At 43.2% G+C, this 71,868-nt stretch overlaps 4 long non-coding RNA genes across 4 annotated transcripts; 1 reads left to right on the top strand and 3 right to left on the bottom strand.

Annotated features, from left to right (window-relative positions):
* Positions 1–4,003: 4,003 nt before the first annotated feature.
* LOC128784507 (uncharacterized) lies at positions 4,004–6,844 on the bottom strand. The gene is made up of 3 exons (XR_008429507.1): positions 6,768–6,844; positions 6,156–6,245; positions 4,004–4,625 (listed from the first exon to the last, which is right to left on the bottom strand). It is a non-coding gene; the product is annotated as an uncharacterized LOC128784507 (long non-coding RNA).
* A 37,295-nt stretch (positions 6,845–44,139) lies between these two features.
* LOC128783903 (uncharacterized) lies at positions 44,140–47,707 on the bottom strand. The gene is made up of 3 exons (XR_008429274.1): positions 47,379–47,707; positions 45,297–45,389; positions 44,140–44,217 (listed from the first exon to the last, which is right to left on the bottom strand). It is a non-coding gene; the product is annotated as an uncharacterized LOC128783903 (long non-coding RNA).
* Positions 47,708–54,335: 6,628 nt separating this feature from the next.
* LOC128784221 (uncharacterized) lies at positions 54,336–63,995 on the bottom strand. Its single transcript, XR_008429404.1, has 3 exons — positions 63,689–63,995; positions 56,095–56,246; positions 54,336–54,700 (listed from the first exon to the last, which is right to left on the bottom strand). It is a non-coding gene; the product is annotated as an uncharacterized LOC128784221 (long non-coding RNA).
* Positions 63,996–64,001: 6 nt separating this feature from the next.
* On the top strand, positions 64,002–68,370 carry LOC128784220 (uncharacterized). Its single transcript, XR_008429403.1, has 4 exons — positions 64,002–64,227; positions 66,911–67,027; positions 67,858–67,922; positions 68,068–68,370. It is a non-coding gene; the product is annotated as an uncharacterized LOC128784220 (long non-coding RNA).
* Positions 68,371–71,868: the final 3,498 nt, after the last annotated feature.

Below are 71,868 nucleotides of genomic sequence, written 5' to 3'. Positions count from 1 at the left end.
CTGTGTGTGTGTCTCTTCAAGAATGTGGTAGAGCCCCCATCATTGGAGTTTTTCAAGATGTGATAGCTTAGAGTGCTAGATAATCCTATTTGTGCTCCCTTTCCCTCAAAAGACTGGACCAGATGACTTTTCAAGATCCCTTCCAACTTGGGCTGTTCTGTGATTCTGTGATTTAGTCTGAGTGTACCATTGCACCAGAAACCTTCCAAGAGAAGCAGTATTTTGTCAGTTTCATACCCAGACTAAGTTTCTGGTGTGATGCAGGCTGTGCTAACATAGGTATGGAAATGGATAAACAGAGGAATCTCCTCTAGGCTCATCACCTCAGACTCTGTTCCTTTCCTCTGGAGTTTGGCTTTTGCTTTTCATGTTGAGAGGTTTTTAGGGAAGAGAGTGTTTTGATTGCAGAGAGTTGCTTGGGAGGCAGAAATTGCTGTTTTAGGCTCTTGGTTACCCCATGGGAGCACTAGGTTTGTGCTGTCTATGGGCAGCAGCGAACTCACCAGTAGTTATCTCCAGTAGCTGAGACATGGTCTTCTCGACATTGAATCATGTGTACTCATGGGCATGGACGTTTACTTGGAGCTCTTGGGTACGACATGTTGCTTTTCCCATCATTTTGCCCCAAATGTAAATTTTCTAACGCTGATGACAATGGGTGGTGTGTGGGGCTCTTGTTTCCTTTGCAGATATGGGACATGAGAAAGGCAGTGTTTTCTCCCAGGATGAAAGCAATCTGTCTATGCCTACAGGTCTCTCTTTGACTACAATTAATTAATCACAAGTACATGTTAGAATTGTGCCAAGAATACTCTGATCAGAGAAGCACCCAGTCAAAGGACAGACACACAGAGAGAATTTAGAAGAAAGCCAGGCATTATGTTACACTTTCGGAGGAGCTGTTGCAAGAGCAAATAATATCTTGATCTTTCCAGGGGGCATATTTTTGGAAGCCTTCAGAGAACGTCCACCAGGATTAGGAAAGTGCTTCATAGTTTCTGCTGAAGAGGATGTTTATCCTCCCAGCTTTTTCTTCAACACCTGTTGTTTTTCCAACCTATGCCAATCTAGCTCCTGCTCAGAATTAATGTGGTAGGTAGGAGAGAAACAACAACTTTCTGTCAAGGTGTGCTGAGGAAGTTCACTTCAGTTATATTTCAAAGCATCTCAAACTTTTGAATGAAGTACTGGTTCCTTAAAGGCGTTTAGACACATCTCTGCTTTTTTTTTTTTTTTTTTTTTTTTTTTTTCCTGTCCAGGAACATGTAGAACATGGATGATGTTGGATGCCTGTATTCCTCCAGTATTTCAGTTTCTCTGTCCTGGAAACAGAGTTTTGCTAGGTGGACATTTGAGGAAGAGGAAGCAAAACTTTGATTAATAACCCACTTCATTGTGACTGGTTGGAAAAAGATGGTTTGAGGCTTGCCTACAGCTCCAGCTCAGAAGCAGCGTGTTCTCTTTGAGATCAAAGCATTAGTCTCATAGTTAATAATTTTAAATTTAGTCCTGTGAGGGCTTTAAAGATTTCTATAGATTATGTATGTCCTCTTGGGTGTAGAATTTCATGATCATTGACCTAAATTGCCTTCAAAGTCCCTATGCTGTTCCTCAGCACTGCAGAGACATTTCAATCTCTGACTTGTCCTCTGATTGGCACACCACAGGTTTGCTTAGGAAGAGACTTAACTACAAGAGAGACTTAAGCACTCAGGCCCAAGTGCAGATTCATAACTGCCCACCATTGCTCTGAGCACCTGTCCTGGAAAGTTATCAGCAATAGCAACCTTTCTCACTCCCCTGAGATTCTTGCTTCTGAACATGGAAACTCTTCTTCTAAGAAAGACTGGAAAAGGTCATGGTGTGCTTTTCAGAGAGAAAGAAGTATCAGTAATCTGATATTTGGCAAGTTACAATTTCTGTGGAAATGTGACACTTAAAACACATTCCATGGTGCTTCAAGATGTTTTCTTCCAATGATTTTACTCTTCATTAGACAGCTAAATAAATTTCAGGCTCTGTATCCTAGCACATTAAGTAGTGTTACTAAGAAGAAACACAATATGAAACATGAACATACCTGCCAAACGCTTATTTACTGTGGCAGTTACTGTATCTGTGCACTCAGATTCATCCAAAATCTGGATCCTCTTTGTACAGACCTCAAGGCTTTTTTGATGGACTGCAGCTGACCTGTTAGCTCACAGACAATCAGCATCAATGTCTACAATGCACTTGCTCCCCTTTGAGAGGTGTCTTGCCTAAAGCTTAAAAAACTGAACAAGTGACCTCAACTGACCCTACTTTCTCCAAGTCAGAAGTTTTATGTCCTACATGTCCCATGGATGGAAAATGAAATAGAATGATAAAACATTAGAGTGATGACCTTTTCATGACAGAAATACTAAAGTTTGAAGTTGCTCTTTTTCTATAATCAGAGGACCAGAATGAATTTCAAAATCTTATATTAAAAGGTATATCTGTGTTTGAGACCAGATTTAAATCTTCTGGTTATTTTAGAAAGAAAAATCAAAAATGACATTTTTAAATTTTTCCTCAAAGTGCTTATATGCAGCTCCATTCTTAATGTATGATTCTATCAAATTTCAACAGCCTAGCATGATGGGAAAGTGGAAATCAGTTGTGTCAGTCATTCATCCTGATGAATACATCTATATTACCTTACACTGGACTTCTTAAGTGACCAAACTTTGATGGCTCAAAGGATTGCTTGCTATGTGGGAGACATAAAAAAATTCAACATTGCAGTTCTAGTTCAATGCATTATTTGATACTAAGGACTCTGTTGCAGAGGGTCTCTCTCTCGGGACGGTGGGGAGGGAAGCTTTTCTTTAATGCTTTTCCTCAGGAGAGCCAGTTTGGTTGGAACAGCTGCTAAAATTATTAATCCACCAACTGGAATGGTCATATGATTTCACAGAGATTGGTTATTATTCATGTGCAATGTGCTCTTGCTTTCTTTCTCCATGCTCTGGGTTATGCACATCTGACATCAGTACTGCAGCTGTATTACACTGAATGCTTTATATTTTAAGGCCTCCTTTCTAATTACTGAAAAAAAAGAGATCTTTCTCACATATGTTGGAAAGGCAGAAGGCTGTAGCCCTATATCAGCTCTGATATAGGTTTTACCTGTTTTTCAAGCTCCCTGTGCTCTGGTCAGCAGCAGACTGCTTACACATCATACACTGTATTTTTCTTGTCTATCAGATTAGTGCAACCATTTATTCCTAAGACTCAAGAATTTCAAGGTGTTCCACAGACTAGCTATGGTTGGACACATCCACTCTATGGCTGCCTGTCTTGAATGAACCTGAGATGTTCACGTCATCAGTATCTTGAAATACAGAGATTCTGTCAGGGTAAAACACTCTGGACGTGTGGTGTCTGGAGATGCCTGTACTTCTTCCTTGGGTGTCATGAGTATAGTGGTGCTGGGTCTGACAGGATGGTTGAGGAAGGCAAGGCAATGGCATATTAACCACCCCAACAAGAGGGGCAAACAGCTTTCCAGAGCACCAAGGGAGATGTGTGTTGTAGATTAGTGTGTGATGTTTAGATTAGGGGTTCTAATGTATGTTAGCTAGCCGAGTCCTGTGTACCCCCATGCACCTCCCGTGTCTCCCCCGACCCGCGGTGGCTCACTCCAGGCTGCCCACCATAGGAGCCTCCCCCGCCACTCCTGTGACCACTCCCCCGTCGAGTCCCGGGAGTTTGGTGTCTGTCACCCCAATCCCGCAACCCCGTTTGCCCCGGAGCCCCGTGTCCGCCCCTGCCATGCTCCTGTTTACGTCACTGCCACGGCGTGTGCCCCATTGGCCAGGGGGCGCTCCTGCTCCCCTCGCCCCGCCCCTGATAAAACCGCGCATCTCCTCAGTCCCGGCGCCATTTCCCCATGCGGGCACTGGAAGTGCGTATTGAGGCCCCCTCCGCTGCAGGTCTCCGTGACCAATAAAACCTTCCTGCCTTCCTCGTGGGTGATCTGGACAATTGCTTCCCTTTTCGCCTTGGACCCTCGCGCGGGCGACAGAACCCCGACCGGCGTGCCGCCACAGTGGCACGTGGAAGAGAAGCGGCAAGCCCGAGCTCCGGAGGGAGGCGGGGCCAAAATGCGCCGGAGCTGCCCGGAGCCGGGAGAAAGAACGCGCTGTTGCAGATGTGAGCGTGTTACACAGACAGTGCAGTCTTCGCACGAGGATTTTGGTACTTTTGGTTAGGAATTCTGGGAAGTTTCAGAGGCAGGTGTGTGCTAATGTACAAATCTGGATAGTACAGAGAGGAGAAGGATTGATATTTTTTTGTATCATTTATATGCTGGTCATTAGAGGGCTCAAAAATCCTCTTCTTCGTCATGAGTGACAGAGGCAGTCAGGAATGCAGAGCTTGTTCTGTAGTACAATGTTGACTTCCTGACAGGTTGAAATGTGGGGGAATGTCTACTCTTTCCTCCAGAGCACATGGCAGGGGACACTGTGGGAGATATGTGCTGAGCTGGATGCATCACCAGGCTGTTCTACACGGGCAGCTGCGGTGTCCCTCTGAAAGGCAGCATGGCACTCTGCCATTCAGTGTCCCCTCCTTTCCTCTGGGAACATTTTCACAGCCTGTCACAAGGGTGACCAAGGGAAAACCAGATGAATCACTAAAGAGACCTTTGAGTTCTTGAAAAAGAAGTGGCTTTTAAAAATACTGAGCTATTAAGTAGCAGTACCCTACCCATTTAAAGCAGAGTTCAACTTCTAACCATTCCAAGATAGCCCTGCAAGGCAAACACAATACTATTTCCTCCATACTTCACAAGGAAGGAAATTACAGCACAAGTGACATGCCTGAAGTTTCAAGCTAGGTGTATATCAGAGGAGGGATTAGTATTTATGCTCCTAACTACCAAAACTGGTGTTTTGCTCATCAAGGCAACAATTCCTCCAAGGCTTTGTGTTGCAGAATGAACAAAGCTAATTCAACTTAAATAATGTGTATGTATATTTTATGCCTTCGCCATAAGGACATGGGTTCCTTAGGCTATATGATTTTGACATATATTTGAAAGTGGTGCAGATGTAATACAATAAGATGGTCATGTCATAAAATTTGTAACAGAAGAGATTTTCCCTCACTGTGCATCTGATTACTTTCTTAGCGTCTAGTACCTGGATTTGGGGTGGGGATGTTCTTATTTACCTGGATCTGAATTCCTTGAGCTTAAACAAATGTTGATTTTTCTGCCATGCTAGTTTGTTCTCATTTTTTATATCAAAGGTCCTCACTTTCAAACAGATTATACATACTGAAATATGCCAGCCCTTCCTGCTCTGTAACTCTAAGTAAATATGTTTACAATGGGCTGTTTTTTTTTTTTTTTTCTTTCATGGCCTGATTGGGGCACAAAGAGGAACTTACAGACATTATTTTTATCTTCTGAGAAAAATGTAGCTGGACATTTTTTGAGAGGAGGTGTTTTTTTCCTCTTCAATGCATGGAGGGTGTTAGGTATCAAAGAGTGTGTGCCCATAGATATAAAAGGGGATATACCCTACTTTCTGTTGCCAGTGTCAGTCAGACCTACTTAACACTGGGTGTAAAAACGTGTAATGGCTAGAGAAATATCAATGTGTAGGTAAATATCTGTGTGCAGCAAAAACTGGGGAGTCGCCTTTAAATTCAGGATCTGAGTTTCCAAATACAGTTTGCTGGAAAAACACCATCAGATTTGGCACTGGTTCTCCAGTGGAGAGCTGGATGTGAAATGGAAGGTACAGTAGGGCTCGGGAGCCATTCCTCTCTACCTAGATACAGAGAATGAGATTTCCAAAACGGGGCTCTCAGCGATGCCGGGGTAGGGCAGAAGGTTTGTCAGCCTGCAGAGCCTGTCTGCTGGCGTGGGATCGCTGTGTAGCTAGCATTACATGCGAGGAAGAAATCTTCCTTTCCCTGACTTATGGGTAGGGATAGAGGCCATCTAGTGGGGAGAGAAATTCACAGCTGAGAATGTCTCCCATTTCAGTTCCCGGTCTTGCTGCCTCCCTGGTACAGCCTCTGCATGCCGGCACAATAGTTAGAGGTAAATAATTCTCCTCTATTTCAAGAAGGAACAGTAAAAGTCAAGTCAGGGCAAAATAACCAGCGATACTTACACTAATGGTGTTCAGATTGCACTTGTATCCTGACACCTTCGCAGAAATTGTGAACTGGTTTTGTTCCTTTGCTTCAGACGAAGTGCCCTGCTGATGTGAAAATAAAGCCAGATTATTATGTGTGCCCCCTCAATATTTCTGTGTCACATCACTTCAGTGAACTACTTGCATTTAATCCAGGACCTAAAGTGTCAGCTTAGTTTACAACAGCTGTTTCCTAAGTTCACATGGTGGATTTATGCTGACTTGTCCTTAAGAGGTACAGGGAGCTAACATATATCACATAAAGATATGCATTTGTTTTTTATCAAAATCTGAGTCTTTACTTCTATTTTTTTTTGTTTTTTTCAGTCTGAAGGTGCCTAGAAGGCTGCTTTATGCTAAATATGAGTTCATTTTCAATTTCTAAAATAGCTTGTCCCCACCCAGCACCCTCTACCCCTCCATTTGATGAGTGCTCCTATAATAAACTCACTGGAACTTGTTCCAAAAGGCAGTGCTTTCATAGGAACAGTACTCAGTCTCATGTAACAAAGATCTATATTAAGATCCATAGATTGAATCTAGATAAAATGCAGTCACTGTAACTGCTGACAGCAAGATCTCCCCTACCTTGCTGTGATGAGACACCCATTGCAGGTGAATCCATGTCCCAGGTGCTTTGCCTTGAATACAGCTGTATGGAAGAAAATAGTGCTGCTGGGAAGCAGGGAAGGAAGGCACTTCTGTTTCTGTTTTACTGTGTGGCACTTCTGAAACGTCTGTTTCAGGTGCCACACAGTAAAAAAATCTACCACAATTTATTTGCACAAATAGTTATTGTCTCCCCTCCAGGTGCTATGATCATTAGGGCACATCATCAGCTTTCATGACTGGGTCCTGCTGCTGGAGTACAGGGCTGACATTGGCCACAACCTGAGGTTGTTGCCTTAGAAGGGGACAATTGTAGCTTTGCTGCCAGTGTAAAGCTAGTCCCACTATGTGCATTCTTCCACCTCCATCATCCTTCTTCCTCCCTGCTCCTAGTTGAGAGGCTGAGAAACACCTCTGGACTGGCTCCTTCAAGTACAGGAGCTAGGGGCCAAAATATCCTGTTTCCTGGAGCTGGAGAGAACTCATCATCCAGAGGAGGCAAAGCCCTGGCCATCTGGATCTTAGGCCTGCTTGGGTCATAGAGGAACTTTCCTTGGACTGCTAGGAGAATAAAGCTACTCACATAGGGTGGTGGGAGACACCAGAGTTAGTGTTATCCCTGGAAGGGTTTACCAAAAATAATTTTTGGTAGTGCTGCTGAGACTGGTAGGGTGTGTGGGCTTCCCACACTGTGGGACTGCCTCCTGTGAGCTGGTTTGACACTCCAGCCTGCAATGAATGCAATCTGTAGCATCAAGGTCACCTTGGAGAAAATAACAGAGCTAGACAGATGAGGATGTTTCCTGACAACATGAATGTATTGGTTGATGATCCCATTTCTAAGAAAAGTCTTCCCCAGTTCTTGCTTTCCACTGAACACTGAAGCCATACAGGATTTGAATAAGGCCCTTGAGCATTTCCCCACTGGCATTGTCCCAGCAGTGCTCTGAAGTAGGAGCAAAATCCAACATGAGCCATCAGGTGGGCAGTTTTGATAAGACTGGATTGAGCCTACCAAATCCCCCCAAAAGGAATTACTTATTGATAGCAGTTTTTCTCCCACAATACTTGATTCTTATGGCAATTGCAGGGACTGCTGGGCTCCTGGACGGTTTGGATTGGTGGTGATGAGGGATCTCTGAAGCCAGGTCTTTAGAACATATGGCTTATTGTAAAGGGTGAAGGGCCTTGCTTGGAGTTGCCAGCCACAACTCGTGGCAGGCCCAGGGAGAGTGGGGGGGGGGGGGGAGAGAGAGAGAGAGAGGGTGCCAGGTGGGCGTCCCAAGAGGAAGGTCCAAGAGAGAGAGAGGAAGTCCGGTCCCTCGGCCACACCTTATCAGGGGGCTTCAAGGTGGGCTGGGACAGGACTTGGGCCAATGGGGTTACAGATACCTGATACTTCAGGGGAGGGTTACAGGTATGGGATGAACCATACATTGGGGGGTGATACAGAACATTCCATTTGACCTTTTAGATCATCAGAAAGGGGGATTGCTTTCAGCTTGGCTGTATTATTGTTTTCGAGATGCTCAGTGATTAAGGTTTGGTATTTCAAACCTTGTTTTCATCTCAATACCTGTATTTTCTGACTCTTTTGCCAGGCCATCATATTTATAGGGCTTTGCTATTTCATCTTCCCCAACAGCAATTCATGCTGCTGATTATATGGCAATTGTATGATGTAAATGTATGCTTCAAAGTACCAGCCTTTGAAGTAATATTTCCTTATTCATTTTACTGTTCACGAGGTGGGGATGGAATGTGGTGAAAACCAAGGAAGCTGGTATTTGATGCTCTGCTGTTATCACAGTCTTTCACAGTTTCAGAGACAGTGTCAGACCATTTAGATCAGTGAGCTCTGCTGCATGGGAAGTCCCCTGGTTCCCTCACGGCCTCTCTCACATTTGTGGCTCACTGTGATCCTTGCGAAAATAAACCCTATTGAACAGGGTCATATATTCAGAAACTTTCCAAGTGGATTCCTGGAAAGTATCTAGTAGATGTGTTATACTTGTCTGTATATTAGCTTGACCTTATTGCTTGTTTCTGACTTTGCAAGATTTTCTGAATATATTCAGGAAATCAAATTATGCAAAGTGCTAGAAATGAAAGCAAATTTGAATGAACTACAATCCCTGGTTTCAAAAATTCATAAATTCCTTAAGAACTTGTGTAATACAAAATACGTGTGTGTCATCCCATATGCTACAATACATTTGCCTAGACTTTGGTGCATTTATGTTTCTGGAAGTGGAGCCTCCCACCAAGTGTCTGACACAGTGATTTTCTGCTGTAGAAATGACTGCACAGACTTTAAATGTATCACTTGCATCTCCAATGCCACCACAAGACTCACACTCTGATGGACTAACATCTCTTTTAGGAGACAGCCTGCATGTCCAAGTTACTCATGCTGGAGTTGTAGCTCCTGTGAGAAAATAACACCTTTTCCCTCCTGACTGCATTGGCATCAATGGCCTGACCCTCAGGAGGCTTTGACAAAGTGTCCTCCAGGACAGCAGAAAAGAGGCAGGAGATGCTCTTTCACCTTCAGCTGTTCCCAAAGCTGTGTGAAACAGCTGCAGCCAGTGCAGCACAGTTTCCCAGGATGGAGGCAGAGGGAGTTGTGGCCACGGAGATGGTGACAGCAGCAGATGAGACCTGTCCTGCTGGCAGCTGCAGTGCTGGCAGCGCACTGCTGAGGGGTGTGGGCAGGGGCTCGGGGCCTTGTTGGGTTTCCATGGATGTCCTGCCTTAGGTGAAGGTCCTGAGGCCCTCTGGCCATGGTGGGGACCAGAGCTGGCCAAGGGCACCAGCCTGGCCTACTGCTGCATTCATCTCTCCTCCTAGCTTCCCAAAAGGCCATGCCAGCCACAGCCACCAACCACCTCAGCTGCCCCCACCTCGATGGAGCCTGGGCAGCCCGTGCCCCCCGATATGCACCCATGGCCTGGCCTTATAACTCCATTACCTCACTGTGCTGCAGGGCTTGAATGCTGCAATTGTTCCCATCTTACAAAGGCAGGGTCGAAAACAAGGAATTTATCAGGGAAGGCCTGGCCCAAGTTTAGTTTTTATGACTCCAGTTCTTTTTTTTTTTATTTCTTTTTTTTCTTTTTTTTTTTTTTTAATTAAGATTTTATTGAAATGCTCAGAGGGGCAGGAAAGCCATCTCTGGGCTTTGCATAAAACCCTGACAACCTCCCTTGTCAAGGTTTGATCAAGATACCTCATCATTTTCTCAATCTCCCTGCATGCTTTAGTTGGTGCAAAAGTGAAATTGTCATTGTTTTTACCATGCCACATTAAAAAACAGCCCAATAAACTGGTGGGGGGAATCCTAATTATGCTGGCATGAGCATAATTTAATTCAGATTGCTATAACAACAACCAGTGTCCATGCTCTCTGTAATCATGTTAAGGCCTATACATAAAATAATTATGTTTGGTAAATAGAGGTTTGCTCCCGGTCAGCCTCAGTGAGGACATGGCTTTGTTAGAAGGCTAGGCCTTTTACAGCTTGTGCAGAATGAGCATTTGCAAATAAAATGCTGCTGGAAAGGACAAAAGGAGGGCTTGATTATCCAGGAAGCACCTCCACTTGCCTCTTACCCGGTTTTTATTCCTCCTTCAGAAGAAAAATAATAATTCCTTTATTCAAGCTCAGGATTCAAAGGAAACTGCATATAATAGACACACTCACTGCTCAGTTTCCTTTTCACAGCCAAGCATGATCCAACAGGCCATTGGCTGTAAGAAAGCCAGTGCTATATTCCTGCAGCCCTGAATCTGACAAAAGGCAGGGGTGTTTGTTTATTTATTAAAAGTTTCTATGGTCGTTTGGCCTGGAACAGACCTGCCAGAATTTCAAGTGGTTCAGAAAAGTCAGAGGACAATTTCACAAGTAAGCAATAGTTTTGGTCCAAAGCACTCCAACCATTTTTGTATTTATGTTTCTAGTGAGTTTGCATGGACAGGTTTTGGTAGCAGGGGGGCTACAGGGGTGGGTCCTGTGAGAAGCTGCCAGAAGCTTCCACCCTGTGCAATAGAGCCAATCCCAATGGCTCTGAGACAGAGGTGCCACTGGCCAGGGCTGGGCCAATTAGAAATGGTGGTAACACCTTTGTGAGAACAGATGTGAGAGGAAGAAGAAAAAGTTATTGCACAGAAGAATTGCGACCAGGGAAGAGCAGAGTGAGGATATGTGAGAGGAACAACAGACCCCAAGGTCAGTGCAGAAGGAGGGGCAGAAGGTGCTCCAGGCACTGGACTTGGGATTCCCCTGCAGCCCCTGGTGCAGCCCATGGTGAGGCAGCTGTGCCCTGCAGCCTGTGGGGATGCAGAGACCCACCTGCAGCCTGGGAAGGAGACCCAGGCCAGAGCAGGTGGATGCCTGAGAGAGGGCTGTGAGCCCATGGGAGACCCAGGCTGGAGCAGGGTCCTGGCTGGGACCTGCAGGCTTGTGAAGAGAGGAACCCACACCGGAGCAGGTTTCCTGGTAGGACTTTTGCCCTGTGGGGGACCCAAGCTGGAGCAGGCTGTGCCTGAAGGATTGCACCCCATGAAAGAGTGACCCACTTGGCAGCAGTTCACAGAGAGCTGTTGCCTGTGAGAGGGACCCCCTGGAGGAGGGGAAGGACTCCTCTCCCTGAACATCAGTAGAAACATGTGATGACTGACCATAACCCCTATTCCCTGTCTCCCTGTGCTGCTGGGGGCAGGAGCTAGAGCTGGGAAGGAAGGACGTGTGGAGGGGAAGTGTTTTTAAGATTTATTTCACTTCTCATTACCCTACTCTGATTTTGTTAGTAACAAATTCAATTAATATCCCCAAGCTGAGTTTGTTTTGCCCAGATTGATTTGGTGAGTGATCTCTCTCTGTCCTTATCTCAACCCATGAACTCTGTGTTATATTTGCTCTTCCCTGTCCAGTTGCAGAGGGGAGTGACAGAGAGGCTTTAGTTGGTGCCTGGTGTCCATTGTTGTTACTTACATCTATTTATTTAGAAACAATTTATGCTTTCCAGTGAAAAATGGCCCTACTTTATATTTGTAGAAAAAGGAGTTACTGCACTTCCCTTTTCCAGTATTTTGTAACAGTGCCACAAAAATCCTTATCCTTCTAGCTTGATTCCAAAATTGAGATAGCATCTCAAACATTTTACCTTGCAGTTTTTACAAGCAGAAAATGTTAGCTAATAACATTAAGAAAGTGTAATCAATTAAATTGCTTGAAGTTCTCTGGAAACTCTCACAGGAACCTACACTGAGGTCCATTCGACACATTATTGAAATTTCAGCTGTATCTAATCAGTCTGCTATGCATGTGGGTTTCAGTGCAACAAATTTGGTCTGCCCCTTCAAATTAAGAGTCAACTCAGTCAGATGGAATTGTATGTATTTACATCAACAACTTGTAGATCAGCCTAGCATGTGGCCACTGTTGAGTGTAGAACTCAGGATATTTTAACAGCATAAATACATAGATCATTCATAATAACAGCATAAACATATAGATCATTTCCATGATCTTTGTGTCTCTAGATCATGGAAAAAGCTCTTTTCCTTTAGAAGGACAAGTGCACTTCGCCCCACAGAAGTTCTCTCTCCTGTGCTGTGTTCCTGAAGCAGTGAAGTTTCTTGAGAAATTTCAAGCATACTTCCCTTATCCTTAGGTATTATACCTTTCTTTTTTTTTTTTTTTTATATATTTTATTTATTATTACCATATTTGAGGTAATTAATCTCTAGTCTCCTACAGTTGGTAATTTCACCCTGAATATAATAATGAATGCAGTCAGAGGCATTATGATGGCCAGGCAGAGATTACTTCCTCTAGGGACATTCTTTCCACAGAACAACCTTAAGAAACCTCCCTATGAAACTCTGCCTGCCCAACCAGCACTTTGTTCATTTGCTGCTTTCTGAAAGTTGGTGAAAGCCAGCAGGTCAAGGGAGGTGATCCTGCCCCTCCACTCAGCCCTAGTGAGGCCACAGCTGGAGTGCTGTCCTCAGTTCTGAACTCCTCAGGACAAGAGAGACAAGGAGCTCCTGGAAAGAGTCCAGCAGAAACCACAGAAAGTGATTTGGGAGCATCTCTTATGAGGACAGACAGCAGGAGCTGGGCCTGTTCAATCCAGAGAAGAGAAGGCTGAGGGGATCTCAATAACACATGCAAATATCTCAAAAGTGGGTGTCAGGGGGATGGTGCCAGACTCGTTTGAGTGGTGCTTAGTGACAGGACAAGGAGCAGTGGCCATAAACTAAAACACAAGAAGTTTTGCCTCAGCATAAGACAGAACTTCGTTGTGTTGAGAGTGGCAGAACACCGGAACTGGCTGCTCAGGGAGGTCATTGAGTCTCCCTCTCTGGAGACATTCAAAACTTACCTAGACAAGTTCCTCTGTAACCTGCTCTAGGGGGAGGGGAGTGGACTGGATTATTTCTAGAGATCCCTTCCAACACTAAAAATTCTGTGATTCTGTGAAAGGTTTTGGACAAATGTGAACTTTTTAAAGTGTGTGTAACAGAATCATCTGGGGCATTTCCAGGCAAGATGGGACAATACTTCCTCAACCAAACTAGAAAAAGCTCAAATTTCACTTTCAAGTTGCACCGCGTAGATAAACCCCAAACTCAACCACAAAAATAAAAAACCAAAAAAACCAAAACAACCAAAAACTAAAAGAGGCTTTTAAAAAGTGAAATGGTGTTTTGTTTTGCCAAATTGTTTTCTTTTTTTAAAAATAAATTTGTTAGCTCAATTTGTTTTGAAGACAAAAGGCTTCCCTATTGAGTTCACAGAAAAAAAAAAATCTTTTCCTCATCATTTTTTTTTTCTTTGCTATGAAAAAACCCCAACAAACCCTAGTTACTCAGGCAGCTCTACATTCACTGCCGGGTCCGAAGTTTGTCCCGCGCGCGCTCTCGGTAGCGGCGCTGCCGTGAACGCGCAGCGGCAGCCCAGTGCTGCAGGTGCCGCGGCGGCCGCCAGAGGGCAGAGCGGGAGCGGCACTGGGCCTGCCCTGCGCGCTGCCGGCCGGAGAACACCCGCTGTAGGAAATGCGGTCCGGCTCCGGGCCCTGAGCCCGCCGGGGCTGCTCGCATCCCGCTCGGAAGCGGGCAGGCCTAGGCAACAGCCCGTGCTTGGCGGAATTCCGGTAAAACCCTCAGAGGAAAAGCGCCGGTGGGACTGAGGGGGGTTACGTGCTGCACCTGCAGAAGTCAGGGTTTGAAATTTGGATGTGAGAATGGATCTCCCCAGTTGCTGTCTCTCTGAGAGAGAAGGATTGCAGATGGTGGAATAAACTTACTGGTAGCGAATCTGATGTAATTGGTGCTATTTCCCTTTTGTGGCTGGAGTGATTCTGTACCAAAACTGCCATTTAAACTATTAACTAAAATTGTTTAAACTATTTAAACTGCCAAACTAAAAAGGAGATAGATTTTCCCCTTTATTTGATTCTTTCTTCTAGTTATATGTAATTTCAGAGTGCACATCTCTTCTTGACCTCCCACCCCGCAGAGATGTCCGTGACTCCTTGAGGCTGCTGACAGCAGTGACAGAAATGCTGTGCCAAGACCTGGGGGTTTTCCCAGACCTGCTTTCATGCCTGTGGGGTTTTGCAGATCAAATCAATTCAGAAGAGTGAATGCAAGTCACTCCTACACAAACCCATTGCTTACTGCTTGCTTCAAAAATCCAATTCTGCATATTTTGGTGGTTTACACACATCATCCAGAGGTGGGGATGAGCCAGATCTGAAAGACAGGTGTTGTGGAAGAGGCGCTGTCCCAGGGGAATTACTATAAAGCTTCCTATAGGCATTGCTTTGTAATTTTCTAGGAATGCAGTCAGGTGTCCTTGTTCACCACTCTGTGGTGTGGTGAGGATTCATATTATTATCAACTATACTCCTGCTGTCCTTTCCACTCTGCTATATAGCAATCAGACATGCTGTTCTTATAATGTGTACCGTACTGGGCCTGAAAGTCACACCTCTGTTTGGGGTTACAGCTAGCTACAACTCTTGTTGAAATGCAAATGTGTCACAGTTTAGTGAAGTTTCTTGTCAGTGCAGCATGCTGCAGTGTCTTCCAGATTCAGCAGGAAGGGGTTTATCACATGTGGGACTCCCCAGGCAGGACTGCCTGGGGCAGGAGGATGATGCATGAGAGATAGCATCCAGCACTTCAGCCGAAAACCAGAGATGCTCTGAAAACAACCTACTGAAAAACGTCCATTTCACAAAGGAATACTTGGGAGATTTGGTTTGGCTACAAGTGAGAATGTGTGCAAATCTGGAGAGTTGTCATGTCCTTACTCTGTCCTCATGGCTCTCTGGAGCCTGTGACATGAGGCCTAATGCAGAGAAAGGGCAAGCCTGCCTTCTCTGCCTGCTGAGGACCTGAGGTGGCACAACAAAAGGGTGGGAGAGCAGCACTGCACAGCTCCTCTCTACCTGGCAAAGTGGCAGGATTTCTGCTGATGATTTGCTCTGTGTGTCACCATGAAAAACTATTTACAGTTCTCCTTACACTCCATTCATCTTCCAAAAATATAAGCATTCTTCTGCCTTCCTCAAATGCTCAAAACTGCAGGCAGCAATGGCCAAAGTAGTTCACCACTATTGTCTTGCAAAAGGCAGGAATGCAAATTACATGTACATGTCTGGTCAGAAAACAGCCTGCCAGCCTGCCTTAGACATCAGTGATCAGTTTTGTACCATTTACCGATGATGTGCTTTCAGAAATGTCTGGAATAGTGCTATTATCATACTGACTCTTACTGCTCCTCTATTTATTATCTTTTCCCCTGAATGATTAAAATAAACATTTCAGAAAAAGGTGTAAAAAGATCTATTGTGGAGAATTATTCCTTTTGCTTAAGTTGCCATTTGAATAACTTTCTTTACAATTACTGAAAGTTACAGGAATGCATATGACTTCAGAAGGGATTTGTCTCTTTTTATAAATATTTTTTCTTTTCTTATGTAGTAAAAGTTTCCTGAAGCACTACTGAAATTCTTTATTTCCTCCTATCGCCAGCTCTCACCATATCCCATAGGCAAATCAAGAAAAAGCTTTGCCAGGCTCATTTCACAGATGCTCTCCCATTTTTTCTGTTGCAAGAATTAAAGGCAAAACTGCTCACTCTTCCCTTAATCATTTACTGTTTTCTGCAGCTGTCACACTGCCTGCAGCTCAGCGGTCCTACTGCCAAGAGCTCCACGTAGGAAATTCACAGTGATCCTCTACTCATTCTCACGGTTTGCCTTCAGACTTCCTTCACCCGCAGGAAGAGCAGGGGCCGGTGCAGCGCTCGCAGAGACAGACCTGCATGTGGCACAGGGTTTGTCCCCAGAGGACACGGCAGCGCCAGATCCTCGGGCCATGCGGGAGCGCAGCCTGCCGGGAAGCGCAGCCCAGCTGCTCGGCGGGACGCGACTGTCCCGGCTTGGCTCTCCTGTGCTCGCATAGGTGGACATTATCCCTTTTTAAAGCAGGAGAGAATGTTTTTCGTCCTGTACAAATCATGCCTGAGGACACATGGCAAAGCCGTTCGTTGCCCACCCTCCCCCACTTCCTCGCACACCAGTCTTGAGGTGTCTTCTCCTGTGTAAGTAGGTTAAGTAGCTTTTGCAGAATGAGTTAAGAGCAGATACAGAGCTGGAGCATGGAGACACCTAAGGTTGGTTAAGGTTATTAGGGTCCAGCAGCACTGCTGCAGGAAGAATGCTTCCTTCATATTTTTTCCCAGCAAATCCTTGTGTATTGCCTTTAAAGACAGAAAATTTTGTGTTAGAGGAGCAAGAAAGCTGCTTTCAGGAATCAGCAGACTCTGTTACTCAGATGAGAGAGTGATGTTTCCCTGCAGGTCTGTGTTCTGGCTGTCCTGCCTAATATAGTTCCTTGCCTTTAATTTATATGCTGGCAAATGTGCCTTACTGCAGCTTCAAAACAGAAATCTCTTCACAGTGTGTATGTGTATGTGCACAAACATGCATCCACTTCAGGGATGCAGTGCCTGCTTCTAGTGCATATATATGGAACAGTTCCAAAAGACAGGCATTCCTCTCTTCAGAAAAGACTTCCTGAAAGCTTGTTTTAGATGGTACTGATCTCAGTTTTTTAATTTTGGAGGTGATGGGGAGCTCTGAGCAGAAAGTGCTGCTAATGTGGCAGTTGCCAGAATGTAGATTCCTCAGCGTCATGGTTCTTGTTGGCAGCTGAACAGGGCAACTCTAAAATACAGCATCGAGCAGATCAGGCTCCAGAAGCAAGGCCCCTGGTGATTTCTTCCACTTGTAGTACAATGAACACTTTACCTTTCTGCAGCAAACTCCTTCAGGCTCTGTCTCAATGTCTGAGTGAGAAAGTGATTCCCAGCAGCAGCCAGCACAGCATGAGAGAAAGTACTACAGAACTGCACACCCGGAATAAACATGTGTCCAACGATTTCAACCCCTTCTTCATCGCACAGGGCATTCAAACAGTCTTGAGGCTGTCTGAAGAGGGAAACGTGTTTGCTTTGGGTTGAAATGTACTCCCCAAGAAGTCATGTGGATAAAGATGTTCTTGCCAGATGTTAATCTGAGATGTTACTCAGGTATTAGTGACCATAACCAATAGGGAGTACAATAAAGCCCATGCAAAGACCCAGTCTGGACTGGGAGGACAGTCTCTCTGCTTAGTGAGGCCTGGGGCAGAAGAGGCTGGTATTCCTTAGGGACACCTCATAAAATACCCTACAACTGAGAAATGAGCTGCAATAACATTTTACCAGGACTTGAGAATTTCCATGCTGGCACCTCTGCCCTCCCATTTTGACAACCAAATGAGATTAAAAGTTCACTCATGAATTTCAGTGATGAACCCAACCACCTCATTTCAAAGAGGATACAGTGAATTAGATTAGCAGAGGGACAAGGTAAAGAGAGGCTTACAACTGTAATTAAGTGAACAAGGAACTTAAAAAAGGAAGGCTATGGGAGGTTTGAGTGGAAATAGGCCATGACTGCTGCTGCAGCACCGCACTTAAAGCTTTACATTCAGGAGAGTCAACCTCAGCCAGTACCTTTTGTGCCACCACACTGAGCCTACTCATTTGTCCAAAACTTAAAACTGGCCAGTCAAGGGCGCTTTAGGATGGACATGCCATGGAGTTGGCAAGGGGAAATACTGAGCTGCGTGAAAGAGTGGAAGTGGTGGCTTTGGAAAGTCTAACAGTGTTCAAGAAGTGGCAGTGGGAAGGTATTTTCTGGACTGGGGATACTAAGCAATACTTCTGCTGGTTGCAGCTCAGTGTTTGAGTAAATACATTAATTTCATTTTTTTTTCTGTATGAGCACATGGTTATCAGTAAAGCATGGGGAGGAGGGAATGCAAACTCTTCCATGAAAGTGAATGCATTGGTTGCTTTCATACTCAAAGTGTTAAAAAACAGTATCCTTAAGCTTTCTGAATGTCTGAGTAATCAACACAAGATAAAAAATATCTGCATACTTTGATTAAAAATCACAAAGGTGAAACCATGTGGGCAAGGAAGAAAATTAATAATGAGAAGTGGGCAATGAAAGCAAAAGAGTGACAGGATGGAACAAAGGGTAAAAGACAGGTTCTGTAACAAAAGTCCAGTTTCTGAAATAATGAGCTAATACTTAGGTCTTTTCTGCTTGGGAGCTTCTGTTTCTCTTAGTTTGGAAACATTTAAATAGCTGTGGCATAGTCATGAAAATGTTTATAAATCCAAAGCTTCATAAGTTTACAGGAGATGTAAATCATTTGTCATCTGCTATTTGCTAGTCTTTTGTAAAAATGTCAGTCATCCAAGCAGGGTTTGGCTGGGAGAGCCAAATTAAGATAGGAAATATTTAATAGGGACTAATTCAGGAACTGACAGCCAAGACAATCTGCTTTCTTTGAACACATGCTTTTTCTTAAGAGAGGCCAGGGTGACCTAATGTCTGGGCATTATAGATCTCAGTGACATGGCAAGAAGCCTCCCTTGACTTAAACAGGGTTTACCATATCTTGCAGTGTGTCTGGAGCTCCTACCTTGTCTTGCTAATGCTTTGTCCCTTTTCTTCAAAGTACACCTGGACAATGGCAAAATGTTCCTCGGGGAGAAAAAAAGGCAAAACAGCAATTCCTTTATTTCATGAGTGAAAATAGTGATACAACACTCTTTCCTCTCCCTGCTCTGCTGCCTTCATCTTTCATGTGATGCTTTTTGCAGCAAAATCTTCTTTTAAAAAAAAAAAAAAAAGTATGAAGGGCATTCTCCTCCTTGACAATGTGTTTGAAGCCAAAGGCAAAGCCAGGGTACCACTTTGTTTGGAGCACATGAAGCTTGGCTAGCAGCATTCCAGCACAGGACAGGGGCACATGGTGGCAGCCTGGTACCTCTGCTGGGCCATGGGACTTGGATATGCCTTGTGCCTGTCACCAGCCACATCCACAGCACTCACACACGGCACCATGGGGTCACAGACCTGGCCAGAGTGCACTTGTTCACATCCCATACCCCTCGGGCTCCTGCAGTCCCAGGACAGGACACAGGGAATCCATGTGGATGGGAAAAGAAAATGTTGAGTTGTGAGCTGTAATAGCACCAAAGATACATTGTTTATTCAGAGCTGTTGCTGGGTTTTGTTAGTCTGTAAATAATTTAAAGCAACAGGAGCTCAGCATGGCAGCTGAGGGACTCCAGTACTTCCTCTCTGCTTTACACATGGGATCTTTTTGACAAAAATGCAGGTGCTAACCCCAGCGGTCTTACTTTCCAGCACAAATTCCATTTTTGACTGATTGAGTTGCATGCTGTGTTTTACCCAGGTTTCACAAGGCAGGGCATGGATGGAGGATAAGGTGGAAGGTCTCAAGAGCCCTTTTGCTTTATTACAAAGTGTAGGATCTTACTTTCACAGCTCAATGTGGTGTCCCACAGTAACACTTTCAATAACACTTGCAAATCCCTGCGTCCTCATGCAGGCAAGCAAAATTTACATTATAATATTTTGCCATGGAAGTATACCAGCAGTAATTGCTGTTAAATGAGGTGGGAACATTTTAAAATAATTATTTCTGTAGGATGAAAAACCCAAGCAAAAAGATCTTTTTGTGGCCTAAGACCTTGCACAGTATGGAGAAATGCTCTAAATAATAAGCTGACAGAGAGGTTCATCTGTGACAGAGCAATTCTCCTTTCCCCAGCTGCAAACCCATGTATGTAGGACTCTGAGGAGCAGCATGGGTTACCAATGCCTGGCTGATGTTCTCTGTGCAAGAATAAGAGTGAAGCATTATGACAAAAGGCACTGTAGACAAGATAAATTACTGAACACTTCTTATCCTCCTGCCTTCTCAGTGAGTATTTTTGAGAATTTCTTGCTGACTGTAGAAAAATACATAGAAAGTAATTCTCATTTTGTACTAATTTTCTTTGCACTGCTTATTTAGAAAAAGACAACCAGGTTTTTTTCTTTAAAGATCACTAGTAGTGGTTTTTAGCACCAGACAGTTACACTTGTACATCAGGACCACAGCACATAGGTCTGGGGTGACCTCATTCCAATGGTGTGGTCCAGGCTACAAAGAGCAACAGACTTTGGTGGGAGGTCACATATGGTATGAGTTTTGTAGGAACTGGATTTTCTCATCCACACTAACTTGGAGTAAAAGTACGTAATGTTCTGGCTAGACAACATGGGAAGAAAAATATCTAACAATTGTCTTCTCTTGGATGGCCAATTTGCTATCTTTAAGAATGACACAAACAGACAAACAAACAAACAAACTTGTGGTTCCCTTCCCTCAGTACCATTCTTGGACTTCTGCCTGAATCCTCCCAGTCTGGATAACTCTTGCTGTCACTCCAGGAAGCATTTGCCTACGTGGTGCATCTGAATTGCTGCTGATGGGGTGGTGAGATATGATATGCAGCAATATTCCCAAGAGATTAGAAATAACTTTGCTCCACTGCTACTTAATAACCCTTGAATTCTTCTTATGTGAGGCATAATGAAATAAACTAATTTTTGAAGGAGATCATGCATTATAAAAGCAAAATTATCCATTTGTGTGTGTTTGTAAACATGAAGGTAGATAATTTTCATTTGCCATTTTTCAGTGATAAGATCTGTGGTAGTCAGAGCATTAAAGCACCACAGGTCATATGATCATATTCCCTACTCACCCAGGTTAGAATGTCATTCCTCGCAGATAGTTCACCTACAGACCCGTAAAAACTTGATTTTGAGACTTCAAAGCTGTTTCAAGCAGACTCTTCACATCTTTCATAATCCCCACCAGTTACTCCACCAGTCAAAGAGGACAAGAAATGTTTTTCTCATGCCACAGATATTTGGGAGATGTGGTGGGTTGACCTCAGCCAAACAAATCAGCAGCCACTTGCTCAGCCTTCCCAGTAGGAAGGGGAGAGAACAAGGAAGAATGAGAGTGATAAAATTTGTGGGTTGTGGCAAAGACAGGTAGATCACTCGTTGTTGCCTGCAGTTACTGTTACAAGCAAAAGAAGCAGGATTTGGGAAATTAATATATTGCAAATTAACATGAGCATTTAATTACTTATCCAGGTGCCATGAAACAAAGCAGTCAGACATTTCAATGCTTAGGGGAAAGGCTTTTCCTTTGTTTTCCCAGTCTCGCCTTCACTCCAGACACCTCTTTAATTTCTTGTCTTCATTCCTCTTGCTATTGCTGCAGGTTGCACTCACTCCCTTTCATGAGGCAATACAGGAACTTGGGGTCTGGGCACAATAGTTTCTTTCTGCCATTCATTGTTTCTCACTCTTTTCTTCTCCTGCTCCTTCCTTATTATGCTTTTTTTTTATCCTTCAACAGGGTGCTTCATGGGCTACAGTACCTGCTCTGGCATGGATTATCCATGGGCCACAGTTACTTTTGGGGGGTGTTACCTGCTCTGTCAGTCTGAGACTCCTCTGCCTTGTTCTTCCCTCTTTCTCAGCTTCTACCAGCCTTCATTAATATGTTTTCAAAGAAGTGCCCTTGGTCAGTTCAGAGGAGCCACCCTCAAGCCCTGCAGTGGTAAAACAGTCAGACCTTGCTGCTCCTCACAGGGGCTGCCCCTCAAGATGCCAACAGCTTGCAAAGCACACCCAAGGGAGATGAGTTCAAACATTTCTCACTCAATGACTGAATGAAGTAGACTTTAATGTTTTGGTGCACAGGACAGCAGAAAGTGAGACTCACTCATGCTGAAACTGCCAAGAACCGTTTGGCTGCTGTCACAGAGCAGAGATGCCCACTTGAGTGTCCCAATTCTCAAAACCTTAACCTGCAAGCTACCTACACTTGGGCTGTAGGGGTGGAAAAAGGTGCTGGAGACAGGAGTGATTTTTATCTCTTGATCACAGGTCATCACTGCTAATATATCAACATTTTCCAAAGGAAAACATCTCTGTTGAAAATTCCTGGTCCATTTTCTAAGCATGTTTTAGAAGGAATCAACATAGTAATTCCCACAGGACAAGGTTGCTGATCTGTCTCCACTGCTGAAGGATAGGGCAAGTGAATCATGAAACAAGAGTGACATTTCAGTCTCAAGGTCTGCCTACAAGCAGTAGGGATAATGGCTGAACTTTGTTAAGGGTTTTCAGGGTGATTGAAGGATTTTGATTTGCATTGCTTTATTGGGATAGTGAAGAACAGTCCTTACCCCATGAAAGCATATTCCTGATCACATACTCCTCTGAAGGGCTTTTTGACAGTTTTAAACTCACATATTCTGGCCCTACATTGGTGTAGGTCCACTACAGCCAGCATATCTCTATGAAAAGATGAACCGTGTGTAAAGAGTGGAAATAATGCTAAAATAAAATTGTTTTAATGGCTCTGATGCTCATCTAAAGGCATGCAGATTTTTTTGACATAAGTACTCTAATTTCACTGGAGTTGTTACAGTAAGAAGACCTCAGTCTTACATCTTGTACTTGTAGGTAGAAGTGGCATTTGATTACATGTATTGTAACAATGGATGAAGCAAATACACTTCCAATCCCCTGGGTAATATATTTCTCTTTGGAAAGCAATGCAATATTAGAAAAGTATGATTTTTATAAGCCTATAATTACATTTTTGCACAGCTCTATTTCCCCAGTGTTGAATTCACATTTATTGGATTATCAAAGTAATTCAGAGCAATGTCACAGAGTTATGGGATAAATTCCAGGTGGCCAAGGCTACTTCAGTAGAGGGAACTACTTGATTGTCTGCTTTGAACCCCCAGAAACTTTAGAAAGACTCCGAAGTTGAAGTACCAACTTTTCGATTTCCCTTTACTTGAATGTGTCCTCACTGTGATACTATAAGCAGATGTACAAAAAGTTTGCCATTTCATGAAAAGAAATCTTCAAAGTGTCAGAAGTTTGACAGCGAGTCCTTTATGGCTTAAAAATCTTTATAGATTCATCACAAAATTCTAGGAAATATGGGATTGATATTTTTGCTTTCTCCCTCTAAGTCATGTAAGGTTTTTGTGAATTGGCCTCAACTTCTGATATACTCTACCTTATTTTTCTTACTTCAAATCTCTTTCTTATCTAGGTCTGTGCTTTGATATCAATATAGAATTAAATCCAAGGGACACATTTTCCAAACTCCCAAAATGTTAAATTACCACAATATTCAAACATCATATCTGTGAAAGTGTATATTTATCTGAGGAGCCAGAAAGCTGCATTGCTCAGCAGCACGCCCTGAGATACTGAGGATGCTGTAAAGAAATAAATCTGCATCTCTAGAGTGTGTAAACACAATTCCATCCTTACTGCCACGCATTTCTTTGAAATTTAATTTGTAGTCATCCACAGAATACCACACTCATACAAATTAATTTGTCTATAGATCATTGTGAAAGAGACACCAGTGCTTGATGCAGTTCAGCACACAAAATGAGATGCCTCAAAAAGCTGGCAGTTCAAAATATGAAAGAAGTAGCTGAGAAGCTGGAAGGACTGACTGTTTTGTTTTCTTTAAATTTCTTTTTTTCTCTTTTTAATTGATGGTATTAGCTTGCATCTCAAAGGAGTCACAGCACAGATGAGTCATTGGCAAAAAGAGGGAATGGCTCAGTGTAGAAATGGGTCTGCCTTTCCAGCAGAGTATTGCAGGCTAGACTAAATAATGGGTAAGATCATTCACTGGTTAAGGGGCTTTCCACAGAATGGTCATGCAACAGGGTACTGTCATTGGAAAGAACACAGGCTGTGCTACAGCTCTCAGGAGGCTTTCCTGCTGCCCTCTACAAGCTAAGCATTCCTGCGGGCACAGGTGGAGAGCCAGGAATGCAGTCTGCAGCTGGGATGTTGGTGAGTGCTGGGAGTGACGTACTGCCCTGGGACCGCAAAAGAGCATGTCCCTGTGCCTAGCAACCCAGGGGTGAAAGGAGGGGATGTCTGGAGGGGCAGGAGCTTGTGGGAGTTTAAAGCAGCCATCAGCCCACAGTGGAAGGCAGGGAGTGTGAGTGTAGTGAGGGCAGAGGAGAAGAAAGCATGGGTGGCTACGAGCCTGTGCTAAATATGCATGGCTGCCAGCAGCGCTGTAATGCTCACGTTGCTGAGCACATTCATGGTAAGCAACATCTTGTAAGGTTCTGCAAGTTTCTGCTCTATGAGGAGAACAACCCAACCTATTACATAAATCTCTTCAGAATATATGAGGCACAGAGATTGTGAAAAATATGCACAATTTGACCTTGAAGCTGCTACCACATCGTCTAACTAAAGCATACTCCTGGCAGTTAGCTGCAGTGGGACCTGAAGTCAGATGAAGTGGGATCAATGCCTTAAGGATGATGCAGATGCTCACACAACACACTGACAAGGTGCATCTCATTATCATTGAAGTGCCAACAGTAAATGCCTGCATTCCTGGTGCTAAAAGGATGCCCTCCTGCATTTCTTATAACTTATTTGAATGACTGTAGTTATATTCTAAGACGCCATCCCAATGTCAGGTTGTAAAAAGTCAGCTGCCTTCAGAATAAAAGGAGAGTGACAGTTTGCATTACTGTCGTTATTAAAGCAGGGATACAAGCAAAATAGCAGACTGGAAGGATAGTTAAGGTCTCTCCCACTGCAGCAGTAAATGGCTTTGGAGACAGATAAAAAGGCTTTAAAAGAGGTCCCTGGGAATCTGTTCTTGTATACAATAGAAAAAGAAAACTGTACAGATCCAGTCTCATGATGTAATACCACAACTTTGCCATGAAATAGTCATCTCAAAATCTCCAGTTCGGTTCATGGAAAGCTGTGTGTGAAAAGCTCACAATGCAAACAATTACTGTGTTTTGTGAGATCTTCCCGTTTCACCCAGGGAAGTCAAAGCTGAATGAATCATGAACAAAACCTGGAAATTCCCTAAGTATATGTATCATCACCAGGCCCAGTCACAAACCTTCTGGATACTGTTGATGATTAACCCTCTCTGGTCAGGAAGCACTATCATGGAGTCAGCTGCTGGTGTACCTTTGGTAAGACTTTATGGGTCTCAAACCCCAAATCTTAGGAAAGATGGATGCAAAATATTGTTTGCAGCCACTGTCTCAGAGAAGAGCAATGATTGGTCCTGCAGGTATGAAGAGGGATGGAAGGATTTGGCCACTTTAGCAAAGTGATGGAGAAGAGCTTGATTTCTGTAGAGAAGAAAAAAGGAAAAGAGCCGTTTAAGCTGCATGTATTTGACTTATGAAATAATTTTTATTTTGACAATGTACTGTTGAGGTATTACCTTACCTTAGTTCCAGAACAGAAGCAAAATTATTATCTGCACTTAGAGGATCAGGACAGTGATTAAAGAAAGTGAAATTTAGCAATGACACCCGTAAATGATGGTCAGCATATTGGTTTGCATAACCTCTCAGGATAGTTGGACAAATGTCTCTGTCTGGCTGCAGTTGCTGGGTCTTCCTCTAATGTGTGTTTTGAGCAAGGACAAGCAGTAGCTCAAAATCTCAGTTTTGACAGGTAAAGGGCAGCCCATGATTTTAAGCTTGGGAAATGTGAATAAAATTGCTTCTGGTCTGCAACTTTGACTGAAAATGAGGTGTTATTTCAACTCTTGTTTCCTGGTCTGAAAGTGTCTGCAATCTGTGGGGGATTCCAGGCTATAATGAGGCTACAAAAACATCCTGGCAACAGCCCCTGTCCATTTTAGAGGGAAGTATTTTAATGAGACAGATCTGAACAATTTTGTTCAGGGAACACTTGCTGACTGGCCAGCAGCAGAAATCATGCAACAGCATGACCACAACCTTCTCCCCCGCTGCTGGAACACAGAGCTATAAATGCCACCCCTGTGGAGTTGTCCTTACCAGTCTGTGTGAGAAACGGGTCCCTAAGGAGCAGCATTGCCTTCACCTATGTAAATTCTCAAAGGCCAAAGTGAGGGAGGATGGCTGTGTGACACTGTACCATAGTCACTGGCAGGCTCAGAAGGCTTTGGAAGCACTGTGTTTTCACAGGAAACTCTATTTTGCTTTCCACAGGCTGTTTGAACAAAAATAGAATTAATTTATGGCCTCCAATTTTTTCCCACATCTAGGAAAAGCAGCTGCAGGCTTCGTAGAAAAGCATGTGCAACCTGCAAATGTTATAACTCCTATCATGAAACAGGGAGGTTGCTTTCCTGTCTTCCCATACGTCTTTATTAATGCAAAGAGGAGGTGCATTCAGCAAGTTAGGCTGGAAAAGAGGAGCCACTATCCCAGACTACTGTAATGTGTGGAATTGTTTTTCAAGAGCCTATCCAGCCACAGAGTTTGATTCAAAGAACACTGCTGACTTTGAAGACAATTGAACAGGGACCATAAAGGTAAAATTATAGAAATTCTTCAAACAAAAATATCAAGTTGTCCTCTTTGAGTATTGGATGGTGTCTAAGAGTTTTCCCTCCTTTTTCTCTCCTCAGTTATTTCAATGAATCTACCAAAAATAGGTTTGTGCATTGGTGTGCAAAAGGCAAACTTCCCAGTAACATAAATACAAATCCAAATGGATGACAAAATTGTGGCTGTAAAAATTTAACAGAGTTTATAAAAGTGCTATAACAGGAGGGCATAATTTCTGCTCTCAGTCTTTCACCGGGGAAGCCAAGTGGATGCAGGCATTGGATTGTGAATTGCCTTCAGATCTTCCTAGGAGCAATGTTGGCTGAAGGGAAAGAGTTGGGTTGTTAGGATTAGGAGATGTGCATGTCCAGGCCAAGGTGGGCAAAGCATGCAGCTGGTTACACCCAGCTGCAGAAATGCCTCGAGTAAGCTGCAGCAACTGGAGAGCTTCCACTTTCCACCGCAGTTGTACTCCACACAAATTACACTGCCAGCAGCTGTGACTTTGAGCATTTATGGCATGGAAAGCAAACTCCCTCAAAAAGCATGTGGTCCATATGTGACAGCCCCCATAATACAAGGAAGGATATGCTTATAGATTCTTTGCGTGAGGTCAAAATACCCGTGAGCTCCAAAAGCTGATGTGTTTTATGAGTTACTGAGCATATAAGCAATACCTACCAACCTTGCTTTTTTATATCCTTTTATCACTGCTAACACAACATATCTACCAGTAATAACAGGTTACCTTTAAGGAACATAGGCATATAATGGTTTGTGGTCTTCTGGTGAAGTTTGTTCTTCTTCTGTGTTATCAGTGACACATGCCATTCAGCACAGCTGAACTGCCTTTTTTTGTAATCCAGTCAAGGAGCAAGTACAATAACAAGCGATGTATACGATAACGTCTGTGTCCTTAAACTAAACAAACTGTAAACATCTAATTAATGGGGAATTATTCTCTCCATCAATACTGAAGCCTGGAAAGGCCAGGGTAATGTCCTCCCTCTTGCTCTTATTTCCTTCACCTTTTCCTAAAATTCTGTGCACATTAACTTCCTAAAGGAAGATGTATGAGAAAATGGGACGTTTGTGAAAATTCCAGTTTACAATCCCCCCAAAAGAGCAAGACTCTGCCTTGCCTCAGGCAAACCAAAATTTTTCGTTCTGTTTCCCTTCCCAGATTTCCTCCACTTAAGAAGTGTTTCAATGATTAAAAAAAAAAAAAAAAAAAAGAAATCAAAATTAAGGAAAATTTTCTGCTGAAAAGTCTGGCTGGGAAAAGATGTTAGAGGCATTTCAAAATGAACCACAAATAGGTACCTAGGAAAAAGCAAAGGCAACATTCCAGCAATTTACACAATGAGGAAAAAAGTCTCACTAATAGAGAGATGGGCTATGCTCTTTTGGAAGGTGTATTGCAGTAACTGTATTTAAAAATATGCTCCGTAAGGAACACGGGAAGACTTATTAATATGTGATCTCGGCTGCCCAGCTAATTCTACAAGCAAACAACCTGAGGATGGATACGTCAGTTAAGGGTTGATTTTTCTGCCTTCGGAAAGGAATGGAATTATCTACAGGCTTAGAATCACGCACGTGCAGAAGGGCTTTCCCACACGCGGTGGGGACGCAACAGCTGAAGCCATCCGGAATGACAAACACTTCCAACAGCGCCTTGCTTTGTCAAGCACAGCTCCAGAAAGCCTAAATGAATGACAGCACGGTAACAGAGAGAGACAGGAGGATGAGAGGCGAGTTGCACGCTGGGAAGTAGGTACAAATTATGGCGAGGACGTCCGCATCCTCCCGGCCGCTGTTCCACCGGCCCTCTCTCCCTTCCGTCCCCGGCAAGCTCGGGCTCCCGTCGCCTCACTCCATGGCCGGGGTCCGGCAGCGGCGGGGGGAAGCTCCACTGGCTCCGCCGATCCTCCCCAGCCGAGGAAAACTGCCCAGCGCCTCGCCCGAACCGCAGCGCCACCAGCAGCAGCGACAGAGCCGGGGCTGGGTGTCCCCAGCCGGGGCAGCCGGGCACAAACCTCTGAGGATGGGATTAGCTGACAACGAGCGCAGCAGAAATGGGTACGGGGTGCTGCTTCCTTCTAGGGGTGATGCATCCAGCCCGCTACAAAGTCTAATGTGATGTCCTTAGCGAGCTGAAGTTTCTATAGAAGAAATCTACCATATTTAAAAAAAAAAGTTTTCCAGATTTAATGGCTTGTTGGGAATAAGTGGCATCGGTATTATGACTTATTATTAGGAGGAAGTTGTGTAACTTTGTAAACACCTTACAAAGGGGACAGTTATGCTCCTCTCGTGTAAAAAAAAAACAAAAAAAAACCAAAGTCAGGAAAAGTACACTAAAAATCTGCTGACATCTTAATTTCATTCTTATTATACATGGAAACATATTTATACATTGGATAACTGATGTCCAGAACTTAATTCTCTGCTTCATTGATCTTTGCCTTTGCTAATACAGCTGGCTTTGACTGTGTTTGCTCACGTTCTGCCTGCCCCCTTAGGTGGCACAGCAACCACACTGGGACCAGCACTGTTGCTGTTGCAAGACACAACATCAAGCCCCAGTTGTGCCAGGGATTTTATTGAAATCTATCAGGGGACAAACTGTGAGACATCTTTGCTTTTCTAGATGAATTTGATTTTTTTTTTTAAAGTGATGTGCCTGGTTGACATGTTTTTCCTTATGAAGTTCTCCAGAAGCAAAACTTTAGTTTCTCCAGATTGCTCACCAGATTGCTCACCCTCTTTCAAGCCTTGTATTTCTGCATGACCTTGACAGGAAAATTTTGCGCCACACTTCTAGAAAAAATAATTTGATCTCTAAGAGATTTAAGTTTCCTGTCTCTTTTCTGCACATCTTTCTAGCCATCATCAAGTTGTTAACTAATTACACGAATTTTAAAGGTGTTTCATCCTACTTCTCAGATGGTTTGGGCTGCTCTATTAAATCAGCTCATCCCTGCAGACTTTGCCTCTGTTGCAGAAAACCTTAGTGCTTTGTACAGCCTTGCCTTGCTAGATGGGCATCCCTTGGTCATGTTTGCCCCATTGGTACAAACATCCCCTCAGTGGACTGGGACAGGCCATTGATTCACAGGGAATTCATCACTTCCCTCCCAAAGCAACACAGAATTTACCCACCATTCACCTGACATCAAACCAGCTCTTTCCAGGCAAGCAGCTTCTTGAGACCCCCCCTGGGAACAAGAAGGAGGAATGGCCATGGGGTGCAGCGTTCCAGGCCAGAGGCTGAACCTGTCACCCATCCTATCTTCTGGGAGCCCTGACCCAAAATGAAATAAACCCACAATTCCCCCCAGCATGCAGAAAGAGGTTTGTCTGCTTAGGGTCACAGTGTGTGCCTGGAACAATTTGGGGGGTCTGGGGGAAGAGTTGGAGCTGTTGAAAAATAAATAAATGTCAAAGCCAGGAAGAATGGAGTGATCCAGAAAGGAAACGGGAAGCTGTTACCTCATGGGCTGAAGGTGTTGAACAGAAATGAGATGATTCACCCATGGTCAGGATGGTATGTGGGGTATATGAGGTGCTGGTGTGGCAGCAGTCCCAAATTTAGGGTGACAGTGCTTTGCAGCTAAATCACACAACTCTGTGCAGCTCATCTAATTACCCTGTGTTAATTTTCCCCTGCCTATAAGATAAGGGTGATATTGTATGGAATGACTACATTGAAAAAAAAAAAATGAAAGAGAAGATATGCAGACATTTGTTGCCTGGAATAGAGCAAATGTGGGAGAAAGTAACCTTAGAGAAATATGAGGGAGGGCTGCCTGCCTCAGTGGGAGCTGAAAGGGGGACAGCAGCAAAGTGGGAAAATGCTCTCCCTGCTGTCCCTACATTTGCCATCTGATTTTAAAAGTGCAGGTATTTTTTAAAGGACAGGGGGAGGAGAGGAGAGGGGAAAGCTTTAAACTCCAGTGAAACATTGTTAAGAACTTTAGCTGTTTACAAAGAATGAATTCGGTGTGAAAACAAATAAAATGAACAGTTTTTTTTTTTTTTTTTTTTTTGTTGTTGTTGTTGTTGACAGATTTTACTGCAGCTTTACTTTAAGGCTGAAAAAACATTCTGAAGCACTCTGGCTTTATGCTTATTTTATACAACTGCAGATGTTTTACAGACACTTTGGCCATTTTATAGCTGATCTGTATAGACACTGAAAAATGAACATTTTAAGCATTAAAAAGAGTTTGGAGTTCAAATCTGGTTTAGAGTCCATGGTCTGAGCTTTCAGAAAATGAGTGTACAAGCATGAAGAGGGTGAGCACAAAATTGTGCTGAATTACCTTTGAGCAAGCTGATCTTGTGTTCCCCTGAAACTGATTCCCTAATACTGGATGCATTGCATACCATGTGGCCTGAATAAGCAGCACATCACTCTTGGGATTCTCATGATCTATGGATAATTTTGGGTGTCTGATAGCTTTGACTTTGGTGCAAAAGAAACTATTGCAAAGACTATCCAAGAAAGGCAGGGACAACTGTGTGCATGGAGCAGGGGAGCAGTTACCTACCCAGTGTGATTGGCTTCACTGGGAGATGCATGGGAGGACTGGAGAGCCATAAAATTTACATTTGAAAAAAAATCCTATGGTGTTTTTACATGCACAAGGAAAAAAAATGGCAACAACAGAAATGCAGGTGTCAGGAAATGAAAAGAGGTGTACAATGGCACATCTGATAATGGTATCTTTTTATCAATATGGTCTCTAAATAACAGTAAAGAGGTTATTCCACTGGATAGTGCAGTAAGATCAGAGGGACCCTATGTAAGGGGAGATCTAATAGGAAAAAAATGAGGCTCTAGCCATCGAACACACTGTTCAACTGTGGCAAACACTGAAGAAAAGCCAAAAGGTAGTATCTATCAAAAAAAGAGCAAAAATTAAAAAGAACTCAGGCACAGAATATGCAAAAAGCAGAGGCATTACCAAATCATCTGACAAGAAGCACTAAGAATGGGACTAGTTTGCACTGGAAACTAGGATAAATTGGAAACATGAACCCAGGGGCCAAATGATACTGCAGCTGCCAAAGATGAATGGATGAGCAAGGCTGCATCTCAGATGCATCAGATGCTTTCATCTCAAAAGTAAGATCACCAAACCTGAGAAGAAAGCAGAGAGCAGGACACACCAGCTCAGCCTCTCCACAGGCTCAGCAGTCAGTGTGCATTGGGAACCAGGAGAGTGGAAAGCAATTGCTGTATAGGACTAGAAACTACTGGCAGGGTTATAAACTGAATTGCAAATTTCTCTTTGGTAATTGCAAGCATTGCTGAATAAATAAAAACTCTGCATGGAAAACAATGCTGTTGAGGCATAGGCATTATCTGTTCTTGATTTATTTTTCCTGCTTCACTGTAACAAATGGTCTCTTGATTTAAATCACAATCCTTTTCATCTTGCGTCCTGTTTTTGATGGTGGTCAAAAAGTAAAAGTGAGAGTAAAGCCTGAGAATCAGATCCTCTTCTGGTAAGAGGATATGACTTCTAGTTCTGAGAAATGGGGTATGACTTTTGGTTCTAAGAAAGGAAACCTCGCTACAGAGTTTATAATCAGCCTATTGGAAAAAATGCACTGCAGCACCAGAAACTGACATCAGCAGGTAATGACAGAGTCTGTTCTGGATCTTCAGATACATGACAGTGACAGAGAGGTGGTCTTCTTTCCCTCCTTCTTTAAATTGCTTATTTCTTCTGAGGAAGCTGAGTCAGCCCATCCAGAAACATGACAGAGACTGATCACATCAAACCACTGTTAGCAAAGACAGACTGAAATAAGTGACAAGGAAAACTTCAGTCCAAAATCAAAAAGCTTTTTTAGAAGATTGATGGGCTGTATGTAAAACTTGTCATATGAAAAAACAGTTTATCTTCCAACTTCCCTGTCCCCTAAACAGATAGTATTCTGTTAACTTTCTTCAGTAGCACGGATGAATGATGAATGGAACAGGAAAACTCATGTAACCAATACGTGCCTTAAGGATTGGTGCCATCTGCACAATTTTAGTTTTTCTGAACATGGGGCAATTTTTACAGCACCAGACCTGCTAGAGTCTGATGGGCTTCATCCCTTTACCAAAGGCAAAAGGATTCTCACCCCTGAGGTGGCAGGGCTGGTTGAAAGGGCTTTAAACTAGGTTTGAAGGGGGAAAGGGATGAAACCAGGCCCTCCAGAGATGAGCCCAGGGGTGATAAATCAGGGGTGAAACCAGCAGCCCAGCTGATGTGCATGTACACTGATGCACACACCATGGGTAACTAACAAGAGGAGCTGGAAGGTTTTGTACAGCAGGAAAGCCATGACACCATCACCATCACGGAAGCATGGTGGGATGACTCACATGGCTGGAGCGCTGCACTGGATGACTACAAGCTTTTTAGAAGAGACAGGAGAGGGAGAAGAGGTGGAGGGGTGGCTCTTTGTGTTAGGGAGGCTCTCAACACTATAGAAATTGAGATTAATGATGATAAAATTGGTGCCTATGGGTAAAAATCAGGGGGAAGGCCAACAAGGCTGACATCCTACTGGGAGTCTGTTACAGACCACTCAACCAGGAAGAAGAGGTGGACAACTTATTCTATAGGCAGCTAGAAAATGTTCCAGGATCAGCAGCCTTGTTCTTGTAGGTGACTTTAACTTGCCAGATATCTGCTGGGAACTCAACACAGCAGAGAAGAGGCAGTCCAGGACGTTTTTAGAGTGTGTGGAGGACAACTTCATGTGACAGCTGGTGAGCGAGCCTGCCAGGGGAGGGACTATGCTAGACCTGCTGTTTGCAAACAGAGATGGGCTGGTGGGAGATGTGGTGGTTGGAGGCCCCTCTGGGGCACAGTGATCATGAAAATACAGAGTTCTCAATATTTGGTGAAATCAGGAGGGGCATCAATAAAATTCCACACTGGACTTCCGGAGAGCAGACTTTGGCCTATTCAAGAGACTTATTCAGAGAGTTCCTTGGGAAGCAGCCCTTAGAAACAAAGGGGTCCAGGAAGGATGGATGTGCTTCGAAACAGAAATCTTGAAGGTGCAGGGACAGACTGTCCCTGTGTGCTGAAAGATGAGCTGGTGGGGAAGATGACCAGGCTGTAGGAACTAAGGGTAAAAAAGAGAGGGTATCACCTTTGGAAAGTGGGGCAGGCAATTCAGGAAGTGTTTTAAGGATGTCATTAGGTCACGAAGAAAGAAAATTAGAAAGGTGAAAGCTTAATTAGAACTTAACCAAGCAACTTCTGTAAAGGAGAATAAAAACCGTCTTTATAAATACATTAAGGGCTAAAGAAGGGGTAAATAAAACCTCCATTCTTTACTGGACATGTGGGAAAATATAATTACTAGAAATGAGGAAAAGGCAGGGATACTTAATGCCTTCTTTCCCTCAGTTTTCAACAAAAAGACAGGTTATCCTCAGGACAGCTGTCCTTCTGGGTTGTAGCTGGTATCAGGGAGCAGAATGGTCCCCCTGTTATCCAGCAGGAGGCAGGCAGAGAACTGCTGAGCCTCTTGGATGCTCTCAAATCTATGGACCAGGAGCAATCCATCCTAGGGTGAAGAGAGAGCTGGCAGATGAGCTTGCAAAGCTGCTCTCCATCATTTACCATCAGTCCTGGCCCACTGGGGAGGTCCCAGTGAGTGGAAGCTCACTGGATGAGTGGAAGCTGGCCCATCCACAAGAAGGGCCAGAAGGAGCATCTGGGAAACTACAGGCCTGTTAGCCTGACCCCAGTGCCTGGTAAGGTTATGGGACAGGTCATCTTTAGTACGATCACATGACACCTACAGGGCTCAGACCAGCCAGCATGGATTTAGGGGCAGGTCCTGTGGCACAGGCAAATAGCTGTGACCAGTGCTGTTTCTATGGCCTAGGTTTGGCAGTGGGATTGCTAATTCTGCAACATTTTCATTTCTACAGTTCATACAAGGTACCTTATATTCTTCCTTGCTTTTTAGTAAGAAACCTTTTACTGTTTCACAGCCTGGTGCAAAATCTCTTCAACTTTTCATCTGAAAAATGGGCAAGATTCTCCAAAGCAGAAAGACTCCCTTTCATAAGCCACACGGAAACAGAACTCCAGCCTCAGTTTTTCAGTGTCTTGTCTTTTCACTCAGAACATCCGTTTCTGGGTTGCAAATTGCCCCTTCTAAAATATGCAATAGACAGCAGGGAAAGAGGCTGTAGCCATGGCCTCTCCAGGGCAGGGAACTGTAAGTGAGCAGTGGTTTATTATTTTATGTTATCTTTTATGCTGGCTTTTCATTAAGCTGAACAATACTTTTGCTTTATTGGGATAGCTCATATGACACATCTACTTTCATGCAAATACTTACATTTCTAGGTGTAAAATGTCAAGTAGGAACTTGTGTGCTCCCATAATTTCTGGAAGAAATACTTTACTGAGTATTTTTGATATAGAACATATTTCTCTCACTGGAGATAGGACCAGTAAAGAACAACCGCCTCTACTTTCCTCCTCTTTAATGCCTTCAAAGTCCTTTCCCCCCCACATTTATTAGCTAAAAGCCTTCCTTTTCATTAAATCAGCTGAAGCCATTAAATCAGTTCTGCACACATACAAGACTTTTGTGATGGCATCAAGGTTTGCAGAGGCCCAGTGGGTTACAAAAGTGGTACAGCAAAAGCCATTGGTATAGGCAAGCAATTTTCTTTATATACCGCAACAACTTTCCTGTAGTAGTGTGAGAAGTCAGTGTCAGGTGGCTGATACAATTACAGAAGGTTACAGTGGGCTGCTGAGGCTATATTTTCCTCCCATGTAGTTAAAAGACACTTTTCTCCTTCCCTGCAAAAGGGGGAGCTCTCCTTCAGTAAATGGGAGGCTGGATGTCTTGAGGGGAGGAGATACAGCACCCATCCCTTGTGTAGCATTAGGCCTGGCAAGCAGATTGGAGTGCTGAAATAAGGGAAGCATGTGCTGTTCTTCATTTCTGGATTTGAAGAGAGCATGCAGGAATATAGAAGATAGACTTATAAACACCCCCTGACAGCACAAGGGGAAAAAATAATCAAGATCTTTCATTCTTCTTTAAGATGCCAATGTTCACAATCAGAAGGGACCAAGCATATATTTTAATGATGTAGAAGATCATCAGGGTACATTATTGTAGAATTAGGCTAGCTCAGTAGTTAGCAATAAATAAGGTGAAGAAAGAAAGGCATAATTGCTTTTCATGTGAAAATCACCATTTGTAATCAGTTTTGTATTTCACGGAAAGAAGATGGTGGAGGTGTGCAATGAGCTGTGTGAGCTGGAGATTTCAGTTTGACAGGTAGAGTGGCTACTTAAATTACAGGAAGAGAGAAATTCTCTGGACTTTGGAACCCAGTGGTAGTGCTCCTGTGTGGGCCATTTTTGAAGCAACAGATATGACCTCAAGTACATAATAATGACAGCAGTCAGATAGCTCCTTCCCACCCCCAGCTAGTCCAGTATGTCACTATGCTGTTTGCTAACAACCTCAAACCTTTTCTGCTTAAGGATCCCTTTCCCCACTTCATTACTTCTGTTCTCAAGTTATATTCCCTAAACACTAACGTATTACACAATCTCTAGCTCCCTGAAACATGTTACTTTAACTACCTGAGACCACTCAGGGAGAAGGGAAAGGAGAAACTTATATTCTTTTTGGCTATATTTTAATGTATCCTTAGGTAGATTTTATCCCGTCCTAGGTAGCACTCCTGACCATCATCTCTTCTTTTATACTAAATTCCCTTTTATCACTGTTGCCTGGGACAACCCAGTTTGGCTTCTGCCTTGATTGGGTGGTGTGACTGCAGGGTTAACCAAGCTTGGTAGACCAGATCCTGCTCTTGAACCTCTTCCTTGAAAGATCAGACAGTTAAAGTCAAATAAAAGGTCAGTATGTGAGTTTGGGGATGTCAAGTCAAAGGCCGCAGGGATTGGATTTACTCACCCCTTTCAAGTGGCAGTGTGAAGACAGTGGTGGAAGGACATGTGTGGGTCCAACCCTCTTGACAAATTGTGTGATCCAGTCTCCAGAAGCAGCTTTTTCATTTATTCAATACTTGTGTAAACTACAGACATAGTGTAGGGAGCAAAACCAAGCAGGCAGTCCTCTCCCTTCTTATTTGAATATCCTAAGTGATAGGCTGGAAAGTCACATTTCCCTTTGTGCTGCTTTTTTCCAGTCTCCACTCAGGATTCTCTGGAGTACAGGCAGGATCCTATTTAACCTGTGAAATCCTATTTAATCACTGTGAAACAACAGCCTATTTTACATAATTTTGCATTAGCATAATAACCAGAAAAAGACTCCTGTGAGTTCTAAAGAATCTTAAAAACATGATTTAAAAAAAATTGTATCTCAGCATCTGATGATGGAGATCATCAGATCTGCACTGCACTTAGCTACATTTTCACACCTTGATTGCTCCTCCTGCAGTAGGTACCATGCAATATGGGAAAAAATGGTGTGGTGGAAAAGCTAAGGATGAAATTCAGGCTGCATTTGAGAGGCCTCACAACCTTCTGCCCCAGAATCACACTGCCTGTGTGTGCACAGTGGTGCCCTGCCCATAGGAACCAGTGACATGGTTGTGTTTGTGGCTGCAGGTGATGGGTCTGACCTTGAAGACACATCCTCCATAAAGCTGTTGCACAGCTGGGTTGGATTTTCAGGCCAACTGAGTGAGACATGGGCCGGGTGCACAGCTCCTATGGATCTCTTTGGACCCATGTACATGAATGACTTTGCATGCAGCAGTGAGGGTGCACAGCAAGATATGAGGTAAAATAGGAGGAAAGGAGATAGGGGATGTCTGAGGTGATTCATGGCATTCATTAAAGCAGAAGAGCTCAGAGGAAAAATGTCCCCAAAAACTTAGTACTTGATGAGATTGCCCCACTAGTGAGCCTAAATAGTGTGCTGTTTCCCGCCGTAGAGATTTGCTGTCATCTATACCAGTAGGAAGCATAAATTTCATAAATTTCTCATCCTCAAACACTGCCAAGTACATTTAAAAAAAAAGTCCTGGCAGCTGGAAAAAGGTTTCAAAAAAAGAAACAGAATGTTTTCTTTTAAATATCCTCATTTTAAAGGGGTCTGTCACAGTGGCCAACTTCCATCAACCTCCAGTACTATTTTGTAGCTGCTAAGTGCCACCAAGGCCACCAAGGCATGGGTCAGGAGGGGAGAGACAAGAAGGTGAGGGCCAAAGGCTAGGGCAGTTGTGTGTCCCCAAGACCTCTCAGAACACAGGAACAGTTGAAGCTGCCTCCTCACAGACACTGCTGAAACTGCTCTGAGGTCTTCGTGTCCTGCCTCATGCTGCTGGTGTGGTAGAATGGGTGGCAATGAGTGTCAGATAGGTTTACACTGTGATTGTAGATTTGGACAGAGGGGAAGAATTCATCTCCACATACAGGGAATTTGTTTTATTTTTCCCTTTCTCATCCCAGTTTTCTCTTTGTCCCCCTGTCCTGCCACAAGCCTGCAGTGCTTAACTGACAACATCTCCTTCCTTCCCCCTGCAGTGAATTACCACCTCTCAAACACAACAACAGATGCTGACTCCTCTGCCTGATTGTTTAGGAAAGATGCTGTACTTGGAGACAGAAAGCTCCTCTCCACCTGGAGAAGTGCAAAAGCCCTTCTGAAGGGATGATGAAGAGCAGTGCCTGGGATCTATGGATCAGTGCCAAAGGGCTGTGTCACAAACAAGTCAGTTGCCTTCAAAATGCTGTAAAATATAACCCCAAATTGAGCATCTGAGCTTGGCACTTGGATCACAGATGTGGTTATTGCCATGGGGCTCTGGTCCTCTTTTCTTTCCCTCCTGAATTTGCAACCAGTCCCACTGATGTGGTAGAGTGGTGAGTGATAGAAATAAAACTGTTCCTTCAAGTGTCCTGTGCCAGCTTGAGGTGGGGGTTTGGGGCCATGCTGGTTACAGGGAGTCAGAGCCTCAAAATTTTAATCCTTTGCAGATGCCTGTATTTGCATGTACTGATCTGATGCAGCTTAGATGAAAAGCCGAACAGTATGACCATGACTCACACCTGAGGTAAAAACAGGATAGGCATATAAAATATCTGCATAAATTTACCTTTGAAAATTCATGCAACTGTCTTTTGAAGCATTTGCTGGAGCTGACTGTCTCAAACTGTGTTTGTAATTGTTTTCTTCAGGACACAGATACTTCTTAACCTCAATGCCCTGAAAACAGAGCAGCACAAGTGATTTCTGGGGCTGTTGTTTTTCCTTGATGGTCCCCAGGGTACATGAAAGAACCTGTTGTGTGTTATTTTCCCTCAAGCTAGTGGCAGACATTAGAAAATTGAATTTAACAATCCAATATACCAGGCATAAATATGCTTTGCATATCTCACACCAAACCTAAATGAAAGGAAGTTCTGAGTAGGCAGATAGCTATTTTTCAATTATATGGGACAAATGTGCTATTTCTGATAACTTTGTCAGTAAAAAGCAAGAGCTGGAAATGCCAAGCTGTTTAGTGAAGCAGGATCAACATTCCTAATACTTCATGGGATCATTAATAGCTTTTGCATCTTTCAAGACAATCAGCCTTGATTGTTCCTCTGGATGCATTCCTCCAAAATTCATCCTACTAATTGCAGTATTTCAGAGCTGGTATGTGTAAATAATAGCAAAGACTGTAAGCCTAGGGACTTTGAAAAGAATGTCCTGTTACCTTAGTGTTGTCAGATTTTTTGTGGTGAAGCTGTTTACAAAATATACAAGCTACAAATCAAAGGAATGTGATGTACTCTTATTTTTTTCAGGAAACTTAGCATAAAAAAAGATGAAAATATGTTTGTGAAGTTTACTATCCAAGGTGACGAGTTAATGTGTACATGATGGTGAATCTTCTAGAGACAATTTTTTTGCATCTGTGAAACATAGTTTTTCAGAGGCCCAAGAATAATATTCCACCTTCAGAAATTTACAGGCAGATGAAAAAAAGCAGAGGTTGTCTACTGCAGACATGCCTCAGAATGCTGTGCACAGAAATTTTTCTTTCTGTATTTAACTTTCTCTTCAGTGATTTAACATTGCAAATAAAACCAGTTAAAGATCTTGTGCAAGCACAGTCAGTGTTCTCACAGAAAAGGACCAGCAATATAATGAAGTGTTCTCTCCAAGGAGTTAAACAGCAAGAATACTAAGTTAATTTTTTCCAAGAAATTCTTCTGTTTTCATGTGCTTCATTTAAGGTAGCTGGAAAGTGTGTCAAATTCAGTACCCGGGACTTGGGACATAAAAAGACATTGGCACATTTTAAACTTGTTTTCGATTATTCTACAAAACTTTTGGTTTATTCTTAATAGGAAAGGATTGAGTTTTTAAAATCACAGTTGTTCTTTATTTAGCAATGCAAGTAATAAAATATAGAAATTATAAGAGCAATAAAGCACAAAGTTGTATTTCTGACTCAGTTTTCCCAGCACCTTGAAGCAGTGTTCATGCTGAAGTTTAGTTATTTTGGGAGAGTCCAGGATCCTTCTGGGAGATCCAGGGTCTGTTCCTGAACTCTGGAGGCCTTCCAGCCCAGCCATGGCTTGGCTTAGACTGGCCAGTAGCATCTCTACTGCCCCAACATGGGAAACTCTGAGAGTATCCCTGATGATGCCTTCTTCCTCTCTCCTGTCATGTTCCCTAGTTCTTTGTGTGAAGCTACATATCACCATCTCAATGCCTTTGTTGCCAGCTCTCCAATCCATAGACAGAAAGAAAAGAAAAAGAGAAAGACAGAAAAGAAAAAAATATTTGTGCCACAATTCTGCTATTGTAATACAGTTGCAAAGACAAATGTTGTTGCATCTGGGACAGACAAGACATACTTTAGTTAGCAACTACATGAAGAAAATATAGCTACTTCCTAATTTACCAGCCTAATTTGCCAGCCACTGTCTTTGCATTGTCCTGGAACAGATTTGTAAAGACTCCCAGCAGATTCCTTCTGCTGAAAGGTCCTACTCCAAACAAATTAAACACGGACCCAGTTTTACACTATCTGACTAAGGTATTACAAGGAATACAAAGAACAAGTACCACCACTTTTTGAGACCTTTTCCTTGTAGAAAGAAAGCAGAGAGGTGAGACAGTGGTGTGCCAGGCTAGTGAGTGAAGAACAAGCCTGGGGACCAGGAGTCCTGGCAAACAATTGTATGCAGCAACCACCAGGCAATATCCTGATCAGAAAACTAATACTGTGAGAGTGATTGTCCCAGTGTCATTCTGTCCCTGGAGAGACATGACTGTGGGCTGCACTGACTGAAAGCTGCAGCCACGCTCCCGTTGCAGACAGGTCTTTGTAAATTTTGCAGGGAAAATCTCACAAAGACATGGGCCCCTGGAAAACATACCCAGCACCACGCATCACTCTTCCTGCCTCTAACTTGCCACTTAAAACCACTAAATTATCCCACCAGAGCTCCCCATTCCCCTCTGGCTTACTGAAAGTTGTTAGGACCTGGTCTTGGTGTACCATGGAGCTTGATTAGCTAGTGGAACAACATGGCCCCCCCAAAACCCATTAGGTTAACCTAAAAAAGAATGATTTTTCCCAGATATAAAATTAATCTTCACAGTCTTTTGGAAAATAAAGTCATGTCTGAAATAGGCATTGCTCCATGCCAGCTTTCTTTATGACAAGCTGCAATTACTTCATATTCTTCCTTGGTATCTGAACAGCAGCTAGAATCACTGGCTTTCCTCAACTTACTCCCACAGAAAATGTCAGCAGGATCTAATTATCAGAATGAAATGAATTTGCACTGATGCCTGCTTTCTTATCTGTATAATACTTGAGCTAGGCATTCTTATTATCTCAGTTATGAGTTTGCACATTTTGTTATCTCCCTGGAAAAGGTGTTCAGAGGTATGTACCCCATGTTTGACTAAGCTTAAAGAAATCAAGCCTTAGGTGAAAACACTGAGGAACATGGTGGTATGGAGTGAAGGACTTCTTGTGATTCCTCAATTTGTTTTAAGGATTTCTCCTTCATCTGAAACATGACAAGTTCTGGTTCTGCAACTCTTTGAGCAGGCACCCAGCACCCCTATAAACTGCAGCTTTGTCTTACATGTTTCTGTGGGAATGACCTAATGTTCTCTATCTGAAAGAAATGTGGTTGTCTGACTGTGATGCAAAGGTATGTGGGACACAGAGTACCATCAACCCAACGTGCACACAGCTCAGTTTCCTACCCTTGGGCAGGGCCAGCTCTCTATTGGGAAGGTCCAGAACATATGAAGTAACTTTTATACATCCTCTGTTAATGCCACTGTTGAGCAAGGAGTCTGAATGTGTGACTGTGGCAAAGATATCTACAAAGAACTTAAAGCAGCTGCTGAGTCAAAGACCAACAGTGAACCAAAAAATGCACAGGAAAGAAAATGTCAGAATAGTCTTAAGGGGATGGAGGGTTCCTTCATGCCTATAACAATTGCAACAGGATTGATCAGGCACTTACTTCAAGATAGCAGGATGGCCTGAGCTGAGTTCAGCCTGTTCTGTCTGTCCTGCTCATAATGATGAGCATACGTTTTAGCCCTCTGGCCTGCACCCTGTTCAGAGATCTTAAACTGGGGACAGATTGACACTGTGACTACTTGTTCTTTATAACTCCAACCAGAAAGCCTCTCTACTCCCAGCCCACTGCTGCCAGCCCCAGGAACAGCAATATTAACGAACTTGGACAGAACTCTGTTTATCCAGACTAAGAATTGGGATGTGAAAGGCTCCTCTCCACCATTTATCTGACCCTCTTAGACTTCAGGTTGAATAAGAAATAGCTCTCCTTTTCCAGTGCTGAGGTTAAATAGTATCCATAACCTTTTCCTTGCCAAGGGCAGGCAGCTCCCTGTCTCAGCACAGAAGGAATAACAACCTTATGCTCCTGGCACTGACCGAGAGAATGAGAACCAGGTTCGTGTCACCAACCCCAGTTTTTCACTAGTGCCATGCATTCCTCTCTCTGTCTATGTCCTGGCACAGCCTGGAGAACAATACTTGAGTCTTTCAAATATCCATGTGAGTTTTCAGCTCCCTTTGGTTCATAAATGTGTGTGACTGCTAAGGGGGAGGGTTTGTGACCTATTTGCATCTCAGACCTAGGCAGAAGTGAGGAACAAAAAGGCATGTTTAGTGTAAGAAATGATCTGGGGAAAAAAATGCCAGCTCAATAGCACTTGGAAAACAGCAAAGTATATAAATAACTTGACAATCCAGGTGTCTGTTTCCTCTAAATAAATCTGTATCTGCCATGAAAACATACTTCATGCTAAGCCAACAAATTGATGAAAACACAAATCTTGCAGGGCTTAAGTTAGACAGAGGCACTGAAGATCACTATCAATTTTAGCATTCACAGCAAATGCACAGAAGATGCTGATTTTGAATCTTGTGGCTTCATTCTGCAGATTCACTTCAAATGGATTATCAGTAGTTGTATAAGCACATGTAAGTGCCTGGAGTTCAAATATTAGACAATAGCTGTAGTGTGTAGTGTAGTTACATTATTTTATTGGAGTTTTACTCTAGCATTTCATTTAGCCAGGGAATTACTAACTGATCCTTTGTACCTAACATTCCTTTGGATGCAAAAGGATGCTTAAAAAATGTGACAATTTATGCAGTACTCCAAATATCAAAGATCAAGGACTTATATATTCTATCAAGTGATTAAATACAGCAGATGAGAAAGTTAAATATGGAATTCTCCCCTACTCAATTGCCTGTGACTTCTCTCAGCTGGTATAACTCTTCAAATAAGCTGCGTTTTTTTTTTCCCCAGCACCAACGCCATTGTTTTATATCCAATATTGAACTACTTAACATAATATACAGTCCTTGAGCTTTGATACTTGTTCTGAGAAGTACCAATAGAAGTACTAGTGGGTTTGATGAGGTGAGATGTGTTGCAGTCAGCTCCTAAGCAGCATTGTTTGTCAGAGCAACTGTGGTGTACAGGGCGATAAGTCAGACAACTGAAATGTAACAACTTACCAAGCACAGTGCTCTACCTAACAGCTTAAGGTACCTAAATGTTGTGCAGTGTGGTGTTACTTTCCCTCCTCCAAGAACTTGGATAGATTACAAAGTTGTTATTTGTTCCAGCTAGCCATTACTCTCTATCACTGTTTAATTCTGAAACAGGAAATGTGTTAAATACTTTTCTCAACTTTTCTTAAGAGTAGAAGATCCCAAGCAAAAACTCAGCTCCTGCTGTGGACACTAACATTGCAGGGGTAGGCATAACATTTTTGAGCACTAGGAGTGTGCTGGGAATTCCACGTGGCTGGGGTGGGCAGGCCATGGGCACTCTCTCACATCAGCCGTCCATGATCCTGTCCCTGTGTACGGGTGGCTGGAGTTGAAGCCAGGGTTTAGGGATAGATAAGGAGGTGATAGATAAGGTGGTTTTTCCGCTTGGTTTTTATTGAAGTGGCATCACAGCATTTTCTTTGCACATGGAGAAAGAGAGTAGCTGGGCAGCCTTCTAGGACCTGCATGGAAGTTATGAGGCAGGTGGAGAAGGGCATGCAGTGATAGAACAAGCAGTATGGCTTCAAATGGAAAGAGAGTAGGTTTAGATTAGATATTAGGAAGAAATTCTTTACTGTGAGGGTGGTGAGACACTGGAAAAGGTTGCCCAGAAAGGTTGTGGCTATGCCATCCTTGGAAGTGTTCAAGGATGCGCTGGAGGGGACTATGAACAACTTGGTCTAGTGGTAGGTGTTCCTGCCCATGGCAGGGGGTTAGAACTACATGATCTTTACTATCCCTTTCAATCCAAACCATTCTGTGATTCAACAGTGACATCCCACCGTGTCGGATGCGGGCTTATCTCTTTTCTCTCTCAGGAATGCCCCCAGAAGGGACTCTCACCTTGGTCCCTGAAATCTGCGCTACCGAGTAACCCTCCAGCAAACGCCCCCTGGCGTTCGGGGCCAGCTCTGAGCCCCAGCACCTGAGAGGGCGCCGGCCGCCGCAGCGCCGTCCCCGTGCGCCGCCCGTGGGTCGCTGTGCTGCGATCCCTGCCGCGTCCGGCAGGTGGCAGCGTCCGCCCGCGCACGGGGCGGCTCCCGACTCCGGCGGGGAGCGTGGGGGCGCGGCTGCCCCGCCATCGCCGCCAGCTGCAGAGGCAGCTTCCTTCTCGAAGTGCCGTGCCCGAGGTCAGCAGCTGTGGAGGTTTTAGCCGCCCAGAAGGTAGCTTTAGTTTTTCAGCCACAGCATCTGGTACTATATCAGGATCACGACAATTTTAAGCCACGTGATTCCCATTCCTAGGAACAGGCAGGACAGGAAAGGGGTTTGGGGGGAAGTGCTTCTCTAGTCCCTTACCCCCTTAACTCCCCTTCATTTTCTCTGTAAAATTTCTGAAACTGCCTTCTCACCTCAAACATTTTTTTTTGTAATTATTTTCGTCTTTAGTTATGTAATTATTGTCGTCTTTAAATTCCAGGATATTTTGAAAGATTCAGAGTTTTCTGCTGAGAACTAGTCCTTAGTAGAATGAATGATAGGGAATCAGGAAAATCGTTACAAAACAAGGAGGGAAACCTGACACTTTCCTTTCCCATACCTGCTTCTGCTCTCCCTCATTTCAACCTGTTAGACCAGAGCTGAGAGAGCCCCTTGGGTAGAGCATGCCATCATCCTAAGTGGGGGCCCATGGCTGTGGGGAACAGAAAAATTTTACCTCAAAACTGTTTTCTAAATGAAGATTTGAGGCAAAAAAAGCAATGCTCAGATATTGAGTCTTTCATTCCAAAGGAAAATTCTGGAGTAAGTAAAAGCACACCACAAAAGCGAGTGTGAACCAGCCAGCAAATCAGCATTCAAGGCAGTGTAAGCGAAGCATGAAAAAAGTGGCCACATTATGGTGGAAAATCCAAGAACAGCCTGAGACAGCAAGAGGGCTCTCAGGGCAGTGCAAGACCTGGAGGCAAAGTGTTGCAGCAGACTCACAGGAGAGGGTTGGGGCTCGTAGGATGACCACATGGTGCTAAAATGTGAAAGGCCACTTTAGGTGTGGTGCAGATTGACAAGGAGGCTCTTGAGTGCCTGCCTGCATTTGCCTGAAGCAGGTAACCATTTAGTATGTGACTTGAAAGGATTAGTAGCAGAACTGTAGCATGTGTACGTGCTTTTAATATAAGGTTTATTTACTAGGTATTGAACAGTGTCTCAGTCAAAGCTATGCAAACCTGCAACTGCCTCACATGCACAAAATGGTGCAAAGTGATCCACCATTTCGGTTCTATAGTGCACCCACTGTGTACCAAGGAGATAATTTTGGTTTAATTGCAATTTTGTGCCTAGACGAATTGAATTAACAAGTTTGATTATTTGTACTTGAAAAAATTTTAAACTGTGCATGTTAATTCCCAGGATTTAATTCTATTAGTATAATGTAACCCCCCCCCCCCCCCCCCAGTTTTTAAAATTTTACTTTCCATAGCTTCTTATCTTTCAATGTAATTTACTTAATAAAGCTTATAAGATCAGCAGTAATATCAACTTTATCTTCAGCTAAATAAGAAGGAATAGCAGAACTGTGGTAAATTTTATATGATTCATTTTTAGCCTGCTTTTGCTGTTTCTTTTTGTCTTTTGAAAATAAGAGCCCTCTAGTAGGGTAAGCTTAATTTTGTTTTCCAACACCACACATACTACAGCTTGCCCTGCAACCTTTAAGGGCTGGACAAGGCCACTTTAACCTTTGAATAAAAGTAGATGGTTTTTAGTTCCTTGGGATTTCCTAGCCTACCACAAACAGGTCTGCAGTTGGCTGTGGATGGTGTCTTGTCTCCTGCCTGGGCTCATCAGGGTGCATTGGATGAGGTTCCCAGTGGGTACATGCTACCAAGTCCACTGTTTTTTCATAACTCTACCACTTAGGAAAATTCAAAAAAGGTGAAGCAAATACCAGTGAATGCAACGGTACTGTGATAAGTTAGAGAAGACTCTTTGTTCATCAAGACAGAAAGGAGAAGCCTTGTGTAGATAACAGAAAATCAAAGGAGAAGCCTTGTGTAAGATAACAGAAAACTGCCAGACAGAAACTAGCTAATATGTTGATTACTTAAGCTAGTTGTGTAATTAGAACTTAGGTGCATATAACATATAACCTTATGTGGAAAAGACCATTACAGGGCCGTGGACTTTCACCAAGGAAGAAGAGAGGAGCCTTCGTCAAACGACCACCAGAGAGTAGAAGACGACCCCCTAGCAACAGAGGGTGCAAGCACAGAGTACACCCAGAGATAATGCGGACACGGAAGAAAGAGAGTATAAAAAGACTGCGGGAAGGGGGAAACGGGGTGAGCCGTAGGCGGAGCGGAGACTCCCCGGCTGCACCCAGCGCTGTTTGCTTGCCATCGCTTGCTGTAATCAATAAATTTCTGATTGACTCTTGAAAGGCTGAACAAATTATTCGCCTCTATTTATAACAATCTGGTGCCGTGACTCAGATAAGGGCTATCCGTTGGAAGCTCCTCACGGGGAGGCACCCTCGCTGCCTTGGCAGTGAGCCCCGCTCAGGAGTCCTCCTCCTGAGACCCTTACCGACGAACCCAAATTCGGTGGCAAGCAAAGAATAGCCGGCAACCCCTTAATCTTTGTGCACGAAGTCCCGGGCGAAGACACAGGACTGTGTAAGTACCTTTCAGTGGTCCTTCGGGGCTACTGAGGTTGCTCCGTTCAGAGGGAGCGGGGCCCGCTCGGTTGGGGTTGGGATCCCGGAGTGTGATGAGTGAGACGTCTCTGTGAGACGACGTGAGTGTGGACCTCATAGTAGTGCGTTTCCCACACCCGGCGACGGGCTGGGCCACGAATTGAGGGAAGCGTAGAGGTGTGTGTAAGAAGGCACTCCGGAAGATGGGACAGAGGAAAAGCAAGCCCTCTGGTCCCATGGGTAGGGGAAACCCTGTAAAGCTTCCCCAAATTCCTCCAGATAGTCCATAAGGACTAATGATGCCTTCCCCTCCAGGAAAGGATGAGGTAGGATACAGACCTACCCGATTCCACCCCTCCACCCTACATACCTCCTCCCCCTCCACCCCTACCTCCACATTCACCACAACGTCCCTCTGCCCCGGTTCGGAGGGGGGTGAGGTGAGAATGAGGTGAATGTTGAGCTCCAGGGGAATAACCAGCGGGTAACTAGAAGCCAGACTAGGAAAAGGCGGGAGGACCTCCCCAGCTGATAGCGCGGCTCGGGGAGGGAGAAATCGCGATTTCAGTGTGTTGTGTGTTGTGTCCCGATTGCAGTGTGTTGTGTCCCAGTTTCGGTGTGGTGTGTCTGTTACATCCGGACGTGTGTGTGTGTGTGTGTGTGTGCGTGTGTGTGAAGCGCGGTGCGGCTTTACTAAGATACAGAGACGCGGCGCGGCGGTGCCGGAGAGCGTATGCTACACTACCTGATGGAGCGGGTGGTGCGCATGCGTGCCACGGGCTGTCCCTGGCGAGCGGGGGCAGCGCGGCGCGGGGCTTAAGTCAGGGCTTGCAAAGGTGCTTTAGGCGCAGCCCAGCTGATAGCGCAGCGGGAGCGCGGGCACAAGCCGCGGTTTGAGGAGCTGTTTTGAACGCCGCTAGCTGATAGCGCAGCTAGTGGGAGCGTGGTACAAGCTAGGAGTTACAAGCACTGCTTACAAGCATCGCTAGTTGGTAAAAAGCTTGCAAAAGTAGCCAGCGAGCCCGGCTGGGCTAAGAGTTAAGTGTTTGTTATACAATAGCACTGCCCTTCAGTGTTAAAAGCTGTCACTGGGAGATCCTTTGCATTACAGGGCGGATAAAGGGAGGATGAATGTGTGTGAATGAGAGGCGGGCTGGTTACCCCAGACCTGCTAAGCGAGAGCGGTAGTCTCCCATGCTGCGTTTCCGTCTTTTTCACGAGAAAAGCGGCCAGTAAAGAGACGAAGAGAGTGATAAAAAGAGTGAGAGAACCCCCCCCCCGGGTCTGGGTCTCAGAGAAAGAGTGGGACCCCTTGGTGAGTGGGGGGAATAAAAGGTAATTAATTAGAAAAAAAATTAATTAAAAGGTAAAAAGAGGGTTTTCTTGGCATAATCTATTGGGGAAAAATAAAAGGTAAAATGTGTAGGAGGGGCCCCTAAAAATTCTGCTGGATTGAGGGATAAGAATGCCCAAGAACATCCAGGGTTGATTAAACCTGCTGGATTGAGGGATTAATATTCCAAGAGCATCCAGGGTTGCTTTAAACCTGCTGGATTGAGGGACTAATGTTCAAGAGCATCCAGGGTTGATTCAAACCTGCTGGATTGAGGGATTAATATTCCAAGAGCATCCAGGGTTGATTCAAACCTGCTGGATTGAGGGATTAATGTTCCAAGAGCATCCAGGGTTGATTCAAACCTGCTGGATTGAGGGATTAATGTTCCAAGAGCATCCAGGGTTGATTCAAACCTGCTGGATTGCGGGATTAATGTTCCAAGAGCATCCAGGGTTGATTCAAACCTGCTGGATTGAGGGATTAATATTCCAAGAGCATCCAGGGTTGATTCAAACCTGCTGGATTGCGGGATTAATGTTCCAAGAGCATCCAGGGTTGATTAAACCTGCTGGATTGAGGGATTAATGTTCCAAGTGCATCCAGGGTTGAGTCAAACCTGCTGGATTGAGGGATTAATGTTCCAAGAGCATCCAGGGTTGATTCAAACCTGCTGGGTTGAGGGATTAACATTCTGAGAGCACCCAGAATTGAGTTTTGCTCGGTTGAGATATTAATATTCGAGAGCACCCAGAATTGAATAAAAATTTTGCCGGTTTGAAGATAAATCTGAGAAGATCTGGAGTTGGGAACAACACAGCTGGATTGAGGGGTGTCCAAGAACACTGAGACTGGCCAGGGAAAACCTAAAAGTGTAAAAAGTGTGTTGAAAAATAAAAGGTACCTTGTTGTTGTGATTGTTTTGTTGTGCGTGAGAGTAAGTGAAAAATAAAGTTAAGTGAATGGGGACAAGTAAAAGTATATGTATGCATCCTGCCCTGTTAGGCAGCCTCACTGTACTCCCCTAGTGTGACCCACAGACACAGGTTACGATCCGGTAGACAAAAGGACTACAGCTGACCATTAGAGAGTAACAAGCCAACCCGGAAACCTGAAGGTCACCTTGAAGAAAAACTGTTGGACTCAGTGTGGGTAATCCAGATAGACCAAGAAGGGGAACAGAAAAGATACACTTACCTCTTGGCCGATGATTATGGAGTAGTGTGTAAAGAAATACATTGTGATTGTTATCCTTTTGTGTGCTTTGTTTGTAAAACTTGCCAAGAACGGTGGTGAGTCCATTGCCGCAAAGGAAAGCCACCTACTGGGATTTGCTCCAGCTGCTACAAGCTAGAGCGAGGATTAACAAGAATCATATTAGAGTTAGGGGAATTGGAGAATAAGTGGGTAAGGTTCAAATCAGAAGAGTGGTGGGAGGTTTACAGAAAAGGGGTTAACCCTGAGAATTTTTGTTTCCACCTGAATGAACCTGCACCCCCTTGTTGCCCATATTGTAAACCGGTGTTGTCGGAAAGAGCTGAAAGAAATCCCGTGTGACTCATCCCCGGTCAAGGATAAGAACTGGGAGCAGTATAAGGCTAGAAGGGGAAAAGGGAATGGATGCGCTGGAGAGTACCGCTGCTGCCGAGAAGATGGTAATCCCAGCGGCTCGAAGCACCCGAGTCGGCGGGCGAGGCAGAGGGGAAAGAACCAGGCTCTTTCCAATCCCAAGTGGAATAATGCAGAGATACTCCAAATATTACCGACTGGGTATTGATAATCTCCCCAAAAGGTACCGACTCAACCACCCTGGGTAAACAAAAAGGGCAACAAGCTAAAAGGGAAATGGTAGGAAATTGAGTTAAGTACAAAACCAGGACTCCATCCTCCTTGGCAAGTTATCGTTATTGTAATTCTGATTATGTTATTACCAGGAAGATATTCTCAATTTTCACATCAACCCTTTAAATAGATATTAACCTGAATAGATAGGAAGGAAATTCAAACTCAGATATTGTCCAGATCTCCTAGTTTTACATTGTCATTATGCATATTGGCCCCCACCGATGTGTCCAGCATCAAATCCAGGAAAGGGATGTTGCAATTACCCCGGGGAATACTTCTGTGGGTACTGGGGCTGTGAAACAATAGCATCAGATTGGTCAGTAGAAGGAGATCAATGGCTTACTGTTTCTTAGGGACCCCACGGCTGTAAAGCTCCACAGAAGGACTGGTCGGGCGGCATAGTCAATCAAGGGAATTGTCAACGAACATGGGGTTTTCGGTACATAAAACCCAGTAAGAAGGAGCCTATCCCACCAGATACCCGGCCAGTAGGCCCTAACCCAGTAATAGCCAAAAATAGAGAGCCAGGTTATGTTGAAATAATCAGTAATCAAAGTAACTCAGGAATAGAAAATTCAACTAGTGATAACCAGACAATAATACCCACTAGCAAGGATTCTCGATTTAACACCCTTTAGAAGCTAGTAGAGGGAGCATACCTAACCCCAGATTACAGAACATTGTTAGCTTTGTTTTGATGTTAAACCCCCCATTTTATAACACTGTTAAAATAATTAAAAAAGTTTGATGAACAAAATAAAGAAAAAGAAAAGGGGGGATTGTGATAAGTTAGAGAAGACTCTTTGTTCATCAAGACAGAAAGGAGAAGCCTTGTGTAGATAACAGAAAATCAAAGGAGAAGCCTTGTGTAAGATAACAGAAAACTGCCAGACAGAAACTAGCTAATATGTTGATTACTTAAGCTAGTTGTGTAATTAGAACTTAGGTGCATATAACATATAACCTTATGTGGAAAAGACCATTACAGGGCCGTGGACTTTCACCAAGGAAGAAGAGAGGAGCCTTCGTCAAACGACCACCAGAGAGTAGAAGACGACCCCCTAGCAACAGAGGGCGTAAGCACAGAGTACACCCAGAGATAATGCGGACACGGAAGAAAGAGAGTATAAAAAGACTGCGGGAAGGGGGAAACGGGGTGAGCCGTAGGCGGAGCGGAGACTCCCCGGCTGCACCCAGCGCTGTTTGCTTGCCATCGCTTGCTGTAATCAATAAATTTCTGATTGACTCTTGAAAGGCTGAACAAATTATTCGCCTCTATTTATAACAGTACCGTACTTACATCTTGATAACAATAATTTGAAGTGTATTCTGAGTCCTGGCAGGAAAGATGAAAGCAAATTTCATTTAGGTGTGTGAAAGAGCTGCAAGCGTTGATTGCTGGCACAAATAATGCAGTCCTAACGTTTGATCCTGCAAGCGTTTATAATGCTGTGAATAAATCTTTCCTGATGAATGGTGACTCAGAACAGAGCCTTTTACTTGGCATTTGATAATTCATTTCAATTGCAGCAGAAAATAATTGTTCTATTCAAGCATACCAGGATGTACTTACTCTGTCCCTAATGAGCACATTAGAGCAGGCAACTCATCCCTGTCTGATTTTAGCACAGGCCACAAACTTTATGACTGACTCATTATTCAGTCAACTCTCAGTCCTAAAGAATAAAACTCCAATGAGTTGCAATGGTCTTGAAACTATTTTCCCTTTTCATAAGTCACTCAGGTATTCACTGATTTGTTGGAAGGATCTATGAATCTTTGGGAATACTACTGGTGAGCCTCATGTACTCCATATTTTGCTTGAAAAGCTTAAAAATGGAGCAATATGATTTTGATTATGGAATAGGCTGACTAAAGAAAATAAATCTGTTTATATTTTGTCTACAGTCAGAATGTGTCTTAATAGTTCAAATGTAGGCAGAGTTTTTAAAAAAAAAAGTGGATGACTGAGAAAAGCATGTCATACCAGCACTTGGTATGCTGGTATTGTCTATGAGACTGCAGGAACCATTTAGCATTGCTTTTAGGGAGGCCTGAGTCATCAACAATGTCAAAAGACATGTATCTCTTGGGTAAGAAGCTGCTCTACGGGATTCATTGGTGACCCTTATCTCACTCAGGGAATATAAGAGATGTTTGCTTTCCAGAGTATCCTTCTTGGGTTTGTTTCCATGAGGAAAGACAGAACTGAACCTCTGGGTTATCCAGCTTGTCGGGGGCAGGAAGCTGTAGTGAAGGAGTGAGTCAGCCCTTGACAAAACTGTCAGGTTTCAGAATTTTTTTTTTTTTTCAGAAAATGGTTTCTAAATCCTACAGAATAGCAGTGGAAAAATTGGTAGGTGTATCAGACAGTGTGGAAAATTTGTGTGCTTAATTCTCGCTGGGGCACTCTGGCTGTCTTCAGGGAAGGTGAATGAACGCACTGAAATGTCTCTATAGTAATGAAAGAAAACTCATTGTGCCACTGGAGATTGAAGCTGCATGGCCCCGTGGGTAATAAATTGCTACTATTCAGGCTCATGAGCACATCAAGCTGATGCAGAGCACTTTAATGACCATTATAACTGACGGCAGTGAAAAAGACTATTACTTAAGTACATTTCAAAATGTCCTGTAAATTGGGCAAAGGTACAGCTGCACTTATGCACTGAGACAGCCTCTGGTTTTATTTGGTCTGACAGACTGTGCTCTTCTAAATTTAGGTTTCATCTGTGTGAGCTGAGTGCTCTTATGGCCTCTTTCAGTAAGGGAAGCAGCAAAGCCAGGGAGAAGGGGTCCTGTTCACAGACGTTCCAGCTGGAAAATGCAGGTTTGGTTAAAGGCAAGGCAGAGGAGGGGAGGGTCCAGCCACCCTTCACATCACAATGCTGCCCTTCCCTAAAAACACCTACTTGTATCTTGAACCAAAAGTGACCCCTCTGAAGGCAGTGTTTCTGAGTGAACCTAAGCAGGATCTTAGAGACCAAGAGTCAGTGCCTCACAGACCTTTACACAGCCAGAGGGAACCAGTTTCTCTGCTTTATATGACCTTCTGGACCTCACAGTCCAGACTCCCCTTCATACTGTGCCTGTGTCAGGTTTGTTTGACTGGTGCCTACTTCTACCCCACTTCATAAGTTACTTGGTTTACAGAACATGAAGTTTCTTTGCTGTGCCATATGGACAGTGAAATTTATGGCATACTGTCAGTGAGTGTGATGCAGCCTTTAATTGGGATTTCCAACTTGAGGTTTATCAGTATCTCTCATCTTATGCTTTTTATGGCTGGGTCCTTCATGGTCAACTTTGCTTTTTGTCTGTTTGGCTCTTTTGGGCCTAATTGAGTCTTTTTTTGGCAGGTAAGAGGTGGTGTGTGAGGTTTTCTTTTTTTTTTTTTTTTTTTTTTTTTTTTTTTTTTTTTTAAGAGATTTTGTGGATACTCTGGAGTCATGCAATATGGCCTCTTAAATCAGTTTATCACCTGGCAGGTACATTGTGATCAAGGAACAGAGACAAGCAACTTGCAGTAAGCAAGCAGCCAGCAACATTTGGGCAGCCAACACTGCAAAAAATCATCTGTGTAAGCCTCATGTTCAGCACATGGGGTCAGACCTGTGCTTCCCAGGAACCAACCAATCCCACAACAGTGTAGTAAGTAAAGGTGGACATCTTAGCTAATGAATTAGCCATGGAGAAAATAAAGCACACACATTACAGTCAACTGCTTATAATTGTGACCTTCCTAGAGAATGACTGAGTCAGGATTAAAGAATTATTGCATGGGTGTTTGCTGACACAGTTTGGTTGCTGCATAAATTTCCAGTAATTGATGGCAATCACTCCAGGCTTTGTCAGACTTTTCTTTGGGTAGAAGCCCATGCAAGCCAGCAGAAAGACAAATGTCCAAAAGACAGAGCAGTTTTCAAAGGAGGGGCTCTATGGTCTGCATGAAGCTTGAGGCGAGGACATCATCCAAATCCTAAGTGTGTCCAGAGCATTAGAGTAATTCTAAAGAGAAAGGAATGAACTAAAAAGTTTTTCTCCCAATTGCTTATGAGTTTCCAAAGATTATTGAGAAGTTGCACAGAAAGAATTCATTAATTCTCGACCTCTTGTTTTTTCTTTTTCATATCTGTGAAAAACAAGATTATTTATGTCAATGGTCAGATGATTAAAGTTAATTGGCATTTATTAATAAGTCAATGTCTTTATTAATTTTGAAGCTGGTATAAACAATTATAAAAAGGTTTTTTGTCAAATGCCATTAATATTTCTTAACTCTTTCTCTTGGTATAATCTCTGTACCATTCCTGATTCTAGGAGAATTTCAAAGAAGCAGCTGACATTATGCTGGACGTGTAGTGTGAAAAAAAGGGATCTGACCAAGCATTTCTCTTACTAAGTTAACATTCTGCTGCATTTCTTCCATTTTATTTTTGACCATTTTTGAAAAAGCATTACAGCTGAATATCTTGAACCAGCTGAGAGCATTTGTGTTTAGACATGAAGTTAAAGATCAGAAGTTTTGATGTGTAACAGCTGTAGAGGAAATAGGTGCTAAACTCTGTCAGCCTGCCCAGATTAGGCTCCTTCAGGTATATAGCTAGCTGGAAATAGTAGCACATCTGTATGAGACAGTTGTTCAGTGTTTGCACTGAATAAAAAATATGTTTTGTCTTTACTAATATCCAGCTTACAAAAGCAAAAAACCCTTCCCAAAATCCCATAAAAGCCAAAACAGCAACAACAATAACAACAATAATCACAATAGAGATGCCTCCATTACCATGTAATAAAATCTCAGTCAGTTGAAGCCATTTCCTTTATGTATTTGGAATGTTTGGTACATGCATTTCACACCTGGCCCGATGGTCACTGATTCTTCTTGAGACATTTTATTGGTCCATTGCCTCAAAGTGCCTGAAATTCCTATACTTTCCATTTTAGCTGGGCTAAAATAAATTTGTACCATGTTTTGACACTATGTTTGAACACCTGCCATCTAGTGAATATGTTGATGGGTGGGAACATTTTAGGCAAAAAGAAAGTCACAAGAGAAGGATTAAATATAGTTTAAATTATTGTCAATATTCTGTGGCATTAAGATTTCAGAGCTGTGAGGAGTCTATGTTGGTGGATATTATTTTATAAGTTGTGTTGTTTTAACTCTGTGACCTGATTTGGAAGGAAATTTCTTAATTAACATTCTATATATTTGACAATAGAGTTCAAAGGAATCAAGAAGTACTTAAAATATAGAATTAAAAATAACTCAATTTCTGAAATATCTGACACTGGCTAAATATACATCTCCTAACTATGTTTAATTAAATTTCTTTTTAAAAATATCCCCTCATTTCACGAATTAGGTCGGTTACTACAAATACCTTGGCTCATTTAAACAGTTCTCAATATTACCATTATGAAAACTGGCTTATACAATATTTATAATTTCACCTATTTTTGGTTTTCAGGGAAATAAAAAATTCCTTATGCTTCTAAAACAGTGATAATCAAATAAAACACCTTATTTGTGGTGTCAAGTCAGCCAGAAACTTGCAGTTGCCTGTAACAGTAAGGCACAAAGGTGGTCATTGACTTCAGTGTGATCTCCATCAGGCTGTTGTTCATCCCTTTCTGTGAAAACAGTTTCCTATGACTCTCAGGAGCATGAAGGACTGTGAATTTAAATAGACCAAAATTAGTTGTGCTTTTTTTTAAAGAAAGGACTCAGCCTTTGCATTACACAGTCAAAGAATTCTGCTGAAACCAATGAGACTCTCTGAGGGTTTTAGCTTGTTGCAGCTGAAAATTGGATCTGAGTCTGCAGTATTAGAGACTCAGGCATCATGAGCACTGAGTGCAAGCTAGAGCTCTGAGTGTGGAAATCATGTACTAAAGGGCACTTTGGGCATTTCCCCTTAATGCTCCACATTGAAAGTGCACACCTCCCTCCTCCGATTATGGAGAGAACTGGGCTACCAGCACTTGGGTTAAATATCTAAGCACACTTAATGCCAACAGTGTTAATAAACTTTCACTTCTTGTGCAACCCTCTAGTCTTTTCCATGTTTGTCCTAGGAGAAGGAAGGCGTGCAGCTAGGAGAAGGACACTTTTCTGAAAAGGCACAGGAACTGCGTGGTTCCCCAGTTGGGAGAAGTGACACAGTGATTGTTCCCATCCACAGCTGCAGCCATCTGGACTGCCTCTGAAAGCGGGTGGTCTCCCCAGATATGCAGAAGCAGTTGGCACAAGGATGACTTCCAGGTCAGGGTTCTGAGCTTAGGATATAAATACAGTTGCCACTGACTTCGAATGCTGGTAGATCGAAAGGTTCAGAAGGTTAAGGCAACGGTCAGGCAGGGGTCATTCAGTCCAGGCAGGGCTGCATGCTATTGGATCAAAACAAGTAAGTTACACACTGAAACCACTCATGTAATTTTTCCAAGCACAGACAGCAAGGCATCAGTGAAGACCACAGAAATCTGAAAAGTAAAACACTGGTTGACAGCTGCTAGATATTAAAGTGAGACACAGTTTAGGATGATGTAGCATATTCCTGAAATTGTCACTGCTCATGTTTTGACAGCATTACAAAGGAAATAATTTTCCCAGTTTTGAAATATGCATTTGAACGTCTGTTCCATTAAACACACATCAGTATGCTGCCACCTGTTCCAGTCATGCTTGATAATGAATGGTATGCAGAGATAATACACCTGCCTGGCCTTGTAAATGTTCTGCAGGGAAAAATCAAAATTAGGTAATGTAAGTCGAATTTGGATGGATAGTCCTGTTACAGTCAGTGTTAAATCCGGTGTCCTTAATTACTTTGTTGCCTGAATTGGAAACCCTTCAAATAATGAGGGGGGGAAATAAAGCTTCTTGACAGTTAAGAGCCAGGGGATATAATTTTGTTGCAAGGCCCATCAGTTACCCACAGATGACAGCAAATCCCCATGTAGGTCAATCAGAGAGGGGATATAAAATGGAAGCAAGTGTTGGCACACACACTATTCAAAGATATTAAAGCTAATGTTGACATGGCTAAAAATAAAGCAAGCAGAGGTGCAATTGAGATCCCACTGAAATCAGTACAAATCTTCCATTTACACTTCAGGAATGTGATGTAGCTATCAAAAAATAGGAAAGAAAAGACACTAATTAAGGATTAAAAAAGGGTTAACTTTAAGCACATACTAATTGATGTGTCTGCTAATGTAATTTAAAAACCAGCTTATTTGCTGTCTGAAAACTGGGACTCTTAAAATAGCTTGCAAAAACGTTTGTCTGAGGGAACCTCACTCTTGCATCCATGCAGAACAGATGCAGGCTTATGGTGTGCTTTAAACCTCAGGGTAGAAATTTCTGCCTAGGAAGTTTTCCTGCATAAGACATTGAAGCTGTGGGTATCTTTGCTAGAATGACTGTGAAGTGCTGTAAATCAGCAAGAGATGAGAGGATAATATGCACATCTCATGCACTCATTTCTGCTTGTTGGGCTTTTACATGGTGTTTACTTGTGAAGAATCACTGCCAAATGAGTCTGCTCCAAAAAGGCTCTTGGACAGTTGTCCCACCATAGCATTTCATTACCCATCATGTTTAAGGAGGGATGAGTTGACTGCAAGGACTCACTGTGCAGTTTATCAAGCATGCATGTGGCTTTTCTAGATAGGCGCTGTGTGAAACTCAGAAACACTTCTTTCTTCTCTGATTTTTTTCTTTTGAGAAACAAGAGTTTACAGCCCTGCAGCCAGTCAGTCAGTGGCCTGCTTGTAAATCTCTAATGAGCTTGCAGTTGCAAAGACTACCTGTCTGTCACAAACCAGGTGCACACTGCATGGCAGGTAGCTCAAATACTTTATATGTCGTATTTACATATGTATATGTATATGTATATGATCTCCCATGCAAGTAAATCAAGACTGGGCAGAAAGTCGGGTTTTATAACTGGTTAATATTCCTTCTGCGAGCTTCTCCCCTGAGCAAGCTGTCACTGCACTGCAAGAGGCCAACTTCACTCTAGATTTTCAGCTAGGAGCCTCACTGATCTGACCAGAAACTGGCTATGAGCCATGTCACTGAAATCCAGCTATTGCTGCAACTTTGTCTGAATTCAAGGATCACCAGTTCTGGATTCAGTAAATTATTGCTCACCAGTCAGGAAGTTAAACATAGTGTTAAGGACAAATACCAGGATAATTACACAGGGAGGCTCTGATACTATATAACTTAAGAGCTAATTTAGGCTCCCAAGTCACTTAGAGAGTCTGCAAAGAAACACTGATTCCTTCAAAGGAGAATTCAAAGCTTCAAAATTAAATATCTATGAGAGTTTAAAATAACTGATGTGAACATAGCAACTGTCCTCCATGGTTTGTAATTCTTGTACTTTAACTGGTCATGAAATTTCTCACAATCTCCATGTATAAAACTGTTGTGTGATCTTGCAGAAGGCTGACAGACCTCACTTGAACCCCACAGTACAGTACAGTACAGAAAGCTGCCTGTACCTGGTGCCCCAATGGTCATCCTTTGGTAGCAGGGTAACTCTACTATTAAATATGTTTGCACATTGATTCCTGATGTTCTCAACTGAAATTATGGTACTGTCTTTATCTAAAATGCCCCTGACAGCAAGTTCTTGAATTGTCCCATAATTCTGAGATGCCTGACATATTATTAATGTGCTTTCTTATTCCAGGCTCTGGTTTATGAGGCTCCTATACATGATGTGCGTATCGTGCATTACGCACTCACAGTATTGTCCTACGAGTTTACACTGAAGCAAGGCCTGACACATATGATGAATTAAAAAACATTCAGCAATGTTAATCCTTGCATTGTGATCAGTTCTTGAAGGGACCAATCAGCTTGATACTTTTCTGACAGATGCCAATGACAGAATGTTCAGTTAAGTGTGACGTGGTGAGACAGGCTTTCTGTCATATAAACAATCACCATAAATACATGTAATGAGTAGAATCATAGAATAGAGCTGGAAAGGACCTTAAAATGTCTCACAGAGCAGGCCAGATACCCTGATGGATATTTCTCTAGCTTCCTCTTTAAGAACCCCACAGATGGACCTTCCCCAAGTGGGCTATTCGCTGTCTTTACTGCCCTTAACTGAGTCAATTCTGCAATCTCACCAGAATCTTTTTTTGCTGCAGATAAGGCCTGCTGGTTTCTGTCTTATTCATCATGGATGCAGAAAACATAAGCCTCCCTTCTTTTCAGCAACCTTTTCTGTATTTGAAAACCATTATCATGTCTCTGCTTCATTTTCTCTTCCATAGATGTCACCAGATGACACAAGGAAAAACTACGCACCACAGCCTTGGTCACGATGAAGCGACTAATTTATTTTCTCTGACTCCAATCTTTTATAGTTCTCAAAAGGTGCCAGTGGATTGGAGGGTGAACGTGCCACCTCTCCAACGACACTGGACAAACTACCTGTACATTAAATTTCTCCGCCTCTATGAAAGAATGCAAAACAATAGGTTGTTTACAGAAAGTTGTGTGGGAAATTTCTCTACAAGAATGTAAACTCAGAAGGCTTTAGAAAACTCTTGAAAATCAGGGTGACACATAGATTGCACAGTACCAATTAGCTCAATCTTTCTTTGTAGCTCGTGTTTTCTAGTTCTCTGATCATTTTCTAGTTCTCTGATCCTTCTCACACTGCATAATAAGAGCTTTGTGAAAGAAAAAAAGTAATCAGAATTACTTTACTCATTATTACTTCTATTAATTATTCAACCACAATGCATTTTATTTGGGTTCTTTCCAGTCTAACTTTACTTTTGATGCTTAATAACATGTATACAGATATATCTCTATAGATTTTGCTTCTGGGTTATGTTGGCTCACACTCTTTGTGAGTTGCATGTCAGGAAATAACAGAAGTCTACAAGACAAACAGACATACTCTCAGGGCTCAGAAATATAGACATCATCTCTTTCTTGCTATGTGGTAGCTAATGCTTCCCTGATAAGACCAGATGCTTGTCTGAAATTGTGTAACTGCTACCAATGTACAAGTCCACTGCAGAGGTGTGAACAACTTCAGTCTGGCTGTTCTTCCTCATCCTGTTGGGCACAGCTCCAGTCTCTGGGGCTTCTGCAGCTTCTGTTGCACATACCTGACAGCCTGGTTACCCCTCTGGTCCCTGCTTTTTCCTACAGACCTGTGGCTGACCACGGACTCAGTGACTGCAGCATAATGAGTGGGAGGGTCTGAGTTCAGATTACACAGCTGTCCTTAGTGCCAGCCTTCCTTGCCTAACAAAGCTGCCATCCAAAGAGGCTCCTCTGGACAGGGGTCGAAGGAGGGAGTTTCCATGTACTGCCCATGATATGCAGGTCCATGATGAGCAACACTTCTGAAGTGTTTCTGTACGTTCTGTTTCTGACCTAGCAGAAGTTTTCTTTCAATGGAGGTTTAAGTGACACTTTTAATACAGTTTGCCAAATCAAAATACAACGGTGGTCCCAAGGAGACCAGCAAGAAGCTTCAGTTCTTGACTCTTCCAGTTGAGTAGCATATAAAAATAAAGCTAGTGAAGTCCCATAGAATACTGAAATAATGTTATTATGATATATCACATATCATATATGATCCATATGTGAAGACTTAGTGCAATGCTTCCACTGATGTGTTTTTGGGAAAATACTCTGTTTGCAATGAAGGCAAGAAGAAACTTTGAATCATGTCTACCAAAGCCAACAGACCTAAGTAAAGAAAAAAATGATTCTCATTAGCCTGAATGCTATATAGAGGTATAGCTGACAATCAAAGAGTTAATCCAATTGCAAAAATAAACTTTTCATGCAACCTGTTCCCTTAAGAGGTGCTTTATTCATTTTCACTCAAATTCTGTAAGAAAGAAAGGAACAGAAGATAAAAGCTGCTAGAAAGCTGTGCAATTTAGGGGAGAAAGGAGAGGAACAAAACCAAAGGGGAAGAGAGGTGGAACAAAAGAAACTCACTCAGAGAAATGAGAGCAAAGAATATCCACTAAAAATGAGAGAAAGGCTGGCATCAAAAAGGGTTTTCAGCCTCAGAAAGCAGCAAAAAGCCAGGCACTGCAGATAGTATCACCAACAAATCCAGTCTGCAGAGAGAGATACTCTTGCAGGACATGCTGCTGCTGTAGGGGTTAGGAGAGAAAGTGTGATTTTTACAGGCTTGAACTTCAGAGGAATTCTTTGAACATGAAGATTCAAGCTGTTTTCCAGTTGCTGAATGAAGCTCAGTGATCTGTTTCACCTTTTGTGTTTCTATTTTCTGATTGACCTGTTATTTGTAGACTCCTGATTCAATGAGCTATAATAATTAAAAAAGATTGAGTTTTTAATTAAAGGTATAATGAATTTGGATTTTACTCACAGAGAAAAATGTTCCATGTAGAAAGTTGATATTTTTATATAAGAATATAATGCCTCTGCTGGAACACCCTTTTGAGGGAGACACAACTAAAGAAATGGGATATGTTAAGGATTTTGTGGGCTGCTCTAGTCTCCTTTTTCCCCCATAAAATAAATTATGCATTAACATCTTTGGTTTCCCTGGGTCATCCAACTCATAATATCCCCCAAAGGATGCTCAGCATCCTAATGCACCCAAAAGTGATGTCACCTATGGGAATCACTGTCACCAGAATAAATTATTCATAATCTGTCAAACACATGCTTTCTGTTGCTACTTTTGGCACTGCCCCTGCACAGGCACTGTTCCAAGGCCTGACCATTTCCTGTTTGGAAAGAGACTGCCTTTGGCATGCACTGGCAGGAGCCTGGGGACCCAGCTCCCAGTGTCACCAGGAGGGGAGCAGGGCAGCAGGGGCAGCACACAGCAAGCCCACTGCCTCCCTCCAGCCCTTGCCAGTTTCCACCCCAGCACATCTGCTCTCCAGTGCTGATCCATCTGTGAACAAAAACACAGACCAAACACGGTCTGTGGAGGAGGAGATTTCATTTTCCCAGAGCCATTCATCCCTATGAATGTTTCCCATTTCCAAGCTCAGTTCTTCAGAGCTGTTCACAGTCGCTCTGTGAGCTGCAGAAGGAATAAAGCACACGGACAAGGCCAGGCTGGATGGAGCTCTGAGCGACCTGACCTAGTGGAAGTGTCCCTGTCCATTGCAGGGGGGTTGGAACTGAATGATCTTTAAGGTCCCTTCCAACCCAAACAATCCTATTGACTGTATGACTTTCCAATGATGTATTTCTGTTGCTTGAGCCATTTTTTTTCAACAAGACAGTCGTTGCCCTTCAGCACTTAGTGGCTCCTTTAATTAGGACTAATCTTAGTTGCTATAAAATGAGCCCCACTTTCCCTTGCAGCTTTCTTTCCACAGCAGAGTTGGTGGTAAAACGTGGGGTGGTGCTGTGCACAATTTCACACTTGTATCTATGAGCACTGGAAGTGGGTAGAGAAACAATGCAACTGCTTGAGCCTGGTCCCATATCTCTGCCAGTGGCTATTTTATGAAAAGGGAAGAAATTAATTTACTTAGGAGCCACCAGTCCTCTCTGAGATTTGACTGTTTGAAAGTCATGGAGGGTAAAATGGTAAAGCAAAAAGACATACACAAACTTGGGTTGTTTTTGTAAGAAACCAAGATAGAAACTGTGCTTAAAGTATCTTTGGATACTGCACTGACCTTGAGCTCTTTCACTTCATTAATTCTATGATTTTATCACCATGCTTTTGTATTTAAAAAAATTCTCTTCTCCCTTCCTGTGAAAAAAAATTCTTGTCCCTCCCTCCCCCACCCCTCACCAATCTCCCCCTTTCTTTCATCTCTCATAATTCTTGGTGTTATAATGGCTAAGGAAACAGTTTCACACAAAAGTCTGGTATTTTAATTTTGATAACCTTCCTGAGCAGGAAGGTTTGTGTGGGATGGAGATTAATGAAAGCTAGGCACAATGCACCCTTGTCACTAGGTAGAGTGAGAAGCAGATAACCCTCAGGGAAGCAAGTGGTTCAGTAGGGGAGTAAGTAGTAACACATTTTAATTTTCCATACATCCCTACCCACTCTTTAATGGAAGGAGAACCCAAATGGCAAGCAAAGAGAAAATGGAAAGGAAGCAGCAGCCTTACCTTTGGATGGCTGAGAGGAGAAGGGGCCTGGGGGCCCTGCCAGCAGCAATAATTGGGCCTGACACAGGGCCTGCTGTAACAAGTAGATGTTTTTTTTCCGGTACCTTTTTATCATCTATCCTAAGGAGCCAAGTAAGAAGCCAAGCTTCACAGTTCCATAATCCCCAAATCCATGTTGTCGGTAGCAGAGGCAGAGAGGAGAGATGATGGTGGGGCAGAGCCCTGGGCAGCCCTTGCAGGGTTGGCAGGGCCCTGTGAGAGGCACCATGGTTATGAGCCAGGGCCCAGAATCTGCCCAGACAGGGCTACAGCTCCCTGGCCAAGATGGGCAGGAGATTCCCTGCTCCCTAGGGCCATTTTCTGCTTCCATGTCCTATTCAGCTGGCAGGCATTGCCCCAAGCCCAGAAGCTGCTGAGGGACCTACTTATTTTCCTTTCAGCCCCAGGGCTCATCAGGAAGCACCAAATCCATGTCACAAGAGGTTCTTCAGCAGGAAGCCCTTTCTGAAGACTTGCACATCTTTTCCTGATGCATGGAGGTAAACATCTGCTGCTATTTACCCCTGCATTTCCCAGTAAGACATTTGCCAGGGAGTCCATCCGTAGTAAGGCACATCTCAGGTATGTTTCTACAATTAGGGTAGGGCAGGAGAAGTGTAGGAAGGGCTACTCCTGCTTGATGAGGATGGAAGCTAAGCCATGTATGTCTTCAGGACAGCTGCATACACAGCTGCCCAGCCTGCCATTCCCTCCCTCACAGACTTCCTGCATCTCACAGGTGGCCACTACCAAGAGATGGTGTAGATGTGGCTAGAAAAATGAAGATTTATCTACTTCCTGGTGTTTTAACCAGAAAGTTAAACCTCACTCTTAAAAGTTGCCCCATATCCTATACTGTGATGGGACTTAAATAAACCTATAGTACATTTGATGCTTGGATTATTTTTAACTCTTTGAGTATAATTGTTGGCCTTTGCTAATCTTCTAGCACCTCACTCCAATAATATTAGAATGAGTAATTACTGAAGTAATCATGGATAAGTAGCTCACTTCTTGACTTTTTGTCTTATGAAATAAGCTTCTAAAAATCATTTCTGAAGTGTTCCTTGAATGATGACAATGCTCTGTCATTTCTGAATGAGTCTGTAGCACAAGAGAGTTGCTAGAATTAGGAGGGGAGGGGAAAGGCTGCCTGGAAGCATGGAGGAGACAGGGTGAATGTTTGAAAACATGCAAGTGCAGTACATGTACATAACAAAAATGATAAACTGAAATAAAAAAGAAAATTATGAATTCACATGGGACAGCTTGAAGCTCTTACCCATCATGATGCCTTCCTGTCGATGTTTGCATGAGGAAGCTACAAGAAGTGAAAGCAGAACTGAAAACAGCATGGCCAGACTGCAATTCCCTATTCAGTTCAGTGCTTCTGAGAGAAAGGACAGTACTTAGATGGTGACAGGGACCACCCCAACATACAGCACAGAATATGAGTAAGAATTATTAAGTAGGTCAGACAATCTGGAGATCAGTCTGTTTCCATTGCTGTTGTTCTACAGCACAGACCTCTGCAACCAACTCCAGAGGAATTTGGTGACAGCAGCCTCAGGACTCTCCCCTTCCCGGCTGGGTGGCAGGTCTGTCCTTGAGTCCCAGCTCCTTGCCTGCAGTCTCACTCTGGATGCACCTCAGACAAGTTTCAACATCTTGTGTTGTGCTTTTTTACTTTTAGCTGTAGCCATGCATTGACCCCTCTTTTACCTGTTTGCTTGCTGCTTTGTTGACCTTGTGTGCAGTTTGCTAAAACTGTGGGTGGGTTTGAGCAGTAACTAACAAGAAAGCTCAAGAAACTGCTTGTTTCCACCCATGCACATAAATACTCATAACAGACAAAAACTTATTCAACTAATTTCACCTTCTAATAAACAAAAGCAACATATATGCACCAATCCATATTAAATTTATCCTCTTTTCCTCAAGTTGTTTTCAGCATCAGAGTTTCAGGGGCAGAGCAGACACTTGCTGGCAAGACTGCATCTCATTTTGGAAATTTTGCCATGTTCTGGATTCCCCTCAGACACCTTGAAACTCTCCTTTATATCCAAAATATTACATACCATCAAAGAATTCCTCTCGCAGCAGCAGATAGTTTCCTGACAACATGTTTTTGATGAAAGCTTCTGCTCTGTACATTTGTAACCCTTTGGTTGCTAGAGGATTCATCTGTTTTGTAACAACACAGGGGTTTGTGAAAGATCTTGTGCATAGGTATCAAAATTGTCTGCTGTAACTACTGGCTACCATGATAAGCACTGCAGAATGCAATAAATCTCACCCTAATTGTAGTAAAATGTTGTCCCTGCTCTTCCCTTTAAATCCCGTTTCCCAGCTTTACTTTTTCAGGAATCTTTCCCTGATTTGCAGCTTAAGTTTTCTCATAGGCAGAGTGTCCCTGTTGGTTTTTACCAGCTTCATCCGTTCCTTTTCAGTTATTCTGTCTCCCTTGAGTTCAGTTACTGGATTGATCGACAGAGGGCAATAGTATCTCACTCCAGCTTCCAGTCCTCTTTCCTGCTTCTCTTTCCCCTCCCTGCTGAGTGTCTGCATCCATCATTTGCTTCTCCTACTTCCAAACTTTCACCTTTGACCAGTGAAGGAGGGTTCCTCCAGCAGTTACAGGGGGCACAAGAATAAGTGTTTTTCTGCAAAGCCTGGCACAGTGCTCAGCCAAAGGATTTCTCTGTGCCCAGCCAAAGGGCTTCTCTGTGCCCAGGGCAGCGATGGTGCTGAATGTTGACACAGACTCTGAAAGCAATTCTGCAAATCACAGTCCGAGGGTTGTTAAAAACCAATGCACCCATTTTTTCTACAGAAGTAGAAACTTGCAGGAAGGGCAGACAGTAACCTCCTGGGCCAGCCCTGGTGCTCAGCATTCCTGCTGCCAGGGAATGTGTCTCCCTGTATGCCAGGCAGGTGCTGAGGATGCTGCTGGTAGTGCTTCCAAAACCTGTGAGCATGGATCCGTTGACCATGGACTGCAGTGTGCTGATGGCCTGCAGACTTAGATTCAATCCATCTACACAGGCATCTACTGGAAAGTACACAGGGCTCCCCAAACAGGAAAGGATGATTGAAAGGAACTTTTTTCCTCTCTCTCTCTCTCTCTGTCTCTGTCTCAAGTTTAACCCCTAGTGAAAGTTGCTGCTTCCATTTAATTTTCAGTCAAATATCTGCACTTGTCTGGAAACAGTTTGTCATATGAAAAATATGAAAATACTTCTCCTCCTTCTGGGTGGAATGCAGGAGGTAACTGTCTCCCTGGAATGGGAAAAATCAATGGTGAGTATAACAATCATTGTATGTTCTAGCCAAAAGTCAGTACTACCCCTATAGGAAAATATGTTAAGGATTGTACAGTGCAAGTAAATACTTTTTGAGCTAGACTGCAGCTTTAAGCCCTGGACTCAGAAAAGCTTGCTCTGTTCATGTTATGGACTGTGAGTTGCCTAATTGAAGTTGCTCAGGGCTGTTCATGCTTCAGGACACTGAGCATGGAGGGAAGGCTTTGAGGGGCTGGGGACTCACACATGCTCCCTCAAGGGCAGACAAGGGAACAGCTAATAACTCTGCCTCTGTGATAAGGATTTGTACCTCTGGGGATGCACCTCTGTGGTCTTCTGGCTGATGTATTTTCTCTGCTTAGACTGCAGGAGAGCTGAAGGGCAGCTACTTCTCAGCATCTGAGTACATGATTAGCATGGCATTTACTGCAATGCGTGTAGGCTGCCATGCAGCCGTTCTATATCTTTAGCCTGGACTTATCCTCCTAAGAACAGGAGAGAGGCCAGAGAAGGTCAGACTAGAGCTTCACCTAGCCCAGCATCCTGGCTCTGCTCTTACCTATTGGACAAGCCACAGGGAACATGTGTGAGGGAAGGGGCCAGTACGAAATGCCTCACATCTGACAATGAACATTAGACAATGTTCACTCACTCTCTGGCAAGGCAGTTATGTCCAAACTGTCATATTTGATAATAACTGAATGTGACTGAACAAGTCTGAATACTTTTGAACAAATGTATACTGTTGACTTCAACATCCTGTGACAGTAAGTTGTACAGTTTTCCTTAGAGTTACAAATCATCCTTTCACTGCTATTCTCATTACAGAAAGCTAATAATATCTTACTGTATCATCCCTGAAGCCCACTATGCTAGCTTGCAGGAGACCAGAGGTAAGATTTTGCCTGTTTTCCATTTTACAAACCAATTGCCTGTGTGGCTACTACCTGTTTTGCCTTGCACCTGCCCTTCACTGCAACGTTGCCAAATTTTATGCATGTGATTGAATATTCCCATATTCTTTCTTCCCTTTCTGAGGTGACAATGTCTCCCAGCCCTTGGGAGGAGCCCACCCATCCCATTTGTGCCATCCATGGAAAATCTGCAGGCAGAGACAGCTTGCAGTTTTCTTTTATGGCTATCACTGTTCAGATGGGGTTTCCCTGCAAGTCCTGTTGAGCTTGATTAGACTGGAGTAGAAGACTGGAGTAGAAGAAATCAACTTCCCCAGCAATCTGAAAACAGCAAGGAATGTAAAAGAATCCTCAGCTCTGCCCAGCTATTTAAGGAGCATTGAAAGACTTCAGAAATATTTCTGAGGCTTTTTCTCGCACTTTTTGGACAGATTTCACAGTTCCTCCCCTTGATGCAGGTGAACTGTGAAGATGTTAAGTGACTAAGGTTGCCATTTTGGTCAATAAAAAAAGGATGTTTATTTGTCTTCTTGACAAATGCACATCAGCATCCTCATTATTAGAAAAAAAAAGGTGCACCTGATAGTCATGGGGTAGTCGTGTTATATATAATACTCTTATTACTGTTGGCCTTAAAATACTTCAGAGCCAGTGTCATCCTTCTTTATTTAAATTTAATTTACACAAAATAATGTTCTTCTTGCTCCATTTCTTCCAATTCCCTCTCTTTTCCTTCCCTGTTCATTTTTCTTTATAATTTCGAAATTAGTCCATTCACCAATGTCACCCCCTTCCACAGTCCCACATTTCACCTTTGCAAAACACAGCAAAAAGCCAGCCATTTATTCTGCTTGCCATTTGTAGCAATTAAAAATAGGAGTTTGCAAATCGAGTTGCACTGTCATTAAGCAGATGTCATTCAAAGCTTGTGCAGACACAGACAAAATTATTGATCTTCACTGTTTGGCTTTTGCTTCCTCCTGCCACCAGTATTACCTACCCTTCTAGAACAAGTGTGTATCACAGCATGTTTTCCTTTGTACCATTTTTACCCTTACTTGACTCCACTGGCCTTTTTCAGCTGGTTCAGAGTGGCTTTGGAGGCAAGTCTGTAACTCTGATGGGTGGGACTCTGCCATGAGGTTTAGCTCCTATAGGCCTAACTCTGATGGGTGGGGGACAGTAAATGGGGGGTGGGATGTGGAACACTGTATTAAATCACACACACTTTCGTCAGTAGCTGGCACTGGCTAAAGCTGCCCTGCCCCAAGGCCAGCTGAGAAGCTCCCTCACTTGGCTTTTAATCACTGCCTAACCACTACTGCAGAAGACGGGTTTTACCAAAACCCCACATTTTTTGACTCTGAGTCCTTCCTTCCCTTTCAAAAGTTGCTTTCCTCTGCTTAGAGGGCAATGCCTTCTCCCACACATCCAAGTGCCCTCAGGAAAAGAAGTCACAGTAAAATCTTCAGCAGACTCTGCACATGCAGCTAGAGACAGTGAGAGTGGTAGTTTTAGGTGTCCCTAAACTCATCTGTGTTGGTGAGCATCCCAAGACCTCACCCTTTGCCAGCCCATTAATGCGCTGCAACGCCAGGCTCTTCAGCCCTCTGAAAATCTCGTATAAAATTTAGAGATTTCACAGTAAAACTCCATGTTTCTGACAGAAACATCATTGACTTCTGTCATAAAAATAACATACACCCCAATCATTTAACAGAAAGAAATTCATGCCTGGAAACCCAGGTCATGAGGCAGCCAAGCATGACTGGTCTTGGGTGTAACAGAAGTTAGTGCTGAAGCTGCACGGGTAATATATTAATTCACACGTATATGGCTGATTATGTATTATTACTACAATTAAAGAATATTGCTAGTGGAATACAATGTTATGACAATGTAATGTTCTCTAAACTACCCTCTTGGCAGATATAAAAAATAAATGGAAAATCTGGAGACAAAAAGGCCATGAGTTGCAGAGTGGATGAATTTGGCCCACCTTCCCTGCTAACGTAGAACAGTTGGCTCTGGAATGTTATGCTGGATCACTTGTACAACATTACCTGTTTGTGACAACTGTATAACACCCATCCATAGTCCCAGTCACATTAACTTTCACCATCACTGCCCAAAAGAGCAAAACTTGCTGCAGTTAACAAGGATGTTTCCTTTTTTAATTTTTTTTCTTCATCGAGACCTTTTGGTTCATTAAAGCAGGAATTAAAAGCAAAAGAAACACCTTCATGTGGGGTTTAATGTGGCTGTACTGGAAGAATCATGTTTAAAAATGAATCATGTGCATTTGTCAAGTGTTATGTTTCAATAACCAGTGCTCCAAAAGGCATTAATTATCAGGGTTATGTGAAACTGTCATCATGGCCCAGCACAGTGCCTCCAGGGTCAAGGCTGCTTGACAAGTGTGAGAAAAGCCACTGTTGTGAGCCAGAGATGACTCTGTAGCACTGAAGAAAACTAAGCACAGCTGGACAGGCTTATCTTTTTGTGGTAGGTCTGTGCCCAGGTGGATGACAGCTCTGGAGATTCTTCAAGGAAAGGAAAAAGGAAATAATCATTGCATTGAAGTTTGGCTACCTACCCAACACTTCCTCACCTGAGCTAAGCCAGTAACTTCTGCAGAAACTGCATAGTGCAGAGTGAGGCTGATTTACACTGGGCACAAAACTGGCCTTTAAAATCGTTGTGTCCTAGAAAATGCCTTCTCTTAACTAGCTCAATTTACTCAGACAGGTGAGTGTATCAGGGTAGAGAGTGGATGTAGGAAAGCAGCAATGGGCCCCTACTGGCTTCTAACAGCAGAATTATCTTAATAGTTATTAAATGAGGTGAAAATAAGCTGAGGGGAAGCATGAGAGGAAAATTCAGGGGCAAATGGCAGGGCTCAGTGAGCTGCATCATTAAGATGCTGCAAGAGATAGAGGACAAACATCTGCAGATCACAAACATATTTCCCAGCTCAGAACTGCAGAGAGGTTTGCCAGTCTCTCTCTTCTCCTGTGCTCAGAGTTTAAAATAAAATCATTATAAAACCTTCCAAGAAGGCCAGTGCAAAAGAAAATCTACCCCAAGGCCTCGCTTAGGTAGAGCTATATCTTTTAACAGCTTAACAGTGATATAGTCTGGTGGACAATTATATTCTGTGCTTAAGGAAAACTCTCATGGTACAAAGGAGCCTAAAAAAAAAAAAGAGGATCCAGTTTTTAGGATTTCCAAATGGCAAAAGAAACAGCATAGATAATATGTATTTTTATAAATCCATTTTCCTCTCTCTTATTTGTTTTATCCTTAGTGTGCAATTTAGATGTGTTTAATAGATAGCAAGGCTGCATGAGAGCATTGCTACAGAAGGCTCCTGAGTAGGCTAATCTAAGTGCTTAAATCCTTAAGCACTAAGTGCTGCTGAATTCTGCAGTTTGGCTGACCATTAACTCAAATCATTTGTCCCATGACATTTTAGGGGAAGTTCCCTTTGGAAGATCTCTGGCTCTTATTTTTAATCCTAGACTCCAGTCTCAGAGAAAAGCCTATGTCTTCCTGGCTGGTTTTGCAGATGGGTCAGTCATTGTCTCATGAGTGTGTGCTTGCAGCAGGTCATCAGGATTTATGGTGTGATCCTTGTCCACCTTTCCTGTGGCTCTCTCCTAAGTTAGGTCAGTACATTCATATAGGAAAGGAATAACCTACTCTTGCAGGACAGTAATTGCACCTCACCTCATAGGTCACTTGCAATACTCCTGTCACTACTACACTGCAATATTTGCACATTAAATACGCAGCAGCACCCCTTCTGTTTCAGCTCAGGAGCCAGTTCCAGAAGATGTGGACATCTCAGCCCTAAGGAACGGGAAGGGACGCAAGTACAAAACACGTGGCTCAAGGGGTTTTGCTGCCTGGAATTTCTTGTCTT

Source organism: Vidua chalybeata, chromosome 2, assembly GCF_026979565.1.
Source record: "Vidua chalybeata isolate OUT-0048 chromosome 2, bVidCha1 merged haplotype, whole genome shotgun sequence".
NCBI classification, from domain to species: Eukaryota; Metazoa; Chordata; class Aves; order Passeriformes; family Viduidae; genus Vidua; species Vidua chalybeata.
Note: the sequence above shows the minus strand (reverse complement) of the source record. Positions and strands in the feature narration are given on the sequence as shown.